The sequence below is a fragment of the Pinus tabuliformis genome, chromosome 3_1 (genome assembly GCF_031772625.1).
Source record: "Pinus tabuliformis cultivar Carrire ecotype Pingquan chromosome 3_1, CPIR1, whole genome shotgun sequence".
NCBI classification, from domain to species: Eukaryota; Viridiplantae; Streptophyta; class Pinopsida; order Pinales; family Pinaceae; genus Pinus; species Pinus tabuliformis.
In genome coordinates this window covers 130,196,231-130,268,319 of record NC_142301.1, presented here as the reverse complement: position 1 = coordinate 130,268,319, position 72,089 = coordinate 130,196,231, and positions in this window count along the sequence as shown.

Here is a 72,089-nt window from a genome sequence, read left to right as displayed (position 1 = left end):
TTTTATATGGACACAATTTTTCTCACAATGCGACATCCCACCATGGTTGGTTATGGTTGACCATGATTGATATTATAAACTCAAGTTAATAATAACCCCAAGGGATTGATATTATGAACCCAAGGGAAAACTAAATGCAAGGGATTAATACTAAAATACTAAAACCCCATGATTAACCATGGTTGACAATGGTTCACCATGATTGATATTATAAACCTAAGGGAGTAATAAACTCAAGGGATTGATATTATAAACCTAAAGGAATAATAAACCCAAGGGATTAAGACTAAAACCCCAAGGAATTATGAACCCAAGGGAATAATATTAAACCCAAGGGACTCATATTATAAACCCAAACTATAAAAACGTTAAGATAAATATTAAAATTAACAAAATAAACAAGTTTGAGCACGACTTATTTTCATATTGAGATGATCCTTGTCACAATGCGATATTGGACCTTGGTTTATTATGGTTAACCATTGTTGAGTATTATTAAACCCTAGGAATATGAACCATTAAATAAACCCAAGAGATTTGTATTATAAACCCAAGGGAATAATAAACCTAAGGGATAACAATTATAAACCCAAGGTATATAACCCTAACATCAATATTATAAACCCCAAATAAACATTGTTGACCATGGTTGACTATGGTTGATTTCCATATAGAGACAATCCTTGTCACAATGCAATGTTCGACCATGGTAAACCATTGTTGACAATGATTAACTTTCATATTGAGACAATCTTTGTGGGACGCAACGTTAGACCATGGTTTACCATGCTTGATTTCCATATCCAACCTTGTTTGACCATGGTTGACAATGATTAATATTATAAACCCAAGGGATTAATACTAAAGCCCCAAGGGATTATGAGCCCAAGGAAATAATATTAAACCCACGGGACTAATAATATAAATCCAACATATATAAACCTTAAGATAAATATTATAGACACTAAAATAAACATGATTGAGCATTGTTGATTTCCATATTGAGACAATCCTTCTCACAATTCCATGTTGGACCATGGCTGACTATGGTTGATATCATAATAAACCATGGTTGATCGGGGAATAATAAACCCAACCGACTGATATTATAAACCCAAAGGAACAATAAACCTAAGGGATTAATACTAAAACCCAATGGATTATGAAACTAAGGGCATAATATTAAACCCAAGGGACTAATATTATAAACCCAATGTATAAAAACCCTAAGGTAAATATTAAAATACTAAAATAAACATGGTTGAGCATGATTGATTTTCATATTGAGACAATCCTTGTCACAATGCGACATTGGACCATGGTTTACCATTGTTGAATAATATTGAACCCTAGGAATATGAACTCTTGCATCAATAAACCCAACGGATTGATATTATAAACCCAAGGGAATAATAAACCTAAGGTATAAAAATTAATGACCCAAGGTATATAAACCCTAACATGAATATTATAAACCCTAAAATAAACATAGTTGACCATTGTTTATTTCCATATAGAGGCAATCGTTGTCACAATGCAACATTGAATCATGGTTAACCATGGTTGACGATGATTGATTTTCGTATCGAGACAATCTTTGTCAGAACACAATGTTGGACCATGGTGGACCATGGTCAATTTCCATATCCATATGGTTTGACCATGGTTGAACATGGTTGGCTATGATTGACCATGGTTTACCATGATTAATATTATAAATGTAATGGATTGATATTATAAACCAAAGAGAATAATAAACCCAAGGGATTAATACTAAAACCCCAAGGGATTATGAACCCAAGGGAACAAGATTAAACCGAGGGGACTAATATTATAAACCCAATGTATATAAACCCTAAGATAAATTTTATAAACAAAAAGTAAACATGATTGACCATGGCTGATTTTCATATTTAGACATTCCTTACCACAATGCCATGTTAGATCATGGTTGACCATGGTTAATTATCATATCGAGACAATATTTATCACAATGCGACGTTGGAACATGGTTGATCATGGTTGATTTCCATATTGAGCAAATTTTTGTCACAACACAATGTTAAAACATGTTTGACCATAATTGACAATGGTTGACCATGTTTGATTATATAAAACATGATTGACCATCATCAACCATGGCTGACCATGGTTGACTATGATTGTCCATGATTGTGAATGATTTTTATATGGAGACAAATTTTGTCATAATGTGAGATCGGACAATGATTGACCACAATTTACCATGGCCGACCATGATTGATATTATAAACTCAAGTTAATAATAAACTCAAGGGATTGATATTATGAACCGAAGGGAAACATAAACCCAAGGGATTAATACTAAAACCCCAAGGGAATAGTATTAAGCCCAAGGGACTAATATTATAAACCCAACATTGGTAAATACTAATATAAGTATTATAAGCACTAAAATAAACATGGTTTTTTCATGGTGAGACAATCCTTGTCACAATGCGACTATGATTGACAATGGTTAACCATGATTGATATTATAAACCTAAGGGAATACTAAACCCAAGGGATTGATATTATAAACCCAAAGGAATAATAAACCCAAGGGATTAATACTAAAACCCCAAGGGAATAATATTAAACCCAAGGGACTAATATTATAAACCCAACTTATATAAACCCTAAGATAAATCTTATAAATACTAAAATAATCATGATTGACCATCATTTATTGTCATATTGAGACAATCCTTATCACAATTCCATGTTAGACCATGGTTGACATCATAATAAACCATGGTTCACTGGGAATAATAAACCCAAGTGATTGATATTATAAACCCAAAGGAACAATAAACCTAAGGGATTAATACCAAAAACCCAAGGGATTATCAACCTAAGGGAATAATATTAAATCCAGGGGACTAATATTATAAACCCAAGGTATAGAAACCCTAAATGGAGACAATTTTTGTCATAATGCGAGATTGAACCATCATTAACCATAGTTGACCATGGTTGGTTATGGTTGACCATGATTGATATTATAAACGCAAGGGATTGATATTATGAACCAAAGGGAAACATAAACCCAAGGGATTAATACTAAAATCCCAAAGGAGTATGAACCCAAGGGAATAATATTAAACCCAAGGGACTAATATTATAAATCGAACATTGGTAAACCCAAATATAAATATTACAAACACAAAAAATAAACATGGTTTATTTTCATAGTGAGACAATCCTCGTCACAATGTGAGATTCAACCATCGTTGGCTATGATTGACAATGATTGACCATGATTGATATTATAAACCTAAGTGAATAATAAACCCAAGGGATTGATATTATAAACCCAAAAGAATAATAAACCCAAGGGAATAATACTAAAACCCCAAGGGATTATGAAGCCAAAGGAATAATAATAAACCGAAGGGACTCATATTATAAACCCAGCGTATATAAACCCTAAGATAAACATTATATATACAAAAATAGACATGATTGAGCATCATTGATTGTCATATTGAGATAGTCCTTATCACAATTCCATGTTGGACCATGCTTGACATCATAATGAACGATGCTTGACTAGGGAATAATAAACCCAAGCGATTGTTATTATAAACCCAAAAGAACAATAAACCGAAGGGATTATGAATCTAAGGGAATAATATTAAACTCAAGGGACTAGTATTAGAAACCCAAGGTATATAAACCCTAAGTGGAGACAATTTTTGTCATAATGTGATTTTGGACTATCATTGACCACAGTTTATCATGGTTGGTTATGGTTGACTATAATTGACCATGATTGACCATGATTGATATTATAAACCCAAATGAATAATAAACCCAAGGGATTGATATTATGAACCCAAGAGATTAATACTAAAACCCCAAGGGACTATGAACTCAATGGAATAATATTAAACCCAAGGGACTAGTAATATAAATAGAACGTTGTTAAACCCAAATATAAATATTAGAAACACTCAAATAAACATGGTTTATTTTCATGGTGAGACAATCCTGGTCATAATGCGACATTCAACCATGATTGGCTATGAGTAACAATGATTAATAGAATTAGCAATATTTGACCACATTGGATTAAAACAATTAAAACGTAAATATTATTAATGTTATTTATTAATATTAATATTAATACACTTTATATTAAGAATATTAATGTTAATATTTTTAATATTGTTAAAATGAATAGAATTTTCAAATTTTATTTTTTATTCATAATTTTATTATCAACTAAAAAAAATATTATTAGTCTTATTTATATAGTGGGCCTAATGGTTAAGAGCATGTTTTTCCTCCTAAGAGGTCATAGGTTCAAAACTAGAGGGGGGTAGGGTATGTATGCCTTCGTAGACTTAGCAGTCAAATCACTGTGTGGAGGTGGGTCCCTTGTCCCACAAACAAGGGGGTCTCATAGACAAATTTGGTGTTTGGCTTGGCCATGACCTTAAAAATGGATAATAATAATAATATAATTAATACTATTTTTCGTTCGAATTAAAATACACATTCCATTTATTTTTAATTCATTTCTGTACTATGTTACTACTTGAAGAGATATAAAAGCTAAGACAAAGAAAAATTATATTATGCTTTATTCAACATAGGTTTCTCTAAATTTGAGAATGTTTTACATATTTTCAATATGTAGATCTTGGCTATCAATATTTTCACTTAATAATTTTTTTTTTTAATCCAGTAAAGAATGTAACCTAAAATTGGAATACCAAATTTAGTTTATGTTTGATTAGTTTTAATTAATTTTATTAAAAAATAAATTATAAATTATAAAATTTCTAAAGTTTAAATTTTATTAGTTTTTTTTCAAAATATTTAATTATTTTTTATGTTAAATTATTTTTTATATTAAAAATATCATTCAGATAGCTTCAACAAAAATAGTATCATAAAAGTTAAATGAAGAAAAAAAGCGAATGTTTACATCCCATAATAATTGATGGTTTCCTTTTGCATATGAATGTACAAGAAAACTGAAAGGCACGAAGTTAAGAAAAAGAAACATTCTTGGCTTCTTCAAAGCTTTGATTTCCCTTATCAGCTTTGTCATTCCCGCGTGAATTTGAGAAGCATTGCATTTATCAAATCTCAAAATGACAAAAAATTGGGAAATAAATATGTGGCATAAAAGACCAGTGATATCAGATTTGACAGATGTTGATGATATAGAGATTTATAAGTGTTCAAAATCTTTGTTTTATTTTAAAGTAAATGATTGTGAATGATTTTTCATGGAGACAAATTTTGTCATAATGCAAGATCAGACCATGATTGACCACAGTTGACCATGGTTGGTTATGGTTGACCATGGTTGAACATGATTGATATTATAAACCCAAGTTAATAATAAACCCAAGGGATTGATATTATGAACCCAAGGGAATAATATTAACTCAAGGGACTAATATTATAAACCCAACATTGGTAAACCCTAATATAAATATTATAAACACTAAAATAAACATGGTTTATTTTCATGGTGAGACAATCCTTGTCACAATGCGACATTCAACCATGGTTGACCATGGTTGGCTATGATTGACAATGGTTAACCATGATTGATATTATAAACCTAAGGGAATAATAAACCCAAGGGATTGATATTATAAACCCAAAGGAATAATAAACCCAAAGGATTAATACTAAAACCCCAAGGGATTATGAACCCAAGGGAATAATATTAAACCCAAGGGACTAATATTATAAATCCAATGTATATAAACCCTAAGATAAATATTATAAACACAAAAATAAACATGATTGACCATCATTGATTGTCATATTGAGACAATCCTTATCATAATTCCATGTTGGACCATGGTTGACCATGGTTGACATCATATTAAACCATGGTTGACGGGGAAATAACAAACCTAGGCGATTGATATTATGAACCCAAAAGAACAATAAACCCAAGGGATTAGTACTAAAAACCGAAGGGATTATGAATCAAAGGGAATAATATTAAACCTGAGGGACTAATATTATAAACCCAATGAATATAAACCCTAAATGGAGACAATTTTTGTCATAATGCAAGATCGAACCATCATTGAGCACAGTTGACCATGGTTGGTTATGGCTAACCATGGTTGACCATGATTGATATTATAAACCCAAGTTAATAATAAACCCAAGGGATTAATATTATGAACCCAAAGGAAGCATAAACCCAAGGGATTAATACTAAAACCCAAAGGGACTATGAACCCAAGGGAATAATATTAAACCCAAGGGACTAAGATTTTAAACCGAATATTGATAAGCCCAAATATAAATATTACAACAACTAAAATAAGAATCATCTATTTTCATAGGGAGACAATCCTTGTCACAATGCAGCATTCAAACATGGTTGGCTATGGTTGACAATGGTTGATCATGATTGATAACATAAACCTAAGGGAATAATAAGCCCAAGGGATTAATATTATAAACATAAAGTAATAATAAGCCCAAGGGATTATGAACTGAAGGGAATAATATTCAACCCAAGGGACTAATATTATAAACCCAATGTATATAAATGCTAAGGTAAATATTATAAACACTAAAATAAACATGATTTACTATCATTGATTGTAATATTGAGACAATCCTTATCAGAATTCCATGTTGGATTGTGGTTGACCATGGCTGACATCATAATAAACCATGGTTGATTGAGGAATAATAATCCCAAGGGATTCATATTATAAACCCAAATGAGAAATAAAACCAAGGGATTAATACTAAAAACCCAAGGTATTATGAACCTAAGAGAACAATATTAAAACCAAGGGACTAATATTATAAACCCAAGGTATATAAACCCTAAGTGGAGACAATTTTTGTAATAATGCAAGAACGGACCATCATTGACCACAGCTGACCATGGTTGGTTATGGTTGACTATGGTTGACCATGATTCATATTATAAACACAAGTTAATATTAAACCCAAGGGATTGATATTATGAACCCAAGGGAAACATAAACCAAAGGGATTAATACTAAAACCCCAAGGGACTATGAACCCAAGGGAATAATATTTTTTTTTGTAAACTTGGTGTTACCTCCTCTATCGATATTATCTATTCAAAATCAAATCTTCCATTTGTTCCAGGTGGTCTTACTTACCTGAATGAAACCAGGTAGCCACCTATCTACATTCAACCTTGTCCAAAATTTAAAAAGGTCTTTCTCTATCCATCTAGAAACATTGTCTATATTATCTATACTACTGTTCCAGTTAAACAAGTAAGAATTGTTCGTCATAAAACTTAAAAAAAAATGTACTGGACCTCTGATTCAATCCTCATCCGAGGATATTACTAGGGCTGATGCTTTGGTAGTGGTGCCCAACTTCTCACTCCTCTTCATGTCTTGCAATGTTTGTTCAATTCACCCCAGTGCCAAGTTGTTTCTGTAAGTTTGTATCTGAACTATTGCAATCTCCTTCAGGAGTTCTGCCCTGACGGGATCCTTTTCCTTGGTGTCATACTTTACTTATAGTCCATTGCTTGTTGCTTGTTCCTGATTGAGAGTCATAGCCTGGCCCACCACGTTCTTCATGACCCAATACTGTGGTATTTTCTGTCTGAAGAGAAAGTGTCGTCCTCGGGAGTTCCCTGCGTCCAGAACCATGATCTCCCATTCCTCCATGGGAATGTCTTGGTTCCTTATGTTGTCATTTAGGCCTTTCTCCCAACCAGCAATTTGAGCTCTAACTTCAGGTGGGTTCCCTACCATGTAAGCTTCGATGAGGGTTTCCATGTGTCCACATCCAGACTTTCACCCTCTCTTTCTTTGGTCTTTCTTTAAGCTGCTTGACCCCTCTGTCACATTTTTGCCTGTGTCTCTCTTACCCTTCCTAGTCGCCACGGTGCCTGCGTAACTGTTGCTGGTTGCTTCTTTCTGTTTACTATCCTCCTCACTGTACTGGGCATATTTTGAGGTGAGACCTATCACATAACCATAACAATTATCAGTTTGATACTGTATAGACATCCAAACAATTTCCCATTTACCTGTGTCACGTTTTTTATCCCTTTCAGGGCCAGAATTGAGGCTTTTTATGGTTTCTTATAGATTTTCCCCTCTCATCTCATAGTTTTGGGTTCTTCTAATTCTTTGTTCTCTTACCATCGTGTTTTTCTCACATTGAAATCTGTCACTCAGACAACACGACGGAGGCAACCGCTTAGGACCGCCTCTAGGATAGACTAGGTTACTGTTCCTTGCGTCGCAGGGAGGCTTGGTTGTGGGGATGTTTTCCAGTGGTCTAAGCAGAAGTACCCTGGCCCTATTCTCTTCTGCCACTAGTGAGATTTTGTTTTTCCATTTACCTCTTTTCTCTGTTCTCTTTACTCTCAGTGGCTCTTCGTCTTTTCCCTCTATTTTTCCAAGGAGTCCCCAACAGGAATCATTATGGCTTCACTCTCTCGCGTTTCGTTTATTGGGGTTACTATGGTGAGACCTCTCCATTCTTGTTTTCTACCCCCTCCTCTCTTCGCTTACTCACCAGGATTTTCATTACAAATTCTATAATTTTCATCCATCTAGGGTCCCAAGAATTCCTGGGTTCCTCCCTACCAGAATCAATCCCTATCCTGTACAAATTTCCTAATTTTTGCAGAAAGACATCCTAATTCTTAAGATGTTGAGGGCCATAGAAGCAACATACCGACCTGCATAGGTGGTTCTACTTCTGTGCTCAATCTGCGACGTCATTCCTCGGCCACCTTTCCTCTCCCCGGTTCTTGTTTCCTGCCTGTGTATGCGTCTGCCTATGGACTGTTTTCTCTTATGTTTTATTCCCCTCCCCTTTTTGTCGTTTCCCTTTTCATCCACCTATCTGTCATAATAACTCCACTCATTTATCCCTACACCGTCACCTTAGAATGGTTACCCTCCATCCTATCTTACACTATCTCCCATTAACACTCACTTACTCTCGACTGCTCTTGTCGTATGTCCTTGTCCCTCTTCCTGCCACTTCCTAGTGTCCTTCTTCCCACACTCTTACTGGCCCCCCTGCCATCCTCATTTTCTTCCTTTCCTATCTTCACCAGCCTTCTCTCGGGGTCTGTTCCTTCCTTGCATTGTCCATCCACTTGCCCTTTCCCCTATCCTCTCCCTCCACTTCCCACTCCTGTCCTTTCGCTCACTTGGACACTGCCTCCCCCTTCCCAGTCCCATCTCCCCTCACCCACTTCCTCCACTGTGCTACACCTTGATTAGGGGTTCTCTTCCCATTCCTTGTCTTTTTCCAGGATTTTAACTAATTTTTCCATCTCCTACATTTGATGTAGTTCTTCCACTTTTATGTCTAAAGTTATGCCTACCTGGCCGCTTCCCCAATTTGCTAGGTTATCTGTTGCCACATTGCCTTTCCTTCATATGTGTGTGGGGAGTATGTATTCTATCTGTTTGATTAGTTTACTGATCTCCTCAACTAGCCATGCAGTTCTCCAGATTAGGCTGATCTTCTCCCACTATGTTCGTTGCTGTAGTTTTTTTACTATTTCAATCGCCATTTTAGAATTGCCTTCTACCTATAATTTTTGAAATCGCTCTCTTATCGTGATTTATAGCCCTTTTTTCAGGGCATGAAGCTCTGCTTCATTATTTTTCGCATTGCCATAGTCCATCATGTAGACTTTGAGTGTCTTACCCTTATCATCTCTGAATAACCCTCTTGTCCTTGCCTCACCAGGGTTACCTTTTGTAACACCATCGAAGTTTAGTTTGATGAATTCCTTCTGTGGTCTTTTGAATTGGTTTATTTCCACTCTTTTAGTGGTGTGGTGCTTCCATGCCGATGTATGAAGCATGCTTGGTTTTAGGTTCAGGCAAGTCATTATCTTTTCTTCCTTTGGGTTAGTTTTCCAGTCCTCCTCAAACCCTTTCTCTGTCAGAATAGTCTCTTGAATATTTTGGATTATTTGGTTCCATTTTTCTACTTTTGATCTTCCTTCTTCCTTGAGGATTAGTTTTTTTCATTCTTTCCATATATTCCATAGGACAAATCCTAGCGAGAGTCTCCATGCACGATTCAGGGTTGTGTTCCGGTATGGTTTTTTCCTCCAGTTCTCTATTGTTGTTTGCATGCTATTTGGATTGCTGTCACTGATTTCAAAAAGTTGATGGTGTTGTTTCCATAGGTTGTTGTTGTATTCGCAAGCATTGGTAAGGTGCTCCATTTTCTCTTCCTGTACTGAGAATAAGGCACATATTGATGGGCCTTGCATTCCTTTTTTTTGCAGTTGGTCCCATGTTAATGCTTGCCTGTGGCTGAGGATCCAAGTGAAGAAAGCGATCTTTGACCATGTTTTTTCCTTCTATATGCTTTCCTAGTTATTTGTTTCTTGATGTCTGAGGCACTCTTCTTTTAATTGATAACCTTCTCCAATAGTAAACATTCCTTTGATTCTATAGCCCCATCTTAGAATGTTTGATCCTTCCTTTTTCGCTATTTTCCTGGTTTCCATTTCCTTTTCGTATAACTTCCATTGGGCTGTTTCTGGCACTTCCAGACAATCATGTTGTTGTTTCCACTTTCTCCAATATTCTCCTGGGTCTATGCACTAGAAGTTTTGCACTGTGTTTCCCCCATGGAGGTCAGTGAATTGGTTGATTTCTGCTAGCTGCGGCTGGCTCTTTAATTTTCCTCTCTGTTGCCATGCTTCTTCCCAAAAGTTGGCTTTGTCCCCTCCTTTGATTTCCCAGAAGCTATGGTTGCTGATCAGATTCCTATTGACATTGGCCACATTCCATATTGCAGAGCCTTTCTTCTCATTTTGGCTTCTCAGCTTTCCTTCAAGAGACCTGGGCATGTCATACTTCCTCTCCCATAGTTTTTTCCAAAGGTCTACCCCTCCCTGTATCCATCTCCACCACAACTTTTCTCCCATTACCTGATTCAGAATGTATGGGTCATAGATTCCAAGGCCTCCTTCTTTTAGTGCTTTGCTGAGCCAACTCCAGGATAGAAGCGCCCATTTTTTTACTGTGCTAGGTCCTTGCCATAAGAATCTTTTGAACATGTCTACCATTTTATGGCAGATTGTTTTAGGGGTCACTTGACTAGTTAGTTGGTATATTGGAATGGATTGTAATACTGAATTTAGTAGTATTATGTGACTTGGAATGTTCAAAGTTCTGAATGTCCATCTTTGCATTTTCCTTTGGATATTTTCCAACAAGATTTTCCAATTAGCCACTCTGTTCTACTGGTCATTTAGCTGGATTCCTAGATACTTCGTAAGGAAATTTCCTATTCTGAATCCTATGGATATTTCTAGGAAGGCTTGAGAGGGTGCTGGGGTGTTAAATAAAAAGATATCTAACTTCTCTTTGTTGATCTCTATCCTTGAAGCACTAGTGAAGTCTGTGAGGATTTCCGTGATTTTCCTAGCTTCCTTGAGCGATGCCTGTCTGTATAACATTACGTCGTCTACGAATTGCTGGTGGGTTAGTGGAAGGTCATTCCCCCATAGTCTTAGGCCCGTATATTGTTCACTGTAGAATTTTGCTTTTATATATCTTCCTAGGCCTTCTACTGCTAGAATAAACAAGAAAGGCAATAGCGGGTCGCCTTATTTGAGCCCTCTAGTGGCGTTGAATGCCTATGTAGGGGATCCGTTGAGCATAATTGATAGAACTAGGGTGGTTACCATTGACATTATCCAGCTTATCCATCTTTCATCGAAGCCAAATGCCTTCAGTATTTTTTGTAGATACTCCCAGTTCAATCTATCATAGGCTTTGGCCAAATCTAGTTTTACGAGCATTCCTTTGGTTTTTTATTTTTTTAAGGAGTGAATTGCTTCTTGTGCCACCACTATGACATTTTTTATTTGAATACCTTTGAAAAACCCTATTTTCTCTTGGGATATCAAGCCACGTAATATGGGTTTCAATCGGTTGACCATTATTGTGGCCAAGATTTTGCATATGACATTGCAGAGTGCTATTGGCTGGAACCCTTTTGGTTCTTCTGATGCTCTGTCTTTGGGATCAGGGCTAGAAATGTTGAATTTAGGGCTAGGTGCATTCTTTTGGTACATCTGGACTCCTCCAATATTTTCACTATGTCTTCACTTAGGAAAGCCCAGGTTGCTTGGAAGAATTCGGTAGTGAATCCATCTAGCCCTGGTGCTTTGTTTCTCGCTAGATTCCTAATTACCTCCTCCACCTATGCTTTAGTTACTTCCCTTAGTATGGTCAGGTTCTGGACTTTGCTCACCAAATCGGGGATATGTTGAATGATTTTGTTAATGTTATCCCCCCTTCTAATGTTTGGTTCTACCAGGATCCCTTTGAAGTGCTGAAGTAACAGATTCTCCATTTCTTCCTTTTGGGGAGCCGATTACCTTGGTGATCCATTATGGAGAAGATTATGTTTTGCTGCATGTGCTGTATCATTGCTTTATGGAAGAAATTTGTATTTCTTTCTCCTTTTAACCATTGGATTCTTGATTTTTGTTTCCATAGGATGTCCTCTTGTTGTCTCCTTTATTCCAGTTTGTCAATCAATAGCCCTTCCTCTTCTACGAGCTCTTCACTCTTACCCTCCTCGATTATTTGATGTCATATTTGCTTCATCTTTGTATGAATTATCTCCTATTCCTTCAGTATGTTACCAAATTCTTGCTTGTTCCATTTCTTTATCTTCCCTTTTAGATCTTTTAGTCTGAGTTGAAAGGTGTGCATCTGGTTTCTTCCTCCTATCTCTTTCTCATTCACTTTCCAACATTCCTTCATTTTATCTATAAAGATGGGTTCTCTTAACCAAAATGCCTCAAAACTAAAGGTTCTGTTTTTGTTTCTTTAATTGATTTCAATTTGTAGTTTAATAGGCTAGTGATCTGACCCTAAACACAGAAAAATTGATGCTTCATAGAATATGTCTTTGCCAATGAAGTGTTTTGTTTCCAAGAATCTGTCTAGCCTAGAGACTATCTCTCTGCTCCCTCCCCTTCTGTTGTTCCATGTATATTTTCCATTTATGATTGGGATGTATACCAATTTGAGATCTTCTCGAAGATCCCTGAAGCTCTCCATTTCTATCTCTTCTCTTTGCAGTCCTCCTCTTTTCTCCTCTATTGATGTTATGAAATTGATGTCCCCTGATATCAGCCAGAGTTTTTCCTCGTGAAATTTTCCTAGCTTCTGTATTTGTTGGAGGAAGTTTCCTTTTCCCACTGGAATATGAGGGCCATTTACTGTAGAGATTAGAAACCATTCTCTATTTCCAATTAGTCGGAACCGCCTTGTGAGGATTTTTTCATGCCCACCCAGTAATATACTGTGATCTTTGCTGGGTTCCAAATTATTTCTATACCTCCCACACTTCCTTTCACATCTATGTTCATGCACTCGTACCTTAGTTTTATTCTATTTAGTATTTCTTCCATTCTCCCTCCTATGATTTTTGTTTCTTGTAGTAGCATGAGTTGAAGATTTTCTTTTCTTAGCCTTTCCACTTAGTGTCTCTATTTGCCTTTACTATTAAGGTCTATTATATTCTAGGATGTAATTATCATTGGGTTACTTGGTTTAATTGATGAAATATCTCCAATAGTGGTACTACCCTCCATGTATTCACTAGCATTCCTCCCATAATTTGTATAGATTCCTATAGGTTTCGTTGGCCTCCTTTTTTCCCGCCTTTCATTTTATTTGGATAATCTTAGTTGTTGTCCTTATGCAACCCCAACTATTCTACCATCTCCACCTTCCCCTACCCCTGTTTAACTTTATACTGCTGGAATGTTTCTCTGTATAGTCATTTTTGATCTTATGGAATGAATTTCTCATCTAGATGTCTCTATTCATTCAATAATTTCCTCAACACCTCTTCTTCCATTATTAGTTATTCTCCCCTACCTGTATCTATTCCCATTGTAGTGTTATCCATCTTCTCTCTATCTCTCTTCTCCACGTTCTTTGTCAGCTCGCTTTGGGCTTTCCTCTTAGGTTTTGGTTTTCCTTGACTCGAGCTACTTTCCTTTCCTTTACCCCCCTGATAGTCCATTGTTTGGATCTCGTTATATTCTTCTTCTTCTTGTTCTTGTAGTACATCAAAGCTATTTGTTATACTTGGCTGGGCATGTTGTCCTATTCTCCCCTTGCTGGTATTCTCTCTTACTTGTTTTATTTTTATATTCACATCTTGAAACCCGTCCTTGTCTTCTTGATTTTTCCTCTGCTGTTTATGCATGTTCTCTCCCTCTTCTACATTCAGTGGGCATTCCTTGAATAGGTGGCCATACTCATGGCGTATTCTACATCTGAATGGGATATGTTCAAAGTCTAGGGTTTGTTGCAAGACCTCTTCATGGTACTCTAGTTCTACTGAGTCTGGGATGGGTTCAGCTATATTCATGTAAACACATATTCTAGCATATGAAGTATATCTTCCTTTTTTTTTCGTTTATGCTATTTTGACAAATCTGCCTATCATGTTTCCTATGCCCTCTAGTATCTCTAGGTCCCAGAAGTCCATTGGGAGGCCAAATAACCTAACCCACACCAGGGCTGCCAAAATTTTTTCTTTGTCTAGGTCATAGCATTCTTCCCAGTATCTCATAAACAATCCAGCATTATAATGAAAGTATGGACCATTTTCAAATACCTTTTCTTTTTCTTGTAGGTTCAAGAATATTACTGTGAAGAAGCCTCTATCTCCCAGCTTGAGCTCGATATGGCCTCAGGGCTGCCATTTTTGCTGAATCCAATTGGTGAGGTCCGTTTCTGTCGGCCATACTCCAATGAACTTGCATATTAGCACATGGGCTTTCATATAACTTCTATATCACTCCAGTTTGTTCATCGGTATGATGAATCTTTGTTTCTCTGTCGCACATGGTAAATATTTGCCTCTGCTACCTGCCTGCCATCTCGCTCTGAGGACTGGTCCTGACATTCTGTTTGTTTCTCCTGCTTGTTTTCAGTTACTAATATTTTGGCAAGATTCCCCTGCTGCCGCATTTAGATAGGAGGGGATATCTCACCCCCTCTCGTCCTCTATCATTTCGCATTGTTTCGTGGTCTCCGGTGTCTGCAACTTTTCAGTGGTTTGTAGGTTTTTGGAATGTAGTACCAGTTATCTCATGGATGCATGGCCATTAGGGTTGCAGAGCGCTAACATTATTATGCGTATTACTGAACCCAAGGGAATAATATTAAATCAAATGGACTAATATTATAAACCGAACATTGGTAAACCCAAATATAAATATTACAAACACTAAAATAAACATGGTTTATTTTCATAGTGAGACAATCCTTGTCACAATGCAACATTCAACCATGGTTGGCTATAAGTAACAATGATTGATAGTATTTGCAATATTTGACCATATTTGATTAAAATAATTAAAATGTAGATATTATTAATGTTATCTATTAATATTAATATTAATACACTTTATATTAAAAATATTAATGCTAACACCTTTAATATTGTTAAAATGAATAGAATTTTCAAATTATAATTTTTATTAATAATTTTATTGTCAATTAAAGCAAATATTATTATTCTTATTTATATATATTAATACTATTTTTCATTGGAATTAAAATATTCATTCCATTTATTTTTAATTCCTCTTTGTACTATGTTACTACTTGAAAAGACATAAAAGCTAAGACAAAGAAAAATTCTATTGTGCTTTATCCGTTCTAGGTTTCTCTGAATTTGAGAATGTTTTACATATTTTCAATTTGTATATCTTGGTCATCAATATTTTCACTGAATATTTTTCAAAAATCCAGTCAAGAATATAACCTAAAATTGGAATACTAGATTTAGTTTATGTTTGATTAGTTTTAATTAATTTTGTTAAAAAAATATAATTTAAAATTATTAAATTTCTAAAATTTAAATTTTATAAAGTTTTTTCAAAATATTAAATTATTTTTTATTAAACTACAACTTTATTACAAAACTTGACCAAAAGGATGGGCTTTTAGCCCCAAAACTATCCTTGGGGGATCCCGTTCCCAACAGGCCGCCAACACAAGCATCGTGACTCGTCCTCGAGTCACTCTACGGGTGCAGAGACGTTAGCACGAAGACCTCCCAGCTTAACATGTATGATATCAAACTCGATAGTGCACTGTGCGACTCCCTGCTTCGCTTCTTCAACCATCTTCTTGGTCACTGCTCCAGAACTGTCGGCCCGAAGCTTTTGCTCAGTTACTTGCAGAGACACAAGATTTCCTTCAATAGAGGTCGTAACCGCATAAACCTCGTCCATCCAAGGTTTCAATCATGTCTTCAACACTCCCTCTTTGTGCTGTGCTTCATCTACTTTTTCTTTCAACTGCTTGACCTCCTGCAACTTTTCTAGTCTTTGTGTGAGCGCGACGGTTCACACTGTGCCTTTTACCTCGTCATAGCATTGTTGCAGATCTCGCGCTTCTGTCTCCAGCTATTGTACATTAGGGTCTCACTGCAAGCTCTTCAGGACCTCGAGTGACTGCTCAAAAAGTTGTGTGAAGTCTGCTACTGCACTGTCGACCGTCGTTATTGCTTCTGTGACAGCGGTTGCACGATGCTCCTTTACTTCTAGTAGTGTTGAAGGTTGGGCATTCAAGTGTAGTTTGTTGATCTGTAGGTTCAACTCCAGCTGAACCCTATCCATCTCGGTGCGAACGTCATGCACCCCTGTAGCCAACTTGTGGATGCGCACCTCAACCAGTTATTCCTCCGGAATGGCCAACTCTGGGACCATTTGGCATGCCTCCTCCATGACCTAAATTATACGCTTTTTCTGATCAATTACCTTGGTCACGGCAGCGATGGCAGAGTCTCTCTGTAGGGGCATCTCTTCGATATTAATCCTCTACTCGCTGACCACCTGTAGGGCATAGTTCGCGTGGGTCCTCAGCGTCATGATCACTCCATCCGACAATAGGTGGAGTGCCTCACCATGGAGTGCTGCCAAATTCATCCCCACTCCCTTGAGGGCACTGGCAGTGGGCCTGTCAGCTTTATTCTCCATGGCCAGTGCTCCATCGGGCAGCACTATCGCACTGGAGACCTTCGCATGCAGCATCTCAGAAGCTTTTGAAGTGCCGATATCAAGGCTAGTGGACACCGTGCCGGCCTGTGACGCGTGGGTCTACAGCTCCTGTAGACCTGTCTGGATGGCCCCAAATATTAGTTGTTGCTGCTGCTCAAACTGTTGTAGGGCCTCTCCAGTGACTTCTCGCACCGTGTCTCCAATTTCTTGCGAATCACCCTCTGTGAGGGCGATTGGGTCCAGTGACGTCTTAGTGGCCTTGGAATTCTTCCTTGACCTTCCTTTCTCTTGTTCCCTTGGACGCTTGATGTGGGCAGATGTCGCCTGTAGGTCCATGTCGTGCTACTCTTTTTTCTCATCCGTCTCTTCCTCTGTCTCGAGAAAAGGCAACCTCGTGCCTTTGTCATAGCCCCGCTCTGTTCCACTTGTTTGCTTCTTCGTCTGCTGATGGGCATTGCGCTTAGCCTAGGCCTTGCCAATAGCCTCCTTCTTCCTCTTCTCGGTTAGCTATTCCATCTTGAGCTTGGCCTCCTCCTTCTTACGCTGCGCAACGGACTTTCTCGATCCCACCGCTAAGTCTGATGTAGTGTTCCATTCTGTCGGCCAATGATTAAGCACTGCATCAATTGCATCGTCCATTTCCAAGTAAGGCAAGTCATACCATGTCTGCAGGTTCCTTTCACACCCTAATCAACACATGGGAAGATATGCCTTGAAATAGGCGTAACCCTGTATGTTGGAAAACAAAGTAGGCGACAACTGTGGTTTGAAATTCATAACCATGCGGATGTTCCTCTCCATCAAGATCTATAATATCTTGTTGTCCTTGATGCATTGCACATCCTTGGTCGTCCACAATGAAGCATACTTTGTGACTTCTGGTAAGTTCGGCATGACAATGGAGAATTGAATGTACTCTGAAGGTTCCCATGCTACCAACACAATAGGCAACAAGTGCCACATGTAGTGGAACGTCTTGCTAAGCTCTTGTGCCTGGCGGTAGTTCGCAAGGATCTCACCATAGAGATAGTGCACCCAATTGAACTAGACTCCTATGGTGCACTGGGATTTTAGCACGATGATCGGTGCAGGAACCTCATTTTCATGACACTTCCTCATCACCGTTCCAGCGTAAATCTGCATGGCCACCTTGTCTGCAGGGTCACTGATACTTGAGATGGCACAGCCCCATGGCTTCTTCACTAGCTTAAAATTTTCCTTCATGGCCTCCGCGAGGGCCTGCTTGCCACCTTTTCCACCAAACATCATGGTTGTATTTTCACCTGTGTAGGGCAGCAACATGATCCTATAGATCAATCTGTTAGTGATGGGTATTGGCTCCTCCAATCACAGACACCCATCATGCACCAAGCATAGCAGCTACTTGATCACCAATACTATAATCGGGGTGCAGTTGTAGTGCGACACCCAGAGTAGGCTGAGCATAGATGCCTTGTCTACTCCCCTGAGCCACTTTCATGGCTCCAATGCAGTCATCCCAGTGGTTGTGCCAATAATGTGATGCATTAGCTGCTCGATCACCAGGTGTGGAAACTTCTCATGGTTAGCTAAGTCCCATGCTTCGAGCTTTAACAGAGGAACCTACCCCAAGCACGGTCCTTCAAAAACAATCTCATTCGATAGCAGAGGGGTTTGCAAGGGGACCTTGCTTTCGTCGATATCTTTTGGCACCTTGGTCATGCCCTTGTGCGGAGGGACATACTTGAGCAATCGAGTGATAGGGTCAGCAACATGGACTTCAGCTTCCTCTACGTCTATCCCCACATCCTCATCATCCATCAGGATGTCTTCAATTTCTTCCTCCTCCAGTTTCTGATTGATGGTTTTTCCTTTTTCTTGTGTGGTGGGCTTGTCCTTTGGTAGATTTCTTCTCAGTAAGGCACGCACCAGTATTGCAGGCTAATTGCCTTTCTTATCCTTAATGCTCTCCTTAGTTGGGGATGGCTTCAGTCTAGGTGTCCGTGGCGATTTGGGCACTTCAGCTAAGACTTCGCCAACCTCTAGAGAAGCTTCCTCTGCCTCCATAACGATTTTCGACACAACCTCCTCACTTGTCACTACTTCAGTATCCATAACTTCTATGGGTGTCTACATGATGCTATTCAATAGTTCTCATGTCGTCTCTAGTAATTGCTTAAACACTGAGCTTGCTATCAGAGATGCGAATAATTCTCAGTTCATATGCACCTGAGAGCTCAACAACTCAATTCTCAAAATGCCAAGTTTTTTTTGCTGGGTAGCCACCTATAATTTATAGGGAATTTTGAATGCAAATCCAACTGTTCCACCCACATTTGGTTCATTAATTCTAGATTGGCAAAAACATTTCAAGGATCTAACCCATAAATTTCATCTTAAATGTTTTCCGCCTACTCTATTTGGCCGCATTTCTACTGTCAGAATCATGAACAGTGACTTTAACGATCACTTTTTGGCTGACCTGCACGATTTCTCCTTGGGTAGCGCAGCTCCCTTCATGCTGTTGCAAACCTTGTGGCATTTCCTCGCTTCACACCATCCTCCAATCGCGCAGCTCACCATCCCGGGCAGTGTAGTTTATAGTAGTGCTCTGCCTTTTAGCTACCTGGAGCACTAAGACTGTGCTACCTTCATATAGCCACATGGCTGGACCACTCGTGTATGGCTTCAATCTACTGCCATTCACCTTTCATGGGAAGGGATCTCCATTCAATTTAACCAGCTGAACCGCCCCTCTATCAGTAATTGGCTTAATGACATATGGCCCTAATGAGTGCATTCTGAATTTCCCTCGAAATTTACCAAACTTGCCATCATATAACAAAACTTGGTCATTTACCTTAAAGGTGTGCAACTTAATGTGCCGATCATGCCATGATATTTTGTGCTACTTTTGGACCTGTTGGTGAAATCTAGCTAGAAATCTCTCTTCGTGAAGCTCAGAAAGCTGAACGAGCCTCTCTTCCAAGGCTCCATGATCTATCATACCCGTTAGTGCTTCTATGCGTAGACTAGGAATAATGTACTCCATGGGCATTATTGCTTCAAAACCATAGACAAGCCTAAAGGGTGTCTATCTAGTCAACTTTTTGCATGTCGTCCGATAGGCCCATAATATTGCTGGTATGCGTAGGTCCCAATCACTTTGCTGAGTGTTGAAAACCTTTTCAGCATGTTTTCTATCACCTTATTGAATGCTTCCACCGTCCCATTAGCCTTTGGGTGATAAGGCGTGCTCTTCTGGTGATATACCTGAAATTCCTTCATCAACACGTTGTTCGTCTCATTCAGAAAGTGCATACCACGTTCACTCATCAGAACCTTTGGACACCTAAATCACGTCAGTACATACTCAAAGAGGAACTTTGCAGCAGTCGCGCCTATCCAATCCTGAACTGGCTGTGCCTTCGCCCATCAAGTGAAATACTCAGTCACAGTGATATTGTACTGTGCTCTTGTCTTCTTCCCTTGGGGCTGAATGGGTCCCACAAAATCTATTGCCCATTTCTCAAAGGGTTGTAATGTCATCTGCGGATTCTGAGGTGGCTCATCCCTCTGCAATGGCTTGCTTGTACTTTGACACACATCACACCCCTTGTAATAAGCTTTTGAATCCTGATGGAGGGTTGGCCACCACAACTCAGTGCGTAGAATCTTCTGCGCGATCGCTCTTCCTGCATAATGACCTCCCTCGATGCCCCCATGTGCATCCATGAGGATATTGCCCCATTCAAACTCCGATACATATCGTCGCAATTTTCCATCAGACCCCATTTTGTACATATGTCTAGAAATGACAGAAAAGTCTGTTGCGCGCACCACTAACTCCTTCTTCTGTTGGATGGTGTAGCCTTCCGGGGCAATTCCTATCATTAGGAAGTGTACGATATCTTCAAAATGACCGTGTACAATGCGCACAACAAATAGCTCCACGTGAGGCAATCTCTCCTCCAAATTAGTGTTCTCTTCCCTTGTTTTGATGCACAACAGATGGTTTGGTCCCGCGTTAAGACATCCAAGCTTCACAATGGCTTCAAAATCATACTCCTGTAATAATAAAAACCACCTACAAATTCTCCCCCCAACACAGGCTTATTGACTAGGCATTTTAACGTAGAATCATCTGTATACATATTAAAATGTCCACCCAACAAATAGTGTCTAAACTTCTGGAGTGCATATACCAAGGCTAACCCCATGCTTGGTGGTGGAATAGTTCTTCTCACCCTTGGATAACCTTATGCTCGTGAATGGTATAGGATGGTCCAATTCTCCTCAACCAGCCTATGTCAGCACTGCTCCCAGTGCTATACATGACGCGTCGACATGTACATAAAACTCCTTCTTCCAATCTGGGAAGACTAAAATCGACGCGGTGACCATACTTTCTTTCAATACATCCAAGCTTTTCTTATAGTCATCATTCCAACTAAACATGACATCCTTTTTCAACAACTTTTCCATAGGCGTGGTGATCTGGGTATAGCCCTTGATAAACTTCTGTAATACCAGTATGTCTTAAGGTTGTGCAAAACGGTTTCACACTCCTCGGTGCTTCTAAGTTAAGATCACCGCTTTCTTCATGGGAGGTACCATTAGTTCTTATATACAAACCACATGACCCAATAGAGTCCCAAAAGAAACACAAAGTAGGCACTTCTTTAGATTCAATGCGATCTGGTACCTTTCACTGGTATCTAGCATCAGGCGCAAACTTGCCACATGGCTTTTCACCAGCCCAAACACATTCCAGTCATCAAAGTACACCTCGAGAAACTTATGAATAAATTCCTTGAACACAGCAATGACTACGCATGAAAAAATCGTAGGCGCATTCTTTAATCTGAAAGGCATTATAGTGTACTGAAAACATCCCCACCCCATCCCCAAGGTTATCTTGCTTCTATCCTCCGGCGTGATTTTAATCTGATGGTACCCCAAGAACCCATCAATGAAGGAGTATGCTTCCTGGCCACCTAAATGATCTAATACCTCATCTTTAAATGCAGTCGGGAAAGGATCATGTATGCAAGCGTCATTCAACTTGCAGAGATCTACGCATATACTTATCTCATCTTTCTACTTCTTTTCCTGTACCACCATTGGGCTTACCCAATTAGATTCTTCTATGGGCTCAATGATGTCTGCCGCAAGCATCTTGTCTAGTTCTAAGTGGAACTTCTCCTTATACTTCGGATTAAGATGGTAAGGTCTTTGCTTAACTTATTTCGCGTTGGGTTTTAACGTGGTATTCATAACGCCCAAGTCTCCTATTATCCCTTTTAGATTCGTAAACTTGGTAGGGAACAAATCCTAGTATTCGTGGAGCAAATCAGCGACCTTATCCACCGTCTTGTCATCCCAATAATATCCAATCTTCGCGAATTTGGGCTCTGCCTCCTTACCAATATTTACCTGCTTCATTTTTAGTGGCATGGTTATATCAGGATTCTCAATCTACGATCCCTCAATGTCACTGTGTCCCTTTGTTTTAGGGATGTTAATATTTTGTGGATCCTCATCTTCTTCTTCAGCAGTCACGTTATAGCATTCCAGTGCGTGGCTCAGCTGAGTAGTCCAATCGGGTTGAATTAGATCCAAAGGATCCTGCGGTATCCTAAAGATTGCTACTTTCACTTCTTGTAGTGCTTCATCAATACAGTGAAACCCATCTTCAAAGCTGAATGTCATTATGAATCCTTCGCGGAGAATATCCCATTCACTTGTACCATGGCGGAGCTCTATTTCCAAGTACCAGTTCATCAGGATGACATCCAAGGTGTGATAGAACAAGTGCACCCATTTGGGTTGGGGCTTTGCTCCATAAGCCTGAGCCAATTTGGCCAAGTGTGCTCGCAGATCATCCTTCCCATCATACTTGTCTGTCGTTCATACCTTCGACTTCCCAAAGCATGTCCTCATCATCCTCCTACACTCACGCCAATCATCAAAGCTACCCATGTGTGTACCCCACCATCTTGCGGGTGTAGCGCACAATGCCGATTCGAAATCCTGGAAGGGCTGCTTCTCTGGTATTTCCCTCTCAAATGCATCCAAAAATACATCTACATCATTCAGGCCATCATAACTGGGCATATCTCTTACCTCTGACGACAAGTAGTGTAGTGACCGGGTCATCATGTTACAACTTAGTATGGTTACATCATGTAGTCGATTCTGCCAGCACTCTAATTCTTCGTCAGAGTTTGAGGTGTAAGAACTCTCGCGATCCAATGTAATTCATCCATCCGTTTTTGGATTCACCCAATCTTTGTCTCGTGCAATTATCTTTTATATGTAGTCCAAATCCTTATCGCTCTCATAATCGCAGACTGGTTTAGTATAGCGTGATCCTTCAACAGGATCTAGGGGTACTATTACGCGGAGAAATTTCTTCTCAAATATCATCTTCCACTTCTTTAGGTTGATTACCTCGTTCATGTTAGTAGCCCAATCAATGACAAGGAGTGCAGGGTAGGGGTTGCTATCATCCACAATTTCTATTACTTCTCGGCCAATGTGCTCGTGCCTTCAATATCTATAGTCACCCCTTGTTGTCGCCCCATGGGGATGATCTTCTGTTGATTTGCCATTGTTAACTGAATCGGAGACCACTACAGCACAGGTCTTCCCATCCGCTCCCAAGTCTGCTTCAGTAGAACGTTCTCATCTGAACCCAGATCCAAAATAAACTGATCCATTTCATATTCTCCTATTTGCGCGGTAAGTCTCATCTTTCGTCCTATCCTTGCTTTATGCTTACCAATCTTCCGTACCACATGCAGTTCACCGAAGTGTTTCCGACACATCTATTTATAAGCTGCTGTAATCCCTTCACAGCCTTTCTATCGCACAAAAACTTCATGCAGGTTTCTAGAAAGTTCATAAGCATAGAAGGGTCTATCTCCTAATCAGGCTTATCCTTCCTCCCTGAAGTGGAGGCCTCAGTGAAGCTCTTCTTTGCTTCCATGAACATTTCGCATGCGCCCTCTAAGTCAAATTCAGCCTCCTTCGCCAGAGCTTTGTGAACCCATCTGCTATCTTCAGGTTGTTTCCCCTTATCATCCCCTACTGCAATTCCACTTCAGAGCACTATATTCACATTTAGATCCTCTTTGCAAGGCTCATACCTCGTCATCTGTAGGTTCTGAGTCGGCTGAGGTGGTAGTGGCCTTTGTCGCATATCCCTTCTATCAGCATAGGATAGTCCTCTGTTTCATGATCAATCGGAGTGCAATATTTGGATGATGGACTCATTGGGTTAGTGAAATTGTAGGCATAGTGTCTTGGTCCTCTGCAATTGTAGAAGATTTTTTGTCCCTGACCTCTGCCAGGTCTTCCTCTGCCTCGGCCTCATATGTGCCTCTGAAAGCCTATTTGCGCCATCCGTGTGCTCTGGTCAAGGGGCCGTGTTTCTCCCTGAACCCTATAGGCGGGTGTTCTGTCCATCATCAATTCATAACTTCTGTAATTGTGATCATCATGCCCTACTGACTTGCAGAATTTGTAGAACAAATGTTGTGGTGTTTGTACAAACTTCTACAGCAAATGACAGTTATCTGTCACATGTTTTCCTACTACCTGACATATAGCGCACCACAACATAGGTCCCGCATTTGGCCCTGCTTGCGCCTCTGGCCTCAAAGGCATCAACCCTCCTCTTGTAATATAGTTCCCAAAGACTGGGAAATGGTCTTTGTCATGCCCCTCACATTTACATTTCAGGCTCCATACCTCTTCGCGCACCTCCGGTCAAACTGTTTTGTCCTGCTTTAGACTTTTCATTCCAAGGCAAAGATTTTGCAACTGCACATGGATCTGCTAAACCCCCATATTCGAATCTTGCATCGGTGTTCATGCAATCTCATTGCAATATTCAAGGCCTTTACCTGAGTCATTATATTCTATTGTGAGGGCGCAACCCTTAGGTGTGGCAGGAGCGAAGCCACAAACCACTCGCGGTGATGCCCATATGCTAAGTTCATATTAGCTTAACAGATTTTACACTTCAACCTTTGATCCAATTCCTAAGAGGTATCACCTGGTTTCATCACGATTTCCTTGAACCCCACAATTGACTGTGCCTTGGATTTAGGCCTACTGAATTCTTTATTCAACGTGGTATGGATGTCCTCTACTACAGCGTTGGGGTTATCGTTAGAGTACTTGATGTACCAGGTTAGCGCACGATCCTGCAAAGCACTAACCAATGTTTTCTTCTTCATCTAATCATCTGTAATGACTTGAGCTTAGCATACAGCTTTCACAACGAACCAAAACTGGTCTGGGTCCTCATTTACCAAGCCTTTAAACAAAGGTAACTTCCCTAAATTTTCCATTCTAAACTGCGGTGGAGGTGCTGGTGGTATCGGTGAAGTCGCAGGTGATGGTGGTGAAGTTGGAGGTGGTGGTGGCATGGGTGAAGTCGCAGGTGATGGTGGTGAAGTTGGAGGTGGTGTGGGTGGAGGTGGAGGTGGCAGTTGCGGGAATCCTTGTCTTATCAACTGAATTGCACTTCGTAGAGAAGCCTACGCTACTCCCTCTTCGCCACATAATGGAGGTGAAATCAATGGACTATATTTAAGACCCTTTCTTCCTTCGTTCCTGTAATTCTTTTTGCTTCGCGTAGCTCTAAACATCAAGGTAGCTGCATAACCCATTTTTCGCACAATAACATCTTAATCCAGGTATTCAAAGACTTCAAGTACTTACCTCGCGGACCTTTGAAAAAGCATCGCTCCACCTCGTTGTAACTAACTGAGGTATCGACCATGAATTCAGTCACAAATCCTCCTATGATGTGATCGGGCCAATGATTGACAATGCAAGTGACCTTATCCTTAAAGGCTTCTAGTATCTGTACTAACTCCGGGGTCAAGACAATAGGACCATCAAGTCTCCACCTTCCTTGGCTATCCACTAGCTTCACGATCCACTCGTATAACTCAACCAGAAAGGAACAGAAAAAGATCTCGTGAATTTTTGTATATAAGTACCTATCCAACCACTGTTCCTTTGTCAGTCACAAATTTCTATTCTCCTACACTGTGAATTCGTGGATCTTTCTATCCAACTAGTGTTCGATCTCTTTCTTAGTTGGATTCCAATGATACAACATCACACATCTCTTACGCAGATTCCTGTCCCGACAACGAAACCATTTTTTGGCTGTGTGGGGCCTGACCCAGGTTCAACGTTAATTAGCCAAACAAATCCCTACACTACTGGCTCTTTGGGCATCAGCTCATGGAGCGCGGACTGAAGTCTCACCCAAAGCAGTATGGGGGGATGCTGGAACCAAGTTTTTGCACCTTGAGATGGTCGTGATGCTGGTTTATACCCTCTATTCCTGCTTTCACGTAGGTCACTAAGCTCTCGGGCTCTGTCAGTCTAGCCCTTTATTCCATCCTTCAGTACCTCCGTGAAGGAGTACAATTGACCTTCATGCACCCTTAACCTGTGGTCCATGTACTTTCACATTCCTATGAAAACATATTATACAGGTTCCCAAGTTGTCTTAAGTGTTTGGCTTATCTTACTAAACAATCACAGTTAGCGCCGCGTAAACTGAGATTCTCACTTGCGTTTAATTAACCAACATAATTACATACATTTGCACATCACATAAGTATTGTAAATGAAATCCATACATAATATGAGAAGATGTATTAACAGGAAATAAATACACAAGAATTGTGGAATACTTCTCTTTATTGATATCTTCAGATTATTACAGACTCTATCTACCCTATGCACATAGTTGCAGGGGTCCGACGTCTACCCTAGGCCTTTGTTCACTCAGCTGGAGAGCCTCTACCTATGCTAAGACCTAAAACTATACTTCTCTACCAAAACTATAAGCCTTCTCTTCTACCCCCAAAAATTTATTACTACTTAGAGCTTGCTTACTTAGCTCTTTTTATACAATCCCATGGTCCGCAGACCATGGGTAGCTCTTTATAATCGACTTTACATTTTACGAAATAAGGGCAGACAACCCTTTATGAATCATGACACCTTCGCACTCCGTGACCACAAAATGTGGAGACTTTACAACTTTATTACAAAACTTGACCCAAAACATGGGCTTTTAGCCCCAAAACTATCCTTGGGCAATCCCATTCCCAACAAAAAGCATCTAAAAATCCGCCTATTTGGAAAGAGAATGAGCTAATAAACTCTATGGATATGCTTTCATGAGAAGGGGAGCTATTTAGATCTCATCACTATTAAAATTTACTCACTAAATCTACAGAGAGTTTTTGGGATCCATTACATGATAAAGAAATATCTATGAGTCAATGAAATAAGCATGACACATAAAGAGAAATTGATTCAAAGAAATATGAGGAACAGAAACCAACTTCTTGTACGGTGAAAAAGAGCATGACTTGAAGGACAAATTGAACAGGATTTGTTATATGAGAAATTGAACCCAATTCCTTACGGTGAAAAAGATCATGGCGTGAAGGATAAATTGAAGACGAGTCGTTACATGAGAAATTGAACAAGATTCATTACGAGAATGTAGGGTTGGAAATATTTTCATTATACCTCCACATTGTTGCGGTTTATTCTCGCACATTTAATCATACATTTGTTTCAGAATTTAAATCGAAACAGACGTGTATCTTTTCACATCCACATTCCACAATAATTTTTTAAAATTATAAATGCTAATCCTCCTACGTGGAGATAAATAAGAGGCAAAATAATTTTTTAATGATCATTTGGTAAAAACTTAATTTAAGTAGGGCTTAAACACTTGATTTAGATGCAAGGAGGTTATCACTTTCAATTTCAATCATTGATGGAGTGGCTACGACGAGAATATAATGGCATATTTTAATTTACACCATCAGATCAAAAAGATTAATTAACAAAATGATTAAAGTGCCCAATTCCAATAGGAGGGACACTTATCAGCGTAAATATATATCCCAGAATTACATTGATTAATGAATCCATCCATAAGAGTTAATGAGGTTGTTTAACAAGTTAGGCAGTATTTACGGAATTTCGTATGCCACAGTGAGTATGGTATTAACTTATATGTGTGTATGGTTTTTGATATATTACAAGGCACACCTCCAGAGGTATCACCCTTACTAATGCAACACATCAACCGTCCAATGAGGGTCTCACCTGAGGTTCATCCTATAGTTATGATTGATTGCAAAAGAACTAGGGTAACCTCTTTTCCAGGTTTCTACGGGCAGAACTCATTTGGCTCCTTCTTGTCAGGTCTGATGGCTCTGGAATCCCCATTTTCTTGTTATTCCTTTCAGGCAAAAGAGGTGCATAATTCCAGCGATACCAAATTCACTTAGCACTCCAGCTTTACTTGGCCTCGAGCTACTAAGGAAATCCTAAATTTCCCACTCGCATGGTTTCTCTACTATAAATATGAACATTTTTGTCATTTACGCAGGGATTCTCCATCGGCTCAGGTAAATTTCCTTTTTTTTTGTTTGCTTTCTAGCTTCTTTTACTTGATTGTTTTGATCCACCCTTTTAATGTTAGACTGAACCTAATCTGACAGGTTTCTCCTGCAAGTAAGGAGGGCATTTACCAGGGTCATCGGCTCCTTTGCATTACCCAGAAAGGCTAGTTGCTCACCTCTAGGTTGGCCTTCAAGTTACTTTTGTTTCTTTTCTTTTCCTTCCTGAAGGACCTTGTGTAAATGAACCGTTTGGGGAAAAACCTTCTAGGTTTGGACTCCCTACCCAAGTGAATGGTATTTCTCTATTTTATTTTCTTTGAGTTTGTTTTATCACCAGCATTCGCTAGCGACATGCTAGACGGTAGAATCCTCGGCTTGATTATGCTCAGGGTTTTCTCTTATTGAACTGTTACTGCATTCAAGCTATACATTTGGAGTGATTTATGTTATATTGACTACTCAGACCCCTCCCAAGTCGAGTTGAGTCCTTTTTTCTAAGATGCTATGGTTATTTGAGTACATGCTCTGGTTCAAGGGTTTGGTCCTTTGTGGCTGTCGAATTTCTTGGTTATACAGGTTGTATTGACGAAAGGTTATTGTTTCGTCTTTTGAGAGAGAGTATTATGTTTCTATGTGGGCCCATGAACTCAAATTTTTTTCAACCATGGACTTTTATTAAATTCTCCTTTCGTAGGGTTGTCTAATGTTATTATTTTCCACCTTTTTGTACGCAATGAAGTGTTTCTCATATAATTTTATGCATCTATCCCTATATGAATGCAAAAGGTTGTCTTATGGGTTGGTTATATTTTGTCAAGTTGTCTTGACCAAGAGCACAATTTCTATTAGTTCTTGTAAATTTTTGGGTTATATAGTTACCCAACTGCCTTGTATGCATTGGGTTGTGAATGGAATGAATTTTTCCAAGTCCTATTCATTGTCAAATGCTGCTTAATTTTATTGTGTTGACCAAATGGTCTCTAGCAGACCTTCTATTAATGTTCTTGAAATTAGTTCGTTTCTTGTGAAAAATATTCTGTTAATTTCACACAATTTAGGCATTGTTGAACCTTCTTTGTTGTTACATAAATGTACAGTCTTCCCTTTACATATCGTCGACTGTCTAATAAGGGAGTATATGAGAATTACTATTGATTTCTGCATTCTTTTCATACAATATCAAGCTATGAAATTATTTTTTGTACACATGACACATGATTTCTTTTTATATTAAGAAACAGTCCAAATCTTTGCACAAGAAATATGCCTTTTTTTATTTATTAAGAAACATAATCATATTGCTTCATTATATTCTTCTGTGTTTTTTTTAAAATAAAACATAAACACTGTTGTGAGATATTACTTCACATCTCTTTCCTATATAGGGATTTGCTATGCTAATTCTATCCTCAACATAAACATATAACAATGGATTGTTCTATTTATTCTTAACAAATTATATGGACTATTTATTTTTCTTTCACTTTCTTAGTTAGAGTTGCAAATCTGTAACAATTAAAACACAATAGAGATAGTAATGTAAATGCATTAACTATACCAACCAGAACCAGGAAGTCTCTCCTCCTAACACTGAGACCGGAAATGATGTCTAGTCTCCCCCTGAGCTTCCACTTGTCCAGGCAGCATAGGTTTTAGTCCCAAGTCGTCTAGTCTCCAAACCTCAAGACCCCCAGTCCAGTTCAGAGTCCCAACTTTCAAGGATCCTTCAAGGGTTCCACTAGCCCAAGTCCAGCTTAGGAACTTCTCATAACAACAATATTCTTCTCACTTCTCTCTTTCGTTCCTCTGGCTCTATTCTTTTTTTCCCAAAAAAAGAAGAAGTGCCTTCTTTGGAACTACCCTTTTTCTAATAGGGGAAATATACCCAACTAACCTAAATATCTGGAGAGTTTTTCTTTATTCAGTTATACATATATAAAAAAAATTCTTTTAATACTCAAGAACTTAACCAAGTCTGAGTCACTACATTTATTTGGTTTTCCACTTAGATCGAAATTAGTTCCCAGAGCTCATAAAAATTAAATAATATTAAAATCAAAACATGAATTCATGAAAATCTTACGAGTGTCACATTTTCCCCCTAGACGAAACACCATCCCCGATGTTTATTTCAAATTGTTTAATCAAGTTTGGATATGCTTGTCGCATGAATTTTTTATCTTCCCAGGTGGCTTTTTCCGGGCGGAAGTGCTTCCATTGCACTTTAACCTGGGTGATATCTTGCCTCCGTAACATCATTTTTGTCTTCTCTAGGATTTGCAAAGGTTCTACCAATAGTTATCCATCTGGTTCGACCTGCACCAAAAGGTTGATGGTATCAATATCAATCACATTTGTAATGTTTATTTCACAATTTAATTCAATATATGAGTTACCTGCATATCTTGCCAACTAATCACATGCCTAGGGTTGTAAACATATCGCTTTAATAACGATACATGGAACACATCATGAATCCTGATGTGGGCAGGTAGGGCTAGCCGGTAAGCTACTGGTCCAATTCTTTCCAGAATTTGGAAGGGCCCACAGTATCTGGGTGCCAATTTAGTGCAACTACCCCACTACAGTGTGCTTCTTTTAGGCTTAATCCGTAAATAAACATGGTCTCCCACTTGAAACTCTCGGTAGGTCCTCTTCTTATCTACATAAATCTTTTGCCTATCTTGGGAAACCTTTAGGTTCTAACGCACCTTTTTAACTATCTGCTCCATTTCAGCGAGCATGTTGGGTCCTAATACCAACTTATCTTCGAGATTATTCCAATTGGTAGGCACTCTGCATTTTCTCTCATATAATACTTCGAAGGGGCTCATTCCTAGAGATTCATGGTAACCATTATTATAATCAAACTCAACTAAGTGGAGGTACTCCTCCCACTTAGCTGGTTTCTTCATTACATACATTCTCAACATATCCTCCAGCACTAGATTCACTAGTTCCTTTTGTCCGTCAGTTTGGGGATGATATGCAATGCTAAACTGGACTTGAGTCCCCAATCCCATGAATATAGCTTTCCAGAAAGCAGAGGTAATTTTTATATCCTTGTCAGAGATCACCATTCTTGGTATACAATGTAGTCGGAATATCCCCTTCATAAAAATATCAGCAATTTCAATGGTTTTATATGTGGATTTCATAGGTATAAAGTGAGTTGTCTTACTTAACTTATCCACCACTACCATGATGGAGTCATTCAATTTTTTGGTTTTAGGAAATCCTATTATAAAATCTAGTGAAATAGTATCCCATTTCCATTCCGAAATGGGGAGAGGATGGAGCAACCCAACAGGGTGTTGGTGTTCCACCTTAACTTGTTGGCATTCCAAGCATTTTTCCAAATATTCGGTGATGTCTCTCCTCATTCTGAGCCAAAAGAAATTCTTTTTAATTGCAGAAAACAGTTTCTGATATTCAGGTGGGTAGCATACAGGCTCTTGTGAAACTCATCTAACATAAATTGTTTAACATAAATCTGGTTAGGAACATATATTTTGCCCTTAAAGGTTAGAAATCCTTCATTGTTTAAACCATAATCAGATTGTCTTCCTAATTTCTGTGCTTGATTGGCTTGCTGCCATAAAAACTTATATTCAGGGTCATTGTGGGCAGCTTCTTCTACTTTCTCTAAGAATTTTGATTCCACCCGACTGTACTAGATTTCATATTTGCAGCATAATTTTCTACTTAGTGCATCTACCACTCGGTTCTCCTTTCCTTTAAGATGTTTAATGTCAAAGTCGAATTCACTTAAGAAATAATTCTACCTAGATTGATGAGCATTTAGATGTGGTTGGGTAAATAAATTCATTAAACTACTATGATCTGCCATTAACAAAAATTTCTTACCCAACAAATAATCTCGCCATAGCTTCAAAGCATGCACTACAATAGTAAGTTCCAAGTCATAGGTAGAATATCATTGCTCATGGTCCTTTAGTTTACGGGATTCATAGGCTATGAATTTCCCATCCTGCATCAAAACCCCTCCAACACCCTCCTGGCATGGATGACCAAAATTTAAACAGGAATACAACAAATTACAGAGATAATGATAAACACAGATATGCAATAGAAATAATACTTCATTTCGTTAATGTAAAATACTAAAATATGCTTACAAACAGTAATGGAAATAAACCAGCTAGGGCGATGGTAGCTTATCTCTGGAAGAGATGTGGCGGCTAAATGCCTCTGAACTGTGTTACAATGAGGTTCGAAGGATAATTTACTGTTGAGAAATAATGGAAAACCCTTCACATCCCAAAACCTAACCCTAGAAGGTGAAACACCAAATTGTGGGTCTTGTTTGGGTAAATTGGTACATCAATTTCCCGGGGTCATAACGTTGGCATACGATCTTCGTTTGACGCGTACAATAGCTTGTTAGAAAGATCTATCTGAGCACTACAACTTTGGGAAGGGAAACATCAATCCATGGACCCATGTTGCCCCCATATTTCCCAAAAAACTTCGTTTACGACCTCAAAAGGGCTCCGGAAGTTTAGGACCCGAAAAACTGTTAAAAATAGTAAGTTCTGCTACAATTAAGGAAACTAAAAATGCTGAGAGAAAAAGTGGTGGGGGTCCAAGTGGACTTGGCAGGAGGCCACCAATATCCACCTGGATCAATGCATCTATGCAAATAGTAAACTCTTTTCCAAGGTCCACTACTTTTAAAACAGGGGTAGAAGACAATATTTGCTTTAGACATTAAAAAAATTGTTGACATTCTGTAGTCCACTTTGAAAACATTTCCTTTCTTTCGTAGGGAGGTGATTTGGTATGTAGTTTTAGAAAATGCTTCAATAAATCGATGGTAATAACCAGCTAACCCCATGAAGGATCAAATATCAACAACATTCTTCGGAACATACCACTCCTTGATGCTTTTTATCTTTTCGGGGTCAGCTACAGTTCCTTCCACTGAAATAATGTCCTAGATACTAGATCTGATTTTTGTAGAAGTCACACTTACTGTACTTAGCATATAATTGGTTATCCCACACTTACTGTACTTAGCATATAATTGGTTATCCCACAAAGTTTGCAACATGAATCTCAAATGCTTCTCATGGTCCTCCACATTTTTGGAGTATATGAGAATATCGTCAATAAAGATTAGGAAAAATTTGTCCAAATAAGGATGGAATATACCATTCATCAAGCTCATAAATGTGGCAGGGGCATTGGTATGCCCAAAGGGTAACACTACAAATTCGTAGTGTCCGTACCGAGTCCTGAAAGTTGTCTTATAGATATCTTCCTCCTTAATTCGTATTTGATGGTATCCTAATCTTAAGTCAATTTTTGAAAACACCTTGGCCCCTTTAACTTGATCAAATAGATCATCAATCCTTGGTAGTGGATATTTATTCTTAATGATCATCTTACTCGATTTTCTATAATCAATGTAGAACTGTAATGTACCATCCTTTTTTGATACAAATAATACAGGGTTCCCCAAGGTGACACGATTGGGCATATATACCCCTTTTCAAGAAGTTCTTTTAATTTCATTTTAAGTTCTATTAATTTAGGTACGCTCATACGATATGGTGTTCTTGACACTGGGCTCACACCTGGAATTAACTCTATGGTGAAATCAATGTCCCGCTTAGGTGGCATCCTAGGTATTGCTTCTCGGAATACATCAGCAAATACCTAAATTATAGGTACATTTCCTAGATTGATTATTTTTTCCTTAGAATTTGTATAACCTACCTAAACTGTATAAATTTGGCAGCCTTTTCTAATGCGATTCCCTAGATGATTAGAAGTTATAGGTCGCAATTTAACAGCTCTCTTTATTCCCTAAATTTCTTGTCTCTCATCGTTCTCTCCAAGGAAGCTCACAGTTTTCTCTTTACAGTCTACTATCAACCAATGTTTCTCTAACCAGTCCATTCCAACTAGTATATCATATGCACCTAAAGGAATAATATTCAAGTCAGCTACTATTTTTTGCCCTGTTGCCTCTAAGGAGAAATTTACCACCTTAGCAGCAACCCTTTGCTTGGCCCCAGTAGCCAGTTGCACCAGCCAAGGGGTTTTAAATTTTATTTTTGGTAAGTTACCTAATTCTACCAGTTTTGGGCTAATGTAGCTCAAACTTGTGCCTGGATCAATTAAAATGGAAACATAATGTTTAGATAATTTACCTTCCATTTCTATCATTGTAGGTTGATATTCAGACTCGCCATCGTTCAAGGCTACGTTAATCTGTGGAATATTTCTGGCTATGCCCCCAACCGTGGAGGCTTCTTGAATGTTAGCAACCTACTCGTTATGAGTACGATGAGGACATTTTTTGAAATAATGAGGTTCTCCACAACCCCAACACTGTAGAGGGGGTTTTGGTTGTTGACTGGCTTTTGGTTGACTTGCCACTTCTGATTGTTTGTTTTCAACCTGTTGTCCATTTCTGTACTGATTTCTCCCAAACACTTTTTTTTGCATTTTCCGATTCATTTTTTTAACAATGGGGAGTCTCGTCCATCAAAATTTATAAAAATTCCTTTGATTGCTTCTGTTCAGCCCCCCTTGTTACCTTCCCCTTTTTTCTTCATCTGTTGGTAACAAATTCGGGCCTTCCGAATGCCTTCATCCATAGTTTTTGGGTAATCAATCTCTAGTTTTCCTTCATAAAAATAGGCAGGCTGCTGAGGAATCACTTTATCTTGGCCTTTTCCTCCCTAAGGTATGGAACGTACCTCAACAAGGACATAAATTTAGTGATAAACTCATCAATAGTCAGTGGGCCCAGCCTTAAATCATGAAACTCTCTTTCCTTCTCATCATAGAAGCATTCAGTTAAATATTTGTCTTTGAAATACTTCTGAAATTCGTTCCATGTGACCTCCTAATCATCAATTCCCCAGACAACTTTGACCTCCTCCCACCATAGGGTGGCCTTTCCTTGTAGCTGAAAAATAGCCAACCGAGCTTTCATATTATTATCATATTCATATACTTGGAAATATTTATTCATATTAATTAGCTAGGCTTCAGTGGCTTCCTCAACCTCTCTGTCATATACCAGAGGTCTTATCTTCTTAAATTCTCCTTGTAGTTCAATTTTCTAGCTTCTTAGGACCTCTGCCAAACGAGGCATTATCCGACCTCCTTTCTTCATCATTATGTCCCCCTTTCGATTCCTCATTGTATTCTTCATGATGAAATGTCTCTGTGCGGTCTCCATTTCCTGCACTGGGGTTGGGTACTCAGTGATTTTGTCAATCTGATAGAATTTTTAGGATCTGTTCTTGTTACTGTCAAAGTATTTCATTGTCAGCCCTGAGGTTGGTCATTTCCCATTGCAGTTGATGACTTGTCTTCAACAATGCAGCTGTATTTTCCTATCAAGATTCCTCTCCCAAATGCACCTACATTTCTTGGTTGGTTTCTATATACGGTATGTGGCCCCTTTCTCGTGGTTCGGTTCCGCTCCGCATCTTTCTTTATTCTCTGTGCATAGTAGCAATGTTGACAATTAGTTTACCCTACTTGGCCACAATGTTGAACACTGGGCTCTAATACCACTTGTCACACATATGCGAACTAATGATTTTTTTTGTTATATTCAAAACTTCACCAATATTGTTACTATCAAATTTAAGGTAGGTAGGATAAATAATGAATTGAAATATATTTTTATAACTTGCAATGAGGTGTTACTTAATAGGTATCCCAGAATTACATTGATTAATGAATGCATCCATAAGAGCTAATGAGGTTATTTAACAAGTCAAGCAGTATTTACAGAATGTCATATGCCACAATGAGTATGGTATTAACTGATATGTGTGGATACTTTTCGATATACTACAAGGCACACCGCCAGAGGTATCACCCTTACCAATGCAACACATCAACTGTCCGATGAGGGTCTCACTTGACGTTCATACTACGATTGTGATTGACTGTGAAAGAACTAGGGTAACCACTTTACTAGGTCGTTATAGGCACAACTCATTTAGCTCCTTCTTGCCAGCTCTGATGGATCTGCAATCCCTGTCTTCCTTTTATTCATTCCAGGAAAAAGAGGTGCAGAACTCCAACTAGACCAAATTCTCTCAACACTCTAACTTTACTTGGCCTCAAACTACTGCGGAAATCCTAAATTTCCCACTTGCTCGGTTGCTACTGTAAATCCAAACATTGTTGTCATTTCTGCAAGGATTCCCCACCAGCTCAGGTAAATTTCCTTCTTTTGTTTGCTTTCCAACTTCTTTTAGTTGATTGTTTTGAGCCACCCTTTTACTGTTAGACTAACCCTAATCTGACAGGTTTCTCCTACATATGAAGAGGGAATTTACCAAGTTCATCGTCTCCTTCGCATATCCAGAAAGGATGGTTGCTCACCTCCAGGTTGGCCTTCAAGTTACTCTTGTTTATTTTCTTTTTTGTCCTCAAGGACCTTGGGTAAATGAACTGATTGGGGAAAAACCTTCTAGGTTTGGATTCCCCACCTACGTGAATGGTATTTCTTTGTTTGATTTTCATTGAGTTCTTTTTACGAACATCATTCACTGGCGAGATGGCATAGGGTAGAATCCTCGACCTGATTATTCTTAGGGTTTTGGCTTATCGAACTGTTACTGCACTCAATCTATACATTTGGAATGGTTTCTATTATATTGACTACTCAGACCCCTCCCAGGTTAAGTTGAGTCCTTGTGCTAAGAGCCTAGGGTTATTTGCATACATGCTCCCATTCAAGGGTTCAGCGATTTGTAGTTGTCGAATTTCATGGTTATACAAGTTATATTGATGAAAGGTTGCCATTTCATATTTTCACAGACAATATTATGTCTTTATCTGGGCCCACGAACTCAATTTTTTTTCGACTGTGGACTTTTATTAAATGCTTCATTTTCAAGGTTATGTAATGTTATAATTTTCTACCTTCCAGTATGTCATGAAGTGTTTCTCATATAGTTTTATGTAGTTAGTCCTATATGAATGCACAAAGTTCTCTTATGGGTCAATTACCTTTTGTAATTCTATCTCGACCAAGACCATAGTTTCTATTAGTGCTTGTAAATTTATGGGTTATACAGTTAACCGACTACCTTATATGCATTGGGTCGTCAATGGAATGTTTTTTTCTAAGTCTTGTTCATTGTTAAATGCTTCTTAATTTTATTTTGTTGACCAAACGGTCTGCAATAGATGTTCCATTGATGTTTTTGAAATTAGTTCGTTTCTGGTGAAAAAACTACATTTATTTGGTCTTCCACTTAGACCAAAATTATTTGTCCTGGTTCATAGAAAGTAAATAATGTTAAAGTTTAGACATGAATTCATGAAAATATTACGGGTGTCATAAGAAGTATGACACTTCAAGGTATTTTTAATTCTAGTCATGTAATCTATAACATTAGCATTGATAAGAAGCACATCACTTGCATAGGGTTTTACTAACTAGATACAATTAGAGGCTTTCCTCTTCTAAAGTTGATCTAAAGATCCAAACCTCGAGGTGTTTCGATCCAATTGTGGCCACAAAGTCTACGGTTTGAAGCTTGCTTCATGGATTTTATATTTTTTTGGGTATGCTACCATCTATGCAGGTTGTGGGATTAAGAAAATCTTAAATATTATTGACAGTTATAGAGATCTATGTTAACTATTATTGACAGTTGTAGAGATCTACGTTAGCTATGTTAAAAATTTTCTCTCACGATAGGTGAATCATTTAGATAATTAGTTATTATTTTGAGTCATTTTTAAAAAGTTGTTTTTTAGCAACTATTATTTATGCATTTGTGAATTAGGATTAGCATATCTATTCTCAGTAGTTTTGAGTTTATTTAATCATGTATCTTCAAGTATTTGAATGAATGCAATTTACTAAGAAAGAGCTTTGTTTCCTCATTCTCTTTCTACCTCTTTGTAATTTTTCTCATACTTTTTTCAAAAGGGGCATGCTAGGAACACTTAAAATAAGTTTCAATGCATGCCAAGTGTTAATGTATATCAATGCATGCGAAGGTGTTCTAGGGCATTCTAGGGACTGCATGGCATGCCAACACATGTTAGGGGAGTGCTATGGTACTAAGGAATGCTAACACATGCCTGGGTGTCCTAGTCATGGCAGCATGTTCTAGATACAAATATGTTCCACGACATGTAAGGTGCTAAGAAATATTGTGTGCGCCAAAGCATGTCAAGGTGGGCTAGGAGTGTTTAGGAGTGTTAGGTATCTCTCATTAATAGAATTGATAGAGCTTGATTATGTATTAAATCATATTCTTTCTACACACACTAGTGGAACTCCATCTAAAGGGAATTTTCTAGATAATAAACCTACCAAAGATGAATCATATGTTCACTCATAAGAAAACTATATTCTCATTACTTGAGGGAAATCATACACACTAATTACTTCTTAACAAATTGACTAAATCTAAGCATTATGGCCTTGCACACATAATGAAAAAGATTCCTTAACAATGGTTTTAAATCATTATCTTTTGACAAAAATATAGCAACAATCCCATAACATCATCAAAAACCCATTGGAATGATCAATAATGACGAACATTTTTTTACCATCACCAAAAATATTATTGGTGAGGGCCAATAAGAGACCATCACTAGAAGTATCATCAAAGATATAATTAGTGATAGGCCTTTAACAACCCTCACCAAAAGTGTCATTGAAAATGGTTTTGGTGACAAATCTTAATGCACTATTACTATATGTACTTACAACAATAGGTTTTTAAGGACTGTCACCATATGCAACATTAGTGATGAACCTTAAAGGTCTATCATAGTGATCGAGGTGGATATTGGTGGCCACCCACCTATCCCACTTGGACCCCCAAAATTGCCTATTTCAGTTTTTTAGTTTCCTTAATTGTAGCACAATTTACTATTTTTAGCAGTTTTTCGAGTCTTGAACTTCCAGAACCGTTTTGAGGCCGTAAACGACGTTTTTTGGGGAAATTGGGAGCAACAAGGATTGTGGACCAATGTTGCTCTTCCTAAAGTTGTATTCCTCAGATAGATCTTTCTAACGAGCTATTGTGCACATCAAATGGAGATCGTATGCCATAGTTACGACCCTCGGGAAGTTGATGTACCAATTTACCTGAAACGGGGCCCACAATTTGGTGTTTCATCTCCTAGGGTTAGGTTTTTGGATGTTTAGGGTTTTCCATTGTTTCTCAACAGTAAATAGGCCTTCGACCTCATTGTAACAAAGTTTAGAGGCATGTAGCCGCCACATCGTTTCTCAGAGATAAGCTACCATCGCCCTAGTTGGTTTATTTCCATTTCTGTTTGTAAGCATATTTCAGAATTTTACATTAATGAAATGAAGAAATATTTCCATTGCCTCTCTGCGTTTATGGTTATCTCTCTAATTTGTTGCGTTCCTGTTTAAATCTGGATCAGTGGTATCAGAGCGGTCTACTTTTTCTCTGTTTTTCTTTGCATGTCCCCAACGAGGTTGGGATATAAGGAGTTAGGGCTTGAACTGGTCAAACCTTTGGAAGACCAACCTCACAAATTTCGATGACCTCCCATGGCGGATGGAAAGAAAGATGAGGGGGCAGGAGATCCTATCAAAATATTGCTCGAAGAAGCCCTCGAGCAACAAAGGAACACGATGATGGACAACTTTGCCCAGATCCTTCAACAGCTACCCAGAGGTGACACATCAGCTTCGAATAACTACTCTGGAAACACCACACCCTTTAAGGTACAAGTTAATTTTGAAATCCCCATATTTGAGGGTTGTATAGACGCAGATGTTGTAGATAAATGGTTAAATCTACTACAAGGATATTTTTTGTTCATGATTTTTCTATTCGGGAAAAGATTATTTTCACTCTTCTCAAAGTAGCCCCCCATGTTAAGGACTGGTGGGAAACCTACTAAGAGCATAAGGATGAAAGTACGAGCTCACTATTTTCAGCCGCACCCACTTGAAATTCATTCCAGGATGCCATTAAGGAGTAGTACTACCCTATCAAAATCTACGAGGACAAATATATAAAGTGGACCACGCTGCGGCAAGGAAGGGACCAAGATGTGCCAAAGTTCTCCAACATTTTTGATACCCTTCGCACACAGTTGCGTATCAAAGATTCTGAGCTGCATCTCGTACTCAAATAATGTGTTTTCCTAGACAGGTACATCCAGGAAGAGATGGAGTTCCTGAACATCTCCTCACTCAGCACGACGTACCGATATACTACCAAGATCGAGCAGAACCTTAAACAGAAGAAGTGAGTCTTTGGATCTGCAAATACGAAGATCAAAGGACAAAGCCAAGGTGGGGTGACCCAAGACAACCCGTTGAAGCCGCAAGAAAACAACACCACGAAATTGAAGAAGGACACAGGAAAGTGGTGTGAGCTCCATAAGAGCCCCACTCACAACACAAGTGAGTGTCGGACCAAGCAGTCGCTGGTGGCCGAGTTGAAGGCTTCCAAATCAGATGCATGTTCCGACCCTGAGTTAGAACCCAACAAGGGGTAAGGCAAAGGGAAGAATATCATTGACGCAGAGCCTAGCGCCATTGTTGCCACTGCCAAGATCCAGAAGAATGAGCACAAAGATCCAGAGGAGGGGGAGCATCTTTTCCACTCACACATGTGGGTGAAGGGTTCACCACTACAATTCATTGTCGGTAGTGGTAGCCAAAAAAACCTCATTTCAGTAGAGGTTGTGAAGTGGTTGGGGCTACCGACTACACCACACCTGCAGTCGTATAGTATCGGGTGGCTTCACTAAGGACGAGATCTCTGAGTTTGCTAGCAGTTCCGCCTTCCCTACAACATCAAACCCTTCAAAAACGAGGTATTGTGTGATGTTGCACCTCTGGATGTTTGTGATGTATTATTAGATCAGATATACTTGTGGAGACGACATGCTGTGTATGAGTCAAGGCCTCGCGCTGTCATTATTTCTTTGGATAATTCATTATACAGGATACCGGAGGTAGCCCCAACTACCACCACCTCTTTGATCTCTGCCAAGAAATGCAATAAGATCATCTCACAAACTAGGAAATTCACTTTCTCTGTAGTTCACTCCCAAAGTAAGGGGAAGATCATCGCCATATCCATGACCCCCACAAAGGGTTCCTCCACATAGCAAATGGATATAGTAATGAAAGAACACAGGAACAACTTCTCCTCACCCATATGGGTACCACACAAGTTTTAGTTGGGCGACAACGTCTGGTTACATCTGCAAAAAGAACGCCTTACAAGAGCCCATCAGAAGCTCGTAAGACTTTGACATGGTCCTTACAACATTACCAAGGCTATGGGAAACAATGCTTTGGAGCACAACATTCGTCCATTCCTTCGCTTACACCAAGTGTTCAATGTGGAACACCCTCGACCATGCTTCCCACCATTACCGGACACATCAGAGATTGCAGAACACCTCACCAGGGACCAAGTTCAGCAGATGCAAGAACTCAACGCAATGGAGATCATTCCTTCCTAAGGAATGATCCAGGTAGATGTTGGTGGCCACCCACCTATCCCACTTGGACCCCCACAACTGTCTCTTGTAGCTTTTCAGTTTCCTTAATTGTAGCACAATTTACTATTTTTAGCAGTTTTTCGGGTCCTGAACTTCTGGAGCTGTTTTCAGGCCCTAAACAATGTTTTTTGGGAAAATCGAGAGCAATTCCTAAAGTTGTATTCCTCGCATAGATCTTTCTAACGAGCTATTGTGTGCGTAAAATGAAGATCGTATGCCAAAGTTACGACCCCGGGAAGTTGATGTACCAATTTACCTGAAACGGGGCCCATGGTTTCTTGTTTCATCTCCTAGGGTTAGGTTTTTGGATGTTTAGGGTTTTCCATTGTCTCTCAACAATAAATAGCCCTTCAAGCCTCATTGTAACACAGTTCAAAGGCATGTAGCCGCCACATCTCTTCTCAAAGATAAGCTACCATCGCCCTAGCTCGTTTATTTCCATTTCTGTTTGTAAGCATATTTCAGAATTTTACATTAATGAAATGAAGCATTATTTCTACTACATCTCTGTGTTTATGGTTATCTTTCTAATTTGTTGTGTTCCTGTTTAAATCCGGATCACACAGGCATTACCCTCACCAATGACCTTTTTTGTTGTAGTGTACCAGAGCATAGTTTGCATCGAATTCCTCCAAGAAATCAAGTCATGACTTCGAGGAGGTTACTTTCCGATAAACCAAAATGTGGTAACCCACTGAATAGAATCATAAAACTATGAACTAGAATAAACCAATAGAAAGAAAAAGAAAAAAGAGCTCTGTAAACTCATAATTAGACTTACGGATTGAGTAAAGTAGATCAGGAGGTGTAGGCTTCTAATAAGGAATTCATAGTGTTAGCATAGGAAGGAAACTAAGAGTCAGTTAATTGGTGAAATAATAAATGTCGGCTAGACTAGAATTATTGGCACATGAGTGTTGCGTTCAACATGAAGGCATGCCAACAAACCCTCGATTTGGTAATAATGGTTGGAGTACAAAGCCAGGAAGAATGAATTACCAGTCATGGGAAATCTAAACCAACATATATACAATGGAAGAAGCTGAGAGTATTGACATGAACACAAGGTTAAGCCGGGAGATGTCTGAACCTCTTGGCTATCACCTGGCACGACTCAGAACAACTCAGAACAAAGAGAAAAAAACATCAAATGCCAGGAGGAAGATAGCTAAGAAATGGTTTAGGGTTGACATAAGCTCAGACAATCGTTAAATTAGTTCGATAATTCCCAACCATTCACACAAACCCAAGCCTAACCCTTCCCATGTGAATTGCACATGGAGGTTGTTAGGTTGTCTCAAGCGGATTGGTGGTTAATTTTCCCAAGCGTACAAACATTTTCATCGTCCAATAATTATGCAATAAAGGTTTTTATGAGGGGTTACAAGGATAAATGTTAGAAGATACATCTTATAACCATGTTAACTTATGGACAACTCGGTGTTCCATTTTATTTATTGAAACTATGAAAAAATATCAAGTGATAAACCAATTCACCAACTCAATAAAGCCACTGAACTAGTGTGTCGACATATAATGTAAAAATAATGGAACATAAAAGAGGTTTATATAACAATTCGTGGTTTACATGGTTCAAAGCTATAGTTCGTTGTGGGCTCCATACATACAATATTTATTATTAATTAGGAAAATATTTACTCATAAATTCTGTGTATAAATAAGAGCAATGGTATGTAAGGGTGATTGATTACTAATTTAAACACCATAGTGAGCCATACATCTTAAGTTTGCTAGATAGACTTTCTTATACCCATAGAGTATAATCATATCAAAATGATATTTCGAGATACCCGGTCCTTACACCGAAGGAAGTAATGAATAGCAAAGTATATAGCTAAATTGCAATGAGCTGGAAAAATAGAACTTATGCATTGGTTGAGTTTTAAATAGAAAGCAGAGATATAATGATACGGTGATAAAAACCTCTATATGTGACATCATATATATATATAAACAAACGAACAAAAAATTGGGGTGTTAGGTGGGTTCCTAACATGAAATATGTATATATAAGATGGCGGCAGAAAAATGAAACCAAATTATGTTTTAATTTTATTAATTTGTTAGGTTTAGAATTGTTTTTAATTAATTTAATTATATTGATTGAAATCAAAGTTTTAGTGTACAGTTGTTGCTTCTATTATAGAAAAGTGAATGGAAAAAAATAAGGTCAAATTAAAAATTAATAAACAAAAAATTATAATTAATGAAATTGAAATTGAAAAGAAAGAAAAGAAAAAATTATAGGAAAAGACCAAAAAAAATTCACAAGTCAAATTAAAAAGTAATAAAAGTAAAAAATATATAAGTGAAATTAAAATGTAATAAAACTAAAACTAAAAATAAAAAATTATTGGAATTTTTTTTAATTACTTGGAAGTTATTAAATAGCACCCATAATAAACCTCAACCAATCACCTTACAAATAAATAAATTTAAACAATAAAAAATAACAAAAAATGAATTGCCAATATTAAACTATGTATAAATGACATAAATGTTTCATGCAAGACAAAGTAATAGACAAACAAAACTAAATAAATAATACCATATTTGAGATAAATTTAATAATGAAGAGTAATATATAATTGTATATAAGATATCACTGGACTAAAATAAATAATCACTAAAAACAAATATTAATAATTTTTTAACTAATATTGATTATTTTTAAATATGATGTAGGATCAAGAATTTTCTCCTTATAAAATAATACATTTAAGATAAAAACTACGTAAACAACCAAGTCTTATATGGATCAAATTTCTTTTTAGTGATCTAATATCTCAATATGATATATTTTTTCTTATATAATAATTAAAAAAATCAATTTACTCTCTTACCTCTTAGAATCATAATTATAATCCAACTAATCATCTTAAAAACTAAAATAAATAAAATATTTTTTAATATTAATGTAAATTAATGTGTATATAAAACTTAATTTATCATTATATCAATAATTATGGTTCTAAGAAAATGTCAACCCCTTGTATTACGCTGAAAATAAATCACGGTTGACCATTTTTTTTCCAAACGTAGCGTATCATTACATCAATCTTTATGTTTTCTAATACTATCATTTAGACTGTATATAATTTTTTTTAATGCTGGAAGGACTTATTTGCAACTTTTGTACTCGGAAAAGAAATCAAACCATTGCAATTCAGGACAATGTATATTTATTTACTGTGATGTGTAGTATACAAAAGTGAATTACTGGAATCTTGGTAATAATGAGTTTAATTTAAATGAGAATAAGTAATTTAGGAATGACAGTTTATTGTCAAACAGTTAGGTTGGGTAGTTACCCAAGCCCTAACTACTTCCAGAAGAAAGATTTATTCCAAGAATCAAGAGGATGTAGGGGCATATGAGAGACTTGGGAGGAAAAAGAGGAAAAATTGTGCAATGATCTCGGCAACTGTGCTATAGGGAGAGACAGTGCTACTGGGGTTAAGTCTGGTTATGGCCAGATACTTGCTTCATTGAAGAACAGAAAATCTTGAAGTGAATACCCTGTCAAGGGTGGCTCGGGGGGGGGGGGAGACTTCAAGTGGACAGCGTGGGTCTCAAGGTTGGGAGGCAAATAACCAGAGGAATTTAATTCAAAATATTTCAAAGGGTGAGTATAGATACGTAAATCTGAATATTTTCTCTTAAAAGTTCAGAAGGTATTACATGTATGTTTTCTGAGTATTAAATAGTTTGTTAATTCATTTAAGAACTGTCATAAATAGAACCAGACTTCTGAATATTAACTAGTTTGTTAATTCATTTAAGAACTGTCATAAATAAAACCAGACTTCTGAATATTAACTAGTTTGTTAATTCATTTAAGAACTGTCATAAAAAGAACAAGAACAGGTTGGGCATTATTCTTCATGTAAGAACATAAAACTAGCAAACTATATGTAATATTCATTCTACCACAAATATATTGAAAATAACCACAGTAGAGAAGTATTGTATTTAGAGAAACAGAGGAGAAACGAAGAGTCCACAACTATAAGATTGAATTGTAGATAGTGCACAGTCGTGACTGAAAACCAGCACAGATTATCCGAAGAGATTATAGTCAGCTATAATTCATTCTAGTACAAGGACCCATGGAAGCCTTGCGATAATGAAAAACATCAATATAGCTTATGTATAAACCCAAAACTTAGTATGGGTTTGACTTATTTACGAATTAATTTAAGAGGGGAAAAAAGACAACCCGAGCATTGGATAATATTTCATAAAGAAAATAATAGTAATGATCCCTTTATGGGAAGACAAGTAGAAGGTTACTTAAGCTGCCAAGTAGGCAATCTAGACCCAGAATTACCCATTCGAGTAAATTATCAGAGGGTTTCCGGAATAACCCTCAAATCCAAGACATAGAGCGATAGGAAACTATATTGCGTTTGAAAGAAAATTATGTAAATAACTGTATAAATGTTGCACTTTAGCAGAATAATGTTATCAATATTCATAGCTTACGAAAAAGAGACTTTCCATATAAATAAATTATCAGAGGGTTTCCGGAATAACCCTCAAATCCAAGACATAGAGCGATAGGAAACTATATTGCGTTTGAAAGAAAATTATGTAAATAACTGTATAAATGTTGCACTTTAGCAGAATAATGTTATCAATATTCATAGCTTACGAAAAAGAGACTTTCCATATAAATAAATTTGTGCCACAGACCACAGACATTAACCATAAGTCCAATAGAACCTAACTGATAATGCGAACTCTATAGCAAAATGGAGTCAAATACCCAAAAGAGAAATTATACAGTTATGCCATCATTCTTTCAAACATTTCATCATAAATTCTCGTCTTCAGGCTGACAGACCTTACAACCAATCACAACAACAGAGTCGGTATAAGCCTACGAGAATAACCTCACGACTATCCCAGTAAAAAACCCCATACTCGGTAGAAATGTCGAGAACACTATTGTCACAATGGTGATGAAAAGGGATCCCGAGGAAATTCCGCACAAGAGCCAAAACCACCTACAACAAAACGAGCATAGGATTAGACTGTAATCATCTTGTAGAATACAAAAGACAATTGAGAAAAGAGGATTTCGGCAAAGATTGTCACCGAGGAATGTTACCTGTTGACGGCCGAACCATATAGGACAACCCTCTCCAAAGTAAGATGCAAATCCAAAAGATGGCCACTACAACTAGTAAACGAGTGTAGCTCAATAATAAACTCACAGAGCTAGAGGTCGAGCTAGAAACCATGAGAAAGGATCGCAGGGAAACATCCCCTTACCAGGAAGGAGGTCGCCGACCCGCTAAAGGACCCGACGAACTTCACCAGAAACACTAAATGATGAATTTGCCATTACGGGCCACCCTATGTCCAGCAAAATGAAACCTCGGTTGTTCGATTTGGAGGAGAACCAGATGCCGTAGATCAGGCACGCCTTTCCACATAAGGACAACAGTTGGAGGCACGAGGACAATCACTACAGAGTGGACTATATCCCTAGGGCATTCACAGCCCGAGAAACATTAATGCCACTGTAAGGTTAATGGTTATCACAGTAAATGCATAGGTTAGGTAGTTAAATATGATTGGATTTGGTGATATGGAAAATCACTAGAAAAACCAAGTAAGGGTACCATAAAGATGTATAAAATCCACATAGTTAACCCTCTCCTTGAAATTTAAAGAATGGCACAGACTTTTAAAACAAGGATTGTAATTATGATAAATTTCTTTATCATGGAAGACTTTATTTATTACAAATGTCGCAAACGTTATATGTTATATGATTTGTTTATGATATTATAACATGGTAAATACACATAATTTGGTAGTAATCATATAGTTAACAATTTTTTTTTTACTTTGAATTAATCTAATTATTGGGTGTGTGACATGTGGTATTAGAGCACTCAAGTTACCAAAATTGAGGCCTCTGGAAAGACAAGAATTAACATTATTTGTGTAATGTGCACAACAAAAACCCAGGAACAGGCATAGCCAATATGAGAAGAATGGGAACCATACTGCACCACACTGTGACAGGAGTAGGAGCAGGAACATTTCATAAGACCAATCCTCAAGTATGGGTGCAGCTGGGAGAGGAACCACAAAACACCAATCCCACAATCTTAGAAACTGTACAAGAATTAAAGGCAAAAATGGCTCGACTTCGAGCAGATAATGAACGACTGATGCTGGAACAAGAAAATATCATGAAAAGCTTGTCAAATAGACAGAACTAGAGACACACAATTCCTAGTCCTGAACAGGGAAATATGACTGGAGAACAAGAATACCATACAAAATGAGCAGAAACCGAGGGTGGTGAAGAAAACCAAGAAGAAGAATCTGGAAATGCATCAGAGCACAATAAGCATAAAAGAAAAAGGTAGAACTCCAGAGGGATTTCTAGAAAATTAAGCCTCCACTTTTTGATGGTGAACAGGAGGAGGCAGCGGAAGCTTGGCTCATTAACATGAACAAGTATTTCCAACTGTATGAATACTATCATAATATTAAAGCTATATTGGCAATCTTCCAGTTCTAGGGGACGACCACCTTATGGTGGGAGGAGGTGAAGACAGTTCGTGGTGTAAATGAACAATGCATAACTTGGAATAAGCTTAAAAAATACTTTAAAGAAAAATATTTGACTGAAAGATTCCATGACGAGAAAGCCAAGGAGAGTCATGCCTTCGTTTGGGACAATTATCCATAATGAATTCACAACTAAATTCACCTCTCTACTCTAATATGTCCCATATATATGGGCAGAAAAGGCTAATGTACAACGGTTTGTTAGCAGCTTGCCACTATTTATGAAGGAACGCCTTGAGTTCGATAACCCAAAGGCTATGGACAAGGTCATACACAAGGCTCGGGTATGCTATTGGGTAGCGGATCCCCCCATAGTATGTTTTTGGGGCTTGAATCCCGATTTTTTGTCAAGTGTAATGTAAATACCCCGCGAAATGTGGGCAAGAAGCACAAGAGTCTAGGGTTGTCTGCCCTAAGATAATGTAATTTAATGTAGAGTGTGTCGGCCTACCCATGGTCTGCAGACCATGGGATTGTATAAATAGAGCGAGGCTCTAAGTGTAAAGGGAGTCTAAGTCTTAAGTCTTATGGTTTTTTTGGATGATGAATTCGCTCTGAGTGTGTAAGCCTGAGTTTTGGCTTGTAGTAGTAGGAAGAGGCTTTGCAGCTGTGTGCACAGAGGTCTGGTAGAGTCCACAACTGTGTGTGTGAACCCCTGCAGCTGAGTGCACAGGGCGGAGTCAGGATTGTATCTAAACAGAGGATTAATAAAAGATAAGTTGATTATGAAATACTATGTGTTTATGCTTCTGTTATGTTTATGCATCTCTTTACAGTTTTATGACTGTGTGCACTCGTTATGAATGTTAAATGGTTAATGAGAATATTGAGTACATATAATTAAGTCAAGATCTATAATAATAGCATGGCAAGGATAAAAGGGCTAGATAGCGCCTCTTCACGCTCTTTACAGAGTTGCACGGAAGCAATTAGACAAGTTGCGGAGGATAGACAATTGCGCGAAGTAGCGTAGGCGCGCGAGGTCGATTTGCGAACTTCATAGACTTCATCAAGACATCCCTAGGGTGCAGAAACTCGGTTCCAGCACCCTCCCATACTACCTCGGGTGAGACCTCAGTCTACGCACCACGAACTGTTTCCAAAAGGGCCGGTAGTTTTCACATTTGTTTGGCTAATCACTTCTGAACCTGGGTCAAGCCCCAACAAGCCAACAAATGGTTTTGTTGCCAGGATTGGGATCTGCCTAAGGGATGTCTGATGTCATGCCATTGGAACCCCACACAGGAGGAAATTGAAGAGTGGTTGGAAAAGAAGCTTCACGAGTTTGTGATACAGGAAAACAGAACTTCGCAAATATCCGAGAAGAGGTGGTTGGATTACTACGTATATACAGAAATCCACGAGATCTTCTTCGAGTCCTTCCCTTCTGAATTGTATGAGTGGATCGCGAGGTTAGCCAACAACCAGGGAAGGTATAATCTTGATCAACTGAGAGTGTGGACTCCAGAATTAGTGCGCAAACTAGAGACATCAGAAGATAAGATCACGTGAACTGTGGACCATTGGCTCGACCAAATAATAGGGGGATTTATCACTGAGTTTACGATAGACACAACTGTGAGCTATAGTGAAGCAGAGTGATTTTTTCTCAAGGGATCGCGAGGTAGGTACATTAAATCCTTGAATACTTGGATTAAGATGTTGTTATGTGAAAAACAGGTGATGTGAATACATTAATGTTTGGAACGATGTGGAATAGAAGGATCTACAAAGGGAGTGGGGAATTAGGAAACAATCCATTAATTTCACATTCACGAGAGAGTGAGGAAGAGCTCGCTCAGTTCTCTCCAATTTGATATGGCAATGCATTCCACAGTTACCACCTCCACTTACGCCACCACCCGTTTCACCTTCTTCCCCTCCATCTTCACCCACCACACTTCCACCAAACCCATAGTTCAGCATGGCGAGTGCGATCAAGCTACCTGTATTCAGAGGAGTAGGGAATGAGGATCCAGATCAGTTCTAGTTCGTGGTGAGAGCAGTGTGGGAAGCATAAGGGGTCACAGATGACAACATTAAGAAGGCCACATTGGTGAGCACGCTGCAGGATTTTACGCTGACATGGTATATCAAGCACTCTAATGATCACCCAAATGCAGGAATAACATAGATCTAGAATGCGCTAAACCGAGAATTTAGCCGGATGAAATCAGAGACACAGTCAATCATTGGGTTCAAAGAGAAAGGGATGCTTCCAGGTGAGACCCCTTGGGATCTGTATCAGAGGCTAAAGAGTATGATCTGCGAGGCTAATATGATGCTAACGGATGCACAGCATCGCACATGGTTTGTGGCATATCTGACACCACACCTGAGGATCGCGCTGTCGTAGCAGACACCTTCTACCCAGGCCAAAGTGTTGGAAATGGCGATGAGGTTGCATGAGACACCGATACAGGATACGGGGCTGGGAGTTCAACAAATCCATGCATAACTATAGAATATCTGCCTAGAAATGTAGAGCTTGAAGCAGGATAGGGCACCGTGACCAAAGGCTGAAGAGTATGATCTGCAAGGCTAATATGATGCTAACGGATGTGCAGCATCGCGCATGGTTTGTGGTATCTCTGACACCACACCCGAGGACGGCACTATCGTAGCAGAAACTTTCTACCCAGGACGAACTGCTGGAAATGGCGATGAGGTTGCATGAGACACCGATATAGGATACGGGGTTGGGAGTTCAACAAATCCACACACAACTACAAAATCTCTACCTAGAAATGTAGAGCTTGAAGCAGGATAGGGCATCACAACTAGAGGCGTGTGAAGAAGTATGGTGCCTAAAATGCAAAGGCCAGGGCCATGGCAGGGTTCACTATCAAGTATTCGTGAACTACTTGGTAGGAGAGGGACCAATGCCATTGAGACTAGAGGCACAAGCAGGGCTAAGAACAGAACCCGTGGTATGGTGTACGATCTATCAAATAGGGGGAAAGAGCACGATGGATAGCTGTCATTTGTTGCAGAAGTATACATAGACTCCCCAACAACTGTTTTGTAATTTTTGTAGATCGGTGGGCCACAATGAGCGTACTTGTTGCAGCTACGAGTTAATGATGGATCAGACCCCAACCTATAGAATGCAGACAGAAATGCGAGGCCTCGACCCAACCGTGGGGATGGCACGCTCTGTATTTTAGGGTTAAGGTCGAGGACGAGGAGGAATGGGGCCAGGAAGGGGCCATAGATAGTTAATTTGTTACAATTGTGAAGGACCAGGGCACTACGTCCATGATTGTACCAACCCAACAAGAGTATCATGTTCATATTGTGCTCAGTTTGATCATGAAATGGTAGATTGTCCTACGTTGATTGAACAGATGCGTGAGAAAGGGGTACTCCAGCCTACTCTGACTCAAAATATCCAAATGATGATATCTGAACCCCGCAAAGAAGACCCCAACATGAACATGATGCTCAGAAGTGGTGCAACCACAGGGGAAGATAAGGGGAAGCATCTGGATGAAGATACATGGGTTCGTAAGGCTCCTACAAAGGAATCTGAGTTTGACTTGGAGCACGCAAAGGAAACGTTTATGGAAGATAGGAAAAGCTTCGCGGAGGCCTCTACTTCAGGTAGTAAGGATCAACTAGAGCCAGGAATGGATCCTTCTATGCTTACTACCTTTTAGAGACATGCATGAAGCTGTTGCGCGACAATAAGGCAGTTAAAGGATTACAAGAGCTAATCACTCTGTGCGCAAGGTTGAGAGAACCATGCGTAGTCCAAAAACTGGGAAAGCATACATTGCGCACTGGGAGGGAAATGAGATTAACGGCATAGATTGGGGAATATGAAATGGATTAGGTAATCCTAGATCTGGTTTTGGACACGAATGTGTTACCAAAGTAGAACGCATGGGTAGGCCCATATTGCAGTGGTCCCCTATTCAATTACGAATGGTGAACCAACAGAAAATTTTTCCCATGGGGAGGTTTCAAGGGGTAACAGTTGATCTCAAAGACACGAGCATGCAGACGGACATTGAAGTAATAGAGATTGTTGATGATAGCAATCCTTATCTTGCGTTGCTAGGAATAGACTGGGCCACTGATATGAACGGAGTCACCAACCTAAAGAAGCGGAGATGATATTCGAGAAAAAGTCCCTGCGTGTAGTAGCTATGCTACACCCAGCTGAGGGAGCACGTTACACTGAACCAGTGCGCGATGATGAAAATGATGATGAGCTGGATTGTATTTATTAGATAACAACACAAGACTAGAATTAGGTCAATTCGACTGCAGATGGGAGAGTCTCATGGGAGCACGACAGGTCCTGTACTTCAGATTCAGACGAAGAAGTATAACGCTGGCAAAACCGGCTACATGAAGTGACAACGATGAATTGCAATATGAAGATTAGATCACTGCGTTTCATGATGACAGAGGCAAGGTAACTACCAAAATATGATGGAGTAACAGTGGTGGATGAATTCTTAGACAATTTTGAAAGCGTAGTACCGGAACAATAGTGGTATGGTGCGATGGAATGGGCGTTGCGCGTGACACCTACATGATGGTGGAGTACACATCAGAAGACCATTGGAAACTGGCGCGAATGTAGAAGACAGATGCGCTTACGATTCGGAAGTCCCCAGCGTCGAGCAAAAGCTGGGTAGCCAGGACGAGGCAGCTTGCGTGCCCACTTATGTCGATGGGTACAGACGTGTGCTGTGTAAGCACAACCTAAACTAAAGATCGAAAATTGGAACCAGACGTGGTAATAGGAAAAGCGACGTGTACCACGAATGTTCCACATCGGAGCATTCAAAATGCTATGCGGAATCATGAACAAATTTCACCAGGCGAGGTGAACTGACTGGGACCTGTGTGTACCAGCGGTTTGATGGGCTTATAGGGCCATAAGCAAAACCCGGAGCGTGGAAGCGATCCCAACACTAAAAAGAGGAGACGAAACCCTAATAGTAGAGAAGAATACCCGTACCATAGCTCCCGTAGTTAGGACAGTACGCGAGGACCCCAGTAAAGGAATTATGTAGCAATAGGAAGTCATTCGGTGAGGGAACTTGAAACTTTGCGAACTTGAAGACGCTAGGGTATGACTGAAGTAGAAAAGCATATTAATAGACATGGAAATTAGAAAACTGGAAACTGCAATCACGCAAACATGTCATGTCGACGGAAGGGCAGGACAAGATACGTGCAGCCATACCACCGCATTAGAATATTGTCGCCAAATTTTTTTGGCTCTGTTACCATGGCTACGACCGCACCGTATCCGAAAAAGTAACCAGGGGAGCACACCGTTTAAGGAAGAACGCGAGGCACTAACTGGTGCAAGGTTAGCTAAGGAAGGCCTGCAGACTGGGTTGAAAGGTGACTTGAAGCCTCACATAGCGGGTGCAACCACCTGACTATCTGTAGGAAGCACAGTCTCAGTGATGCAAGCAGTTGAAAGAGAGCGTGGGACTATAAAGGAGTTTGTATAGGAGCTATGTGACGAGGAGGTTGCACGGAGGATTGGTATGTCATAGGGGTCACGACTGTGCATGGGGAGTTGCGCTGCTGCGCGGGTAGGCTGGGAGGTGACTGTTGGTATCACTGTTCATGACAAGAGGCCCAATTTGAGGCAAAAAGGAGCGAGTGGTAAGCAATTAAGACACGAATTGACAGCTAGATTTAGGACGATCTGCTGCTAAAAGAGAATTAATGAATCAGAAGTGGGGGGAAGGGTTGAATTCAAATTCAAAAGATGTTATAAAACCACTAGGGCTAGCCACAGGGCAACACTTGGTTGTTTGAGAATTGAGCAAGTACAGAGCACTAAGCGCCGCGTACGCTTACCACCCTCAACTGAAGACATGATGACGACTGTGAGAACAAGAGTGCGATTCACAGAAGTTACCCTGGAGCCCCGTATGGTCCAGGAGGAGCCTGGAGAGGCAGCAGCTGCACTAGAAGTTCCAAAGTCACCATACACATTGTGACCACAGAAAGACAAGCAAACAATGGGGCCAGTCCGTGTATCACCACAGAACCCACGGTTTAGTAAATTGTCAATGGCAGAGAAGGGAAAAGTCGTCACCCTTGAAACAGAGGAGGAGGAGGAAGACTTGCAAGCTTTGATCGCCCAAATTGAGGCGCAGGACGATGAGGCAGAGAATGTCTCCCAAGTGCCTTCTACGATAAAGTTACCCCCCTACATCCCCCCGTGGAAGGGGAAAGCCAAGATACCGAAGGCCTTAGAGGCCACAAAGAGTGCGCTCTAGACCCCACTCCTTCGTGATGAAATAAGGTTTTGAAGGTTCATCATTGGGATGGGTAGCTAATATGAAGTTGAAAGACTAGGACCTCGCAGACAGTGAGACGTTCCCAAAGTTGGCCGCAGAGAAGTTACTGAAGTAGAGATGGTTACGTGGTGTGGAGAGGGCTGGGTTACTCCATCTACGATGGATACCCCACTACCACCGCGTGCCCATCACCATTTTCATCATCTAGCAGCTGTTGTGCCTTGTGCATGATGGGTATATCTAGTTGGAGGAGTCGATTCCCATCATGGCCGATCTAATTCACTGGATTTTTTTACTGCCCGTTAAAGGAGATGATCCTGCAGCCATAGCAGGAAAGAGCAATGACCTGGCCTTCACAGAAGCTATGAAGGCCAAATATAAGCTGAAGAAGAGAAAGCGAGGGTACGTAACAACGAGCATCAAGGACCAAGGGGTGCACGTAGCCACCTAGTTGCTGGTCGGAAAGCTAATGAGGAAATTTTGTGCAGACGAAGTGCCAACATCTGTAATTGCGTTGGCAGAGCAATGCGTAGAAGGGGTCTAGTTCAACTAGGCACAGTTTCTCTGCGACAAGTTCTTGACAAATTGCAGGGAGGCCCAAGGGTAGGGTAAGACCTTCCACTATGCGTGGTTACTCTTATCCATCCTGTTGGTTGCAGGGGAGCTACCAGAGGACTTCCAGTTTCCCACTGTTAAGAGTGACCTACCCGAAGCCATGAGGTACACCTCGCTCTGGGCTATGAAAGACGCGATGAGGATTCGTGAGATAAAGGTGTTATGGGTATTTGTGGAGGCAAGCATATGAACATGGATCAACCGCAGGCCGCGTTTGTCCCTGACAGTCCATAACAGCTTACAAAGCGCCGCAAAATTCAAGGTGGATATGCATAACCTGTATATCTGAGCACGCAAGGATCCCACACGAAAATGGGTGAAGCTCCCATTCATCACCACGGATGACACGATCTTCGTGGTAATGGAGTCATGGCCTCCGGAGTGGCGCACCCCAGACTTGGCAGTAATGGAGAAGATCACAGGGCAGGAGCAGAAGAAGGAAACCAAGGTGTGCATCGCGCAACTGGTTGAAAGAAGGCACCAGGAACAAGAAGTGGACACGCAGCTGAAGGCGAATGAGGCAACATTGGCAGCGCAGACGACAGAGACCACAACCGTGCCAACCATAGAGCCCAAGGAAGGCCAGGAAATGTCCATGCAGCTGAGTGCGTAGGGCAGAGATGAGATTATATCTTAACAGAGGATTAATAAAAGATAAGTTGATTCTGAAATACTATGTGTTTATGCTTCTATTATGTTTATGCATCTCTTTATAGTTTTATGATTGCGCACACTCGTTATGAATGTTAAATGGTTAATGAGAATATTGAGTACACATAATTAAGTCAAGATCTATAATAATAGCATGGGAAGGATAAAGGGGCTAGATAGCGCCTCTTTGTGCTCCTTACAGAGTTGCGCGGAAGCAATTACACATGTTGCAGAGGATAGACAGTTGCGCGAAGCAGCGTAGGCACACGAGTTCTATTCGCAAACTTTCTGGACTTCATTAAGACATCCCTAGGGTGCCGAAACCTGGTTCCAACACCCTCCCATACTACCTCATGTGAGACCTCAGTCCGCGCACCGCAGACTGTTGTCGAAAGGGCCACTAGTTTTGAGATTTGTTTGGCTAAATCACTTCTAAACCTGAGTTAGGCCCCAACAAGCCAACATGTGCTATCAGAAAAATAAGAAGAAAGGAGGAGGAAAGAAATGGAATGACAATAAAGGAAGTAAATTTTCCTCTGGTCACTAAATAAATAAATTTGTCGTTAATAAGATTCCTAGAGAACATATGAATAGAAATCTGAATAGAAATTCGCCCAGATTCAAAACCCCTAGCGAAACCAAGATTAATGAAAAATCAGTAAGGGCTAAAGTGGAAATGGCAGCCAGACAATCGGTATATGGTTGGGGATGCGGAGGGCCTCATTATGTTAAAAAATGCCCACATCGCAGGGGAACTGATCAGGTAGCACAGGTTCAAGAGGCATCAACAATCGGAGAAGTGGCAAGAAGCATGCCGAAAATCAATGCTGCTCTCGAGGACCACCAGGCAGAGTACCAACCGACTATGATTGAGTTTGAAGGTAAAATCTTCAACCACACTATGTCTATTTTAATTGACCCCGGGGCTACCTTAAGTTATGTTAGCCCCAAAATAATAGAACAATGCAATCTTCAAACTATTAAGTTTAAGAATTCCTGGTTAGTACAACTGGCTACTGGGGCCAAAAGGAGAGTGCTGGCCAAGGTCAGCAATTGTCTCCTGCATATAGGAGGACAACCTATTATGGCAGACTTAAATGTGTTGCCCTTAGGGTCATATGATATCCTCATCAGTATCGACTGGTTGGAGAAACATTGGTCTCTCCTTAACTGTAAAACTAAAATCATTAATTATATGGATGAGGACAGAAGAAGGGAGGAAATTCAAGGGATCATAAGGCCTGTAAAGCCGAGACCTGTTATAGCCTCCTAATTGGCCAAATGCATCCAAAAAGGGTGCCAGATTTATGCCATTCAAGTAGGGTATTCTAATTCCAAAGAAAAATATGCCACCATAGAGGATATACCAATAGTACAAAATTTCCATCATGTATTTCTAGAGGAAATCCTGGGACTCCCACCAAAAAGGAACTTATATTTTACTATTGAATTAGTGGTAGGGGCTGCACCTGTATTGTGATCTTCTTATTGTATGAGTATACTCGAATTAACAGAGCTAAAAATGTAATTGCAAGAACTCCTTAACAAGAAATACATCTGACCAAGTGTGTCACCATGGGGAGCCCCAATACTTTTTGTCAAAAAGAAGGATGGAACAATGCGAATGTGTTTGGATTACCATCAATTGAATAAGTTAACTAGCAAAATCAAGTATCCCCTACCTCGTATTGATGAATTATTTAACCAAGTAAAGGGGGCTACCATGTTTTCCAAGATTAACCTTTGATCGAGCTATCACCAGATTAGAATCAAAGAAGAAGATATAGCGAAAATTGCTTTCTGGAATCGTTATGGGCATCACGAGTTTGTGGTGTTACCCTTTGGGATAACCAATGTAGCAGAAACTTTCATGTGCCTTATGAACAACATATTCCATCAATATTTAGACAAGATCGTGTTAATCTTCATTGATGATGTTTTAATTTACTCTTGAACTATAGAAGAACACAAGGAGCACCTTCGGATTGTTTTACAAGTTTTGAGGGAGTATCAACTATATGAAAATACAGCAAATGCGACTTCTTTAAGGAATAGATCCAATATCTTGGTCATATCATTACTAAAGAAGGAATAGTTGTGGACCCAGAGAAAATAAAGACCATAATGGAGTGGCTAGTACTAAGGGATGTGGCTAATATAAGGTCATTTATGGTCCTAGCTAGGTATTATAGATGATTGATGGAAGGTTTTTCTAGGGTAGCATACCCTATTACCTCATTGCAAAAGAAGGGTAAGATCTTTGAATGGATTATAGAATGCCAAAACATCTTTGACTAACTTAAACATTTACTCACCACTGCACCTATATTAAGCATTTTTTACCCAAACAAAGACTATGTGGTGTGACGCTAGCAAAGAAGGTGTGGGTGGTGTACTAATGCAAGAAGGCAGAGTCATCGCTTACGAATCCAGAAAGCTTAAAGAGCATGAGAAGAGGTACTCAGCCTATGATTTGGAACTGACAGCTGTTATTCATGCCTTAAAAATGTGGTGGCATTACCTATTGGGTAAGAAATTTTTGCTAATGACTGACCATCATAGCTTGACTAATTATTTTAAACAGCCCACTTTGAATGCCAGACAAGCACGTTGGGTTGATTTTCTGAGCGGATTCGATTTTGAAATTAAACATTTAAAAGGTAAAGAAAACCATGTCGCAGATGCACTAAGTAGAAAAGCTAACTGTTTGTATGAAATATCATTTAGTGAAGCACAAAACACATTTAAGGAACAAATTAAGGAGCCAGTAGTGCAAGACCTAGAATATCAAACTTTGTGGCAACAAACAAAAATTACGAACAACAAATCACAACAACTTTGGTAATCTAGAGGGTTTGCTGATTTATAAAACAAGAATGTATGTACCAAATATAAAAGCCATTAAGGATTTAATTTTAGATGAATATCACAAGGTCCCATATGCCGGTCATCCTGGATATCAGAAATTGCTAACAACTCTTAGAAAGGAATATTTTTGGCCCGACATGAAGAAGGAGGTGGCTAAATATTTGGCCCGCTGTTTGGAATGCCAGCAAGTTAAAACAAAACATTGTCACCCAGTCGGGTTACTCCACCCCTTACCCATTCTAGAATGGAAGTGGGAAGTTATTTCCATCGATTTTATTACGGGCCTCCCCAAGTCAAGAAAACGAAGGCTATAATTTCAAATCGTGATGTAAAATTTACAACAACATTCTGGAAAGCATTATTCAATGGGCTAGGTACTCAACTACAGTTTAGTACTGGTTACCATCCTCAAATGGATGGGAAGACAGAGCGAGTAAACCAAGTAGTGGAGGATATGTCATGGGCTTATGTGATGTAACAACCATCTAAGTGGGAAGAATACTTGCATGTTGTAGAATTTCCTTATAACAACAACTATCACACTTCTACACAAATGAGGCCTTTTGAAGTGCTTTATGGGCGTAAATAAAGGACTCTCGCAAACTGGGGTAGTTCGGAAGATAAGTTAATGTTGGGGCTTGATATGTTAGCAGAGATAGAAGAAATGGTCAAAGGAGTGCGATCTAATTTAAAGGCTTCTCGGACATACAAAATAATTTTGCTGGCCAAAAAAGAAGCTTTCAGGAATTTCAAGTGGGTGATCATGTCTACGTGTGTGTTAGAGCTAAGAAAAGTATGCTTCAGTGGATGGGTTGCACCAAGTTAGCACCCAGGTTTTGTGGTCCTTTCCAGATTTTAGCATGGATTGGGCCTGTAGCTTATCAACTTGCTTTACCAAGCCATATACAGGTGCATAACGTTTTTCACATTTCGGTTTTAAAGAAATATTTTTATGACCCCAAACACATAATAAACTAGCAAGAAATACAAGTGAAGGAGAGCAAATCTAAAAATTCTTCCTCATCGACTTGTCTTATATATATGAATATGTAATTATGCATGGTAAAATTACATTCTGATTTTACCAAACAACTAAAACAACTTTCTTTTATCTTGACTATACAGGTAGAACCGGAAGGCGAGTTCCTGGTCGAGCCAATGGGTATACTCAATCGGAGAGAAGTAATGCTACAGAGACGAGTTATCACCGAAGTTAAAATATGGTGGAAACATTTGGAGCCTGAAGAGGCTACCTGGGAGGATGAAAGGACCATGAAGGAGATATTTCCTGGGCTGTTTTCGACGGAATAACATCGGGACAATGTTCAATCTTAGGGGGGGAAGATGTGATGTCCCCCATATATGTGTAAATATTTATTTTACTGCATTTCTTGGACAAACTGAATATTGGTTAACTTTGATATAAATATTAATTCTATTTTAATTTATAAAATTGAATTACTGGAATCTTGGCAATAACTAAATGAGTTTAATTTAAATGAGAATAAGTCATCTAGGAATGATAGTTTATTCTCAAATAGTTAGGCTGGGTGGTTACCCAAGCCCTAACTACTTATAGATGGAAGATTTATTCCAGGAATCAAGAGGATGAACGGGCATCTAAGAAACCTGGGAGGGAAAATAGGAAAAATTTTGCAATGATCTGGGCAACTGTGTTGTAGGGATAGACAGTGCTACTGGGGCTAAGTCTGGTTATGACCAGATAGCTGCTACATTCAAGAACAGAAAATCTTGAAGTGAATAACTTGTGAAGGGTGGCTTGGGGGAAGACTTCAGGTGGACAGTGTGGGTCTCCAAGTTGGGAGGAAAATAATAAGATGAATTTAATTCAGAATATCTGGAAGGGCAAGTATAGATAAGTAAATCTGAATAATTTCTCTTAAAATTTCAGAAGGTATTACATACTTGTATATTTTATAAGTATTAACTAGTTTGTTAGTTCATTTAAGAACTGTCATAAATAGAACCAAACTTTTGAATATTAACTAGTTTGTTAATTCATTTAAGAATTGTCATAAATAAAACTAGACTTGTCATAAATAAAACTAGACTTCTGAATATTAACTAGTTTGTTAATTCATTTAAGAACTGTCATAAAAAGAACTAGAACAGGTTGGGCATTATTGTTCATGTAAGAACAAAAAAATAGCAAACTATAAGTAAGATTCATTCTACAACAAATATATTGAAAATAACCATAGCATAGAAGTATTGTATTTAGAGAAATAGAGCAGAAACGAAGAGTCCACAACTATAAGAATGAATAGTGGATAGTGCATAGTCGTGACTGAAAACCACCATAGATTATTCGAAGAGATTATAGTCAGCTATAATTCATTCTAGTACGAGAACCCATGGAAGCCTTGTGATAATGAAAAACATCAATACAACTTGTGTATAAACCCAGGACTTGGTATGGGTTTGACTTATTTACGAATTAATTTAAGAAGGGAAAACATACCACCCAAGCATTGCATAAGATTTCATAAAGAAAACAATAGTAATGATCCCTTTACAGGAAGAGAAGCCGAAGGTTACTTGCACTGTAGAGTAGGAAAGCTAGACCCAAAATTACCCATTCCAGTAAATTATGAGAGGGTTTCCATAATAACCCTCAAATCCAAAACATAGAGCAATAGGAAACTATATTGCGTTTGAAAGAAAATTTACTAAACAACTTTATAAATGTTTCACTTTAGCAGAATAACGCTATCAATATTCATAGCTTACGAAACAGAGACTTTACATATAAATAAATTTGTACCACAGGCGGCATACATTAAACATAAGTCCAATAGAACCTAATTTGACAATGCGAACTCTATAGCTAAATGGAGTCAAATATCCAGAGGGGGAATTATACAGTTATGCCATCGCTCTTTCAAAAATTACATCATAAATTCTCATCTTCAGGCTAACGGACCTTAGAACCAAACATAACAGTAGAGTCAGTATAAGCCTATGAGAATAACCTCTGGACTATCCCCGCAAAAAAAACCCTATACTTGGTAGAAATGTCGAGAACATTGCTGTCATGACATTGATGAAAAGTGATCTCGAGGAAATTCCACACAAGAGCTAAAACCACCTACAACAAAATGAGCATAGGAACAGACTGTAATCATCTTGTAGAATACGAAAGACAATTGAGCAAAGAGGAAATTGGTAGAGATTATGACTGAGGAATGATACCTGTTGATGACCGAACCATATAGGACAACCCTCTCCAGAGCAAGATGGAAAATTTGGAAGACGGCCACTGCAACTAGTAAACGAGGGCAGCTCAATAATAAACTTACAAAGCCGAAAGTCGAGCTAGCAACCATGAGAAATGATCGTTGGGCAAAATCCCCTTACCACGAAGGAGGCCGCTGACCTGCAAGAGGACCTGACGAACTTCAGTAGAAACACCAAATGACGAATTTGCCATTATAGGGCACCCTATGTCCAGCGGAACGAAACCTTGGTCGTTCGATTTGGAGGAGAACCAGATGCCATAGATCAGGCATGCCTTTCCGCATAAGGACTATAGCTAGACGCACCAGGACAAACACTGCAGAGTGGACTGTAGCCCTAAAGCATTCACAGCCTGAGAAACATTAATGCCACTGCAAGGTTAATGGTTATCACAATAAATGCATAGGTCGGGTAGTTAAATAAGATAACATTCGGTGTTATGGCAAATCGCTGGAAAAACCAAGTAAGGGTACCATAAATATGTATAAGACCCACATAGTTAACCCTCTCCTAAGAATTCAAAGAATGACGCGGACTTTTAAAACAAGGATTGTAATTATGATAAAGTGCTTTACCATGGAAGAATTTATTTATTAAAAATGTCGCAAACGTTATATGTTATATGATTTGTTTATGATATCAGAACATGGTAAATACACATAATTTGGTAGTAATCATATAGTTAATATTTTTTTTTTTTTACTTTGAATTAATCTAATTATTGGGTGTGTGACATCTACAAACGGAGTGTGGATTGAATAACTAGAGGCAATTACAGAGGAATGCTAAATTTAATTATATTGTGGGTGCCAATCATATACAGAACATTAAACAACAACGGCCACAGTATGCTGTAAATAAACAGTTCTTCATAACTGTTGGAAACCGCAAAAGTAATCACTCCTATTGATGCCTATATTAATCACGAAGTAACTATTTATTTAGAAAGAGAAGATTGAATAAGTGGTAAAAAAAATACATGAGTTATGCTCCATGAAGAGGATTTCTCATATTTCTCATCAAATCTTGGCCATCACTTCAAATGAACAATAAAGTAGGAAGAATATTGTACAACCAAGAAATTCATCTCTATGTTGTCTATCGAATCATCTTCACTATAGCTCGATATAACTCGATACGATAGCTAGCAAAGCATTGCAGCAGCCTCCTTTTTCCTAGTCTCAAACATACTCAAAAGTATGTGACCAGGATGTTTGTTGGAGATCAGATGCACAACTAATTAAACAAAATACACAACAGATAAATCAAGCACATAAAGACACAGGAATTAACGTGGTTCACCCAACCAATCTAGGCTACGTCCACACAACATATGCATCGGAAATCTTATTAATCAAACAGGAGATTACATAATTCAATCCTCACAAACTCTCACCCACACTCCAAACAATCCAAATGGTTGCCTGTTTTATAGCAAAGGGAATCTAACAACTTCATTAACTCACTTTCATCAAATATAGGAGGCATTAATCATCTCCCAACAACCTGGAGCTAATCTAGGAACTGATTCCTATTGTTGTCATCTACTGAGATTTTTCCTATCTTATGCAAAACAGAAAATCCTAACAATCTCCACCTTGACAACAATTAGCCTGATGCCCTGTTATTATTATTTTATCTTTTCTGCAAGCCAAGAGAAGCCAAATATCAACGTAGCTTCTCTAACAAAACTGGTTTCGTGAACATGTCTGCAAAATTCTCCTTTGTATGCACCTTTTCAAGAGAGACTCCCCTTTCAGTGATAACCTGTCTTACAAAATGGTACTTGATCGGTATATGCTTTGATTTACTATGATAGGCCGGATTCTTAGCCAAATGTATTGCACTTTGACTATCACAAAGTAACTTGATGTTGTCCTGTAACCTACCAAACTCACCAAGAAAACCTTTCAACCAAACCGCCTCCTTGCAAGCATGCGAAGCAGCAATGTATTCTGCTTCAGTAGTGGATAAAGCGACAATGTTCTGTAGCTTTGACATCCAACTTATAGCTCCACCTGCAAGAGTAAAGACATACCCTGAAGTTGACCTTCTCTTATCCAAATCACCTGCAAAATCGGAATCAACAAATCCAGAAACAAATTCACTACTCTTATTGTAAGTGATACAATAACTACTTGTGCCTCTCAGATACCGAAGCACCCATTTCACTGTTGACCAGTGTTCTTTACCCGGATTTGCCATGTACCTGCTGACAACCCCAACTGCATGTGAAATATCTGGTGGCGTACACACCATCGCATACATTAAACACCCTACTACATTAGCATATGGAATTCAAGACATATAATCCTTTTCTTCATCTGAATTAGGACATAAACTTGAAGAAAGCTTGAAATGGGAAGCAAGAGGGACTGACACAGGCTTCACGTTATTCATACCAAATCTCAAAAGTATTTTCTCAATATACTTTTGTTGTGATAGCCATAGCTTACCATTGCTTCTGTCTCTGAAAATCTCCATGCCCAAAATCTATCTTGCTGCTCCTAGATCTTTCATATCAAATGTCGTTGCCATCTGAGCCTTCAACCTGTTGATTTCTTCTATGCTTTTGCTTGATAAAAGCATATCTTCAACATACAATACTAAGATAATGAATATGCCATTATTTAACTGTTTAAAATAAACACAATGATCATATTCACTTCCAACATATTTCTGACTCAACATGAAAGAATCAAACTTCTTATACCACTGCCGAGGCGACTGCTTCAGGCCATATAAAGACTTCTTGAACCTGCAGACAAATTTCTCATTGCGATGCTGAACAAACCCTTTCGGTTGTTCCATATAAATTTCCTCATCTAAGTCACCATGTAGAAATGCAGTCTTAACATTTAATTGCTGCAACTCTAAATCAAGCAAAGCCACTAATGCTAACACAATTCTAATAGAAACAATTTTAACCACTGGTAAAAAAATTTCATGAAAGTTAATACCGGCTTTCTGAGAAAACCCTTTTGCAACCAGCCGCGATTTGTACCTGTCTTCCATATCATTCACACCCCGTTTCAGCTTGAAGACCCATTTACACCCCACAGTTTTCCTACCTTTCGGAAGCTCAACCAGATCCCATGTGTCGTTCTTACCCAAGGCCATCATTTCGTCCTTCATGGCTGCTTTCCACTTATCACTTTTCGAACCTTCTATTTCTTCCTGATAGCACAGAGGTTCATCGTCATTAGTAGTAAATGCAACAGAAGTGACATAATCATCATACCTTCTCAGTGGCCGTTTGATTCTTGTCGACCTCCTTAATGATGTTTCTGGTGCTTCCTCGATTGGCTGACTACCATCTATAGGAACTTCTTGCCGATCGGTATCTGAGACCTGTTCATGATCTAAACCTGAACCTTGTTCATGTTCTGATTCTGAAACCTGTTCATGACTAGTATCTGAACTATGGTCATCATGACTATCATTACAAATGCTATCAAACTGAATGTGCTGAAAGTCAGATACATCATCCTGTTTCAATCTACTATCTACATCTAACTGTACAAGAGAGGATTCATTAAACTTTACATCTCTGTTGATGATGATTTTGTGGGTAGTAGGATCCCACAATCTATATCCCTTTGTTCCAAGACCATACCCAACAAAGATATACCTTTTCGACTTTCGATCTAATTTAGTTCGCTGATGTTTAGGCACTAGAGCATATGCATCACAACCAAACACTCTAAGTTTAGAATAATCACAAGGGTGTCCTTTCCATACCTCTTGTGGAATCTTGCAGCCTATCCCCGTTGATGGAGATCGATTTATCACATAACAAGCTGTTGCCACTGCTTCTGTCCACAACTCCTTTTGCAACCCGGCGTTACTCAGCATACTCCTTGCTCTCTCTAGAAGAGTCCTGTTCATGCGTTCAGCAACTCCATTCTGCTGAGGAGTATAAACCGTGGTCTTATGTCTCTCGATCCTCGCAACCTTGCAATAGCTGTCAAACTCCTTGGAAGTAAACTCACCACCATTGTCAGTTCTTAAACATTTTATTGTTCTACCAGTGTTGTTTTCTACCAATGCTCTAAACTGCTTGAAAACTGAAAAACATCAGACTTCCTTTTCAACATGTAGACCCACACTTTCCTAGAAAAGTCATCAATGAATGATACAAAATAAGACGAACCACCATATGAGGTTGTAGGGGCTGGTCCCCAAACATCTGAATGGATATAATCAAGTATGCCTTTACTAGTATGTTTTCCTGTTTTAAACTTTTGTTTACTTTGTTTTCCAAACAGACAATGCTTACAGAAATCTAACTTTCCAGACTTCAGATTTGGAAGTAACTTGCGATCAGCCAAAATTTTCAACCCTCTTTCACTCATATGCCCCAATCTTTGATGCCATAAGTGAATGGAACTACTGTCATGTTCAGACACAGTAGACACAAAATCTGACCCTGTACCTCCTTCTAACTGAAATAGATTTCCTACCTTCTTAGCTTTCATAACTAGTAAAATACCTTTGTAAATTTTCATTACTCCACCTTGAATTACAGTTTTATATCCATTTGAATCAAGTGCTCCTAATGAAATCAATTTTTTTCTTAAATCTGGTACATGCCTCACATCAGTTAATATTTTTGTTGTCCCATCAAACATTTGCAGTTGTATACTCCCAATTCCCACAATATTGCATGTTACATCACTACCCATGTACACAACACCATCATCAATTGATTTATATGTCTTAAACCATTCTTTATGGATACACATGTGGTTTGATGCACCAGAATCTAACAACCAATGTTGACCATGATTTGACACATTAACTGATAATACTTCATCACTCATACCTGAACCAGATGTTGAACCTGTATCTGTCGTATTTGCCTCCTTCTTCTCTGTCGAAGAATCTGCTTTTGAAGTTTGCTGCTGTCGCTTCCAACAATCCTTCTTTAAATGCCCTGATTTTCCACAAAACCAACACTTTAGCTTACTCTTTTTCCCTTTCGACTTTGAACGTGAGTCGCTTGGCCTCCTGGAGTGTCTTTCTTTCGAACGACCTCTAACCATCATAGCTTCTGATGTAGAGGTTTCAAAATGCGACCTTCTCCTTGTTTCTTCCGATAATAAGGATGCAACTACATCATCAAACTCAATAGTTTCTGATGAACTAAGACTTATAAAAGTAACAAAATGATCCCATGATTTGAGAAACGAGCACAATAAAGTAATAGCTTTATCCTCGGATTGAATATTTACTTCTATACTTTGTAATTGCACAAGAAGAGTATTAAAAGCATTTAAATGATCAGCAATCGATGTACCTTCCTTCATTCGCAAACTGTACGACTGTCGCTTCAGGAGAATCCTATTGTTAAGGATTTGGTCATGTACAGTTTCTCCAGTTTCGTCCACAAACCAGCAGCTGTTGTTTTCGACACGATATTAAACAGAACATCATCAGCTAGACACAGTCGAATAGCACTTATCGCTCTTTCATCCATCTCGGCCCACTCATTATCAGTGATGTTGTAAGGCTGTTCGGATTTGCCCAACAACGCCTTTGCCACACCATGTTGGACAAGCAAATCATACATTTTCACCTTCCAGATCTCGAAGTTATTCTTGCCATTAAACTTCTCAATTTCAAAACGGGCACTTTGAGTTTTCGCCATCTTGTATCAGCAAAAAACACAATAATCTCCAAAAAGCCAATGTTTAAATACCATCAATTAAGAAAACAAACTGCCTATGCCCTTCTGCCTTTGCCTTAAAAAACAAAAGTGTATTTTTATTTGTTGACTGTGCAAGTTACATTACACAGCTGAGCAAAGCACTGGAACAATGCATCAATGGAGCATGGGCGTATTTTAAAAAAAAATGCGCCTTTCAATAAATGCGCGCTAATGGAAATTCATTTTGGAATAAAAACCAAATAAACTCCTTCTATTATCACATATTACAACACATTATACACCGCAAAGACATCATCTGCAAATTGGCATTTCTGTTCTCGTTTTAACGTGCACATTGGTATCTAATAAATTGTCAAATTATTAGTAAACTCTGTGGTTATCCGAATCCTTAGTAAGATTATCTTAAATCTTGGTGTAATATAATGTGAAACGTTTTAAAAAATGCAAGGATTGCTTCTCATATACTTGTATTTCATTGCTTCTCAACGCGCAGTGGTTTTTGGTTAAAAAAAAAAAACAAAATACCTCAATGCTGGAGTACGCACTAGCAATACCACCTCCACGCAATGTAAGGTTATGCACCAACATTCAATTAATTAACCCACGCTGCCTGATCCAATACACAGGCACCGCCTACGCACCAACCAATTCAATGCAGTAACAATCCTGCGCACCAGCAGCAACGCACCAGCAATTCTCCACGCACCAACAGCTGGTCCACGGGACCACGCAGGTAAGGCTCCACAGTCAAGACAACGCGCACCAGCAATACTAATGGCTATCCACCACAGTATACGCAGTAACACCACACAGCACCTCCAGGCAGCAGGTAAACTACCTCTACGCACAACAATATGCAGCTACTTCAAACCTCTGCTCAGCAAATATATGTGATATAATTTTGTCTTCCCAATAGATTAACAATAGAGCAGCGGATATACGCTCAACCTCCACGATATAGTAGCAGAACAGTGCTGATGTGGATATACGCAGCTCACTCGACGCCTCCAACACACTCTGATACCAGTTGTTGGAGATCAGATGCACAACTAATTAAACAAAATACACAGCAGATAAATCAAGCACATAAAGACACAGGAATTAACGTGGTTCACCCAACCAATCTGGGCTACGTCCACACAACATAGGCATCGGCAATCTTATTAATCAAACAGGAGATTACATAATTCAATCCTCACAAACTCTCACCCACACTCCAAACAATCCGAATGGTTGCCTGTTTTATAGCAAGGAAATCTAACAACTTCATTAACTCACTTTCATCAAATATAGAAGGCATTAATCATCTCCCAACAACCTGGAGCTAATCTAGGAACTGATTCCTATTGTTGTCATCTACTGAGATTTTGCCTATCTTATGCAAAACAGAAAATTTCAACAATGTTTTCAAACCTCTTACCTGCTTTCTGTCCATACATGGTGGCAATAACGTGTATTTAAAGCTTTCAAAAATGATTAGAATCAAGACATTATCATCCTAAATGTCCACATCTATCCAAGATGGTCAAAAGCTCGTCTATACCTCCAAATATAGTTGAGAACTTTGACCATCTATACCTCCAAACACAGTTGAGAAAATGGCATACCAAATTTGGGTTTTCATGAGATAGATGAGCATGATTATTGGAAAATTTAATGCCATTCATAATGTCAAATATCACCTTTGTAGGCTTAACCATATCCCAATATAGTTGCTAAAAGCTAGCTTGCTTTTAAAGATAGCAATCCAAGCGTTGTGTACCAAGGAAGAGAGGACCAACTTTAATGCATTGCACGTTCAACATACAAAAGTAGTTGCTGCAGTTGCGTCACAATAGTAATGATGCCTGAGATTGAATGTTCAATATACAACTTCACCCTAGGAATTGCAAGCAAAGGTTTTTCAAGTGCACTTTGCAAAACATATATTACAATGGGTAAGACATACAGAGAAAGTTAATTCCACCTTCTAGCATAGTTGAAAATTTTGACAAGATCAGTAAGATTTCCCCAGGTATAACATGCTATAAGAAGAATGATGATCCATTTTAAAAGTTACAACCAAATCCCTCACTAATTTTTGTGACTCTGTTTTTGACATATTTTTCTTCCCAATTAAATTACATATTTTTGAGACTCACTGTTTTTTCATCCAAAATCGCTTTCAGGAACTTCAGTATAAAAGTGGTCGAAAAGATACTTGGCACATCTTTACAGACATGTACACGGAATATCTCCGAATGGGTGTTCCTATGCTGTGTATAAAAACTCTAATATTTAATTATATTAAAATATTAAGATAAAAAGGTATCTGGATCAATGCTTAGCCTGCCCATATAACCAAAATTTAAACCATAATTATATTTCCTCAAATGAATATTTTTATTCCAATAGTAATAAATATAATAATATTTATATTTATTATAAAAATAATAAAAATAATTTAGTGTAAATATTTATATTCTAATATGAGTGTTCAAGCATATTCATTTAGACAAGTCTTTATCTAAAAAAGTTTATTGTATAATTGTCAAAATTTGTGTACATTTAATAATTATATGGGAGGTGTCTTCATCCATGGTTGGGCTTGGCAAAGACTTTGCCAATGTAACAAGTTGCCAATTCTAAATAGCTGTCGAGTCAATTTTTTTTGTCTAGCTCTTTGAAGTTGTTTTTTTTAGCTATTTGAATTTGTCATCTAAGTTGTACTGACTGGACTGGTGAAAGCTATAGCTTAAAAACTAATCCGTTTTGTCTTCAATTTTCCCTGCCAAACATACCAGTACAATGAACTAGGAATTTTTCAATACTCCAATTATTAAATAAGGAATTGTATAAATTGTGTGGTCATTTACCTATTTACGTACCTAATTTTCTATCAATCATGTTACTCTATAATAAAATGTTGTAACCACAAATTTTCTTTCAACAAGTAAACAAGAAATAGAAGGTTTCTCATAGAGTTTTCTAAGAAAATTCAAATAATATTTTATCTAATATTTATTCTATTATATTTAGTGATTTAGTTTTTCAAGATGATCTTCCATAAGCCTCTATTCCTTCCATGTATCTTTGCACCTTTAGGGGCAATTGCTAGTATTATTAATTATTGAAACAAAAATATTATTATTAACTTTGATTTTACTTAACCCTTGAGAATCCAAGGTCTTAACAAAAAGAAATAGAAGTGTTGAGGGTTTCTATCTTTTACAACCAAGATACAAGGCATTTTCCCTAAAATTAGGTATGCTTTGAAAATCCACAAGGAATTAGTGGGCCTTCAAATATCCAATTTTTAAAATTTGATAAAAGCCTATGCAAACTAACAAACTCTCTAACACTACAACCTTTGATAAATGTTCAGACGAAACATACCCTGAGCATATTCCCTTGAAAATCAATATAAATCGTCAACTAAAAAATAAAATAAAATTCAACCTATCCTCATCCACCTTAACCCATAAAAAGCTTTTAGATAATTATAATCCAACTAATAACATTTTTTTAATATAAATGTATACCCATATAAAACTTAATTTATCATTATATCAATATTTATCATTTTAATAAAATGTCAACCTCTTCTGTTATTTAACGCTGAAAATAAATCATGGTTGGCATATTTTTTTTTAAACGTAGCTTATCATTACATTAATATTTATGTTTTCTAATAATATCATTTAGACCTTAAATAATTTTCTTAGTGCTGAAAGGACTTATTTGCAACTTTTGTACTGGAAAAAGAGATCAAACAATTGCGATTCAGTAGAATGGGCATTTATCTACGAACGGACTGTGGATGAAATAGCAAGAGGCAATTACGGAAGAATGCTAAATTTAATTATATTGCGTTTGCTAATCATATACAAAACATTAAATAGCGACGGCCACAGTATGCTGTAAACAAATTATCTTAAAATTCACAATCATAAAATTTAAATCATGGGAAATTGAATTCAATATCATAAATTAGTTTAGATTTTCTTTAATATTTAAGAAATGCTTAATCTAATTATATTATAAAATTTAAACGATGAAAATTTAAATGTAATATAATAATTTAGCCTAGACGGTTCTTAATATTTAAGAAGTGCTTAATGTAATTATAAGTA